This window comes from Chenopodium album, chromosome 1 (assembly GCF_948465745.1).
Source record: "Chenopodium album chromosome 1, dcCheAlbu1.1, whole genome shotgun sequence".
NCBI lineage: Eukaryota > Viridiplantae > Streptophyta > Magnoliopsida > Caryophyllales > Amaranthaceae > Chenopodium > Chenopodium album.
Window position 1 is genome coordinate 23,883,609 of NC_137834.1, and position 72,089 is coordinate 23,955,697.

Consider the following 72,089-nt stretch of genomic DNA (forward strand, 5'->3'; position numbering starts at 1 on the left):
CGTTATTCAACGGAATTGGGCTTATAATATATCGTTGGAAATGTCTTTTCAAGCCCCATCCAACTACACTATTATTGGACCCATATCATGGACCAAAATAAACTGGAATGCACGTTTTTCATAAATAGGGTAAGCAAAAAAATATTTCCAAAAACAGGAAGAAAAGATATTTTAATAAAAACATCCTCATCATTAGACTTTTCACACTTTCGATATGTTCGATAATCAAATGACATGAAAGGTATTCATCACTGGGTTTAGTTTTAGGGAGACACAAATGGGTATCTACACTAACAAAATTTCATTAAGATCTGATTTTGCAGAAAAAAAAAACTAAAAGGTTGTTTTTGACAAATTTTTCCAATGAAAAACATGTTCATTTATTTACCACGTATCATATAAGCAGGTCTTTCTTCATCTCCTAAATAAACTAGGGATGTTTATCTAGGGCTATAAATGTCTTTTCACGTCATTATTTAGGGGTATGGAGGTTATTTGAGGGTTACAAAGAATATTGGTTTGTGACTAGCGTTAGCTCCTGATATGTCTATTTTATATAGTGATTTACCCCCGTCCCTTGGTCATAATTAGGAGTATTTTTGGCTCTTTAATTAGAGCCACTTTTATTTCTAATATGTGGTTTCTAGTGTTTTCGTAGTTTTTGGTATTAATTTATAGAAAATTGCAGGTTTTGAGCACTTTCCCAGATTTATTTGGAGCCACTACGAGCATTAGAGAAGCAAAACCACCTTTCATAGCCCAAGGTTGGATAAAATTATCAAACCGGTGATTAAGGTCTTGACATAGAAGAAAACGAGGCAATATACCGAGTAATAAAGCCCCGAAGAGGAAATATGAGTTGGGCCGAGTTTAGTAGCCCAAACAAAGCCCAATACTTTGCCCATGAGCTCGCCCGACCAGATGGGGGCTCGCCCGAAGGCACGCCCGCCCGGGCGAGGTGGAAGAAAGAAAAGACCTCTTCACCCTGTCTCGCGCCCGACCGGGCGTAAGAGAAGCTTTCCCCAAGAAATAGGCGAGCGTAGCCGGGCGAGGTGGCGACCGACCGGGCGTATGTGTTTGGAGGATGATTTTCGACGCTTTTTACTTAGTTTCTAATTAGGATTTTAAGATTTGTATAAATACGTTTTGTTTAGTTTTGATACGATTATCTCTTTTCATTAGCAAAATTCTCATACTTAGTTTTAAGCTTAGATTTCTCTCTTATTTTTCTCTCTACAACTCTTGGTTTATGCAATTCATTATTTCCGTTAATTTTTATAACAATTTCTTCCCTTTTTATTTCAAGTAATTTAATTGCTTTGATTCATCATGTCTTGTTTAATTGCTTTGTTTAGTTTAGATTTTAATATATGTGAGTAGATTATTCTAGGGTTGTGCACTACTAGAAATAGGTTGATTTCCGACGGACACGAAATTCTGTCTGAAACATCGAAATTCCAACGGATTTTTATTCCGTCGGTTATTTTCGACAGATTTTAACAACCCGTCGGAAATTTTACGACGGAAAATAAATCCGTCGAAATAAATACGCTTTCCGATTGAAAATTCCGTCGGAAAGTTAAATTTTCGACGGAATATTATATATGGTTTTAAAAAGACCACATCATATATAGTCTTCTTAAAACCCTAAACGTGCTCTCCTCCCCTTTCATTTCAGTCTTCCGCCCCTCTTCTCTTTCTCTCTCTTCCACCCTTCTCTCTTTCTCTTTCTCTCTCTTCAGCTTCTCTCTCCTCCGCCCCTTCTCGTTCTCTTCGCCTCTTCTATTCCTCTCTCCTCCTCCATCTTCTCCTTTTTTCTTCTCTTTCCTCATTTCTCTTCTCTTTCCTTATTTCTCTTCTCTTTCTTAGTGTTTTTCATGGGACCCATAAATAATATGAAGCGATAATTTATTATTGTTGATTATTGTAGACACCCAAATGTGTCTCCCCAAAACCAAACCCAATGATGAATACATTTTACGTCATTTTATTATCGAACGAAGTGAAAGTGTGAAAAGTCTAGTGATGAGGATGTTTTTATTAAAATATCTCTTCTTTCTGTTTTTGAAAATATTTCTTTTCTTACTCTATTTATGAAAAATATCCAGTCCAATTTAGTTTGGTCCATGATAAGGGTCTAATAATGGTTTATTTGGATCGGCCTCAAAAAGACCTTTCCAACGATAAATTATAAGCCCAATTTCGATGAATAATGAGGAAGTTATGGCCAAAATACTAAACTAGGCTCAAATCGGATTTTACCAACGACCCAATGATCTTGTGCATGGTCCAAAGGTTAATCCCATTCCTAAACTAATTGGGATTTATTAGAAGCTTCTATGAGTTTCTAAAAGATCTTAATTAACCTTTTTGAAAAGATAAGATCAAAGAATTTGAAATTGAATAAAAAAATTCCTTTTTTTAAGTCCTAAATCAATTCGAATTTAAAGATGTTCAAAGACAGTCAGATATTATTTTTGTGTCTCATAATCTTTATCCAAATCTTATATGGTTGGATAGATCTAGAAATTATCTTTCCAATGATATATTATAATATGGAAAATGTTATACATAGCCCTTAGGGCTACATATAAGCATTAAATTTACACTTGAAAATCGTAAAAGTTAAGAAATCATCATAATATAAACACTAATAACACTGATTTACGTGTATTTTTTTCATAAATTCCTAATTTTATACAATTTCCAAGAGTATATTTAATGCTTATATATAGCCCTTATGGTTACATATAACATTACCCTTATAATATTAATTCCGAGCTATAACGAAAAATATATGAAAGGAATACGAAACTTTATCCAAAACTGACACCCTTCCACTATTTCGGACATATATTTTTATCTACAAAATATTTCAATCTGATTCTAATTGGGATGGATAGTAGACTTCAAGATCTTTCGAATGACATATTATATGCATTATTTGGGACTTCTGGATCAAAAGATATGATAAAAACATAATCCGCAAATAAATTATCCCAGTGTCAAACGACAGGTCTGTCGCCTGGCGCTGCTCATGTCGTCTGGCGCTAACTCCTGGCGTTGACGACAAGAGGTCTTTTATTCCGAATGGGACTCGAACTCTTTTCTATCGTTTTCGAGCTATTTTTCTATAAATAGGGGTCATATCTCCCCTTTTTAATCATTCACAACCATCATCTCTTTCTCTCTAAAAACTAGAAGCTTTCTCTTTCTCTATTCTTTTTCTAAACCTTCCCTCTCTAAAATTCCTCATACATTAGTTCTAGACAAACCTAGCCAAGTTCGAAGTTGCCTTCACCCTAGACGTGAAAAGGTTTGAAATTTCTAAGGGTTTGGTCCCAAATCTCTATTTCAATTATTTAATTTCATTCTTTAATTTTATTATTTCCCTTGAAGTTACTAACGTGTGTATTTTGTTATTAGAAAGAGGTACGAGGCATTGAAGTAAGTAATTTAATTCCTTTATTGATCTTTTTATATAGAAATCATGCTTAGATTATTTTGTTGATTCCTAGTATCATGTTAGGATGTTTTATTGCTTCCTAGTATCATGTTTAGGATTAACTAATATTTCTAATATTATTATGATGCTTCCTATTTCTCTCCTAATATCATGTTAGTGTCATGTTAGGGCTAATTGATCTTTAATGTTTAGTGACATGCTAGGATTTGTTATTAATCTTTTTATTATCATGCCTAGGCTCTTGCTAATATTATTAAGCTTTATGATTGAGATTATTATTAATATGATTATTATGATGATTGTTATTGTTGCTTGATATATATTATTTATTGTTACTTCTTGATCACGCCTTTTATGCATGATTAAAGGGAATTTGTACTTGTAATCACGCTTAATAAGATAATTAATAATCTTGTTGAGGATAATATGATTATAATTCAAGTGATCGTCTATAATAGTATTGTTTGTGCATTAATATTCAGCCAACATAGATTAAACAGGTTTAGGGTTCACCTATTGATTGCATGTTAGTCAGAAAGCGCAAATGAATACGAGAAGAATAAAGTAGAGGCCTATTTTTAGGGCAAGTTCAATCTCTTTTAGGTTGGATTTGTACCTTCATCCCCAAACTTCCAGTCATGGTTCCAGACCTATTGGAGTTAACGATCTCCTAGATCATTAAGGGGTGTAACCTTCACCCTATGAACGGTTTACAAGTTCCTAAAACTTGTTGGCGACTCTTTTGCTCTAGCTTCCTTCCATTTGGACGCCACCAGCTTAAGTGTATGATCACAGTGGGGCTCAAATGTGGGATGCTTGAAATATTCCCTACAGTTGTCAATGCTTGATTAATTTCCTATTGATTGATTTAATGCTATGCAATTAGATTAGGCCTTGTTTAATTGTATGAGTTATGCAATATTTATTCGAGATTTGATAGATGAGAATTGATGTTTAGGCTTAGTTTCAATAGATTAATTTATAAATGGTTTAGTCAAGATTCGAGAGATGCGATTTAATGCCGGTAGATTAATCTTGTGATTGTAATGCGTAGCGAAAGCCCTTTATAATATGATTAATTATTGCGTTGGTGATATTGTTTATTGGTGAACCTATACCCTATAGGCTTAATGTATTGATTTATCCCCACTTTTATTCCCCTTAGTTTAATTCGTCATATCTATAATTTAGTTAGTAAATAATTTAGATTATTTTAATTAATTAGGAATAGGAAGACTTGTTTCCCTGCAGATTTGACCCTACTTCCTTATCTTATTTAGGTAGAGGACCTAGGAATTACTTTTGATTAAGTGATACGACTTTAGCCTGTCAGCCCAAAACATGGACGTCATTAAGTTTCAAATGGTAACCATAGTTAGTTGGTGTTACTTCTGCAACTAGCATTCGTAGATTAAGTGAATGCTACCAAGTATTTCTTTTTTCCATTTAATTATTTTCCTTCGAATTGCCAATCTCCTAGGTATTGCAGACGATTCATCGATTTTCTGTACAAATTGGGGTTTAATTTCTCTTCAATTGGGCGTAGATTTAGGACTTGCTGATTTCTTGATCGTCCAAAGGTAAGTGATTTAATTGTTGATTGGAATCATCATCGTCTCGTCGGTGATTGGAGTTATCATCTTAATGATATTATTTTTTTATTTCTTATATATGATTGCTTTTGACGGTTGTATATTTTGTAATTAGTTCAAATTATTGGGTAAATTAGTATATTGAAAAGTGTTGATCTTCAGCTCTCACAATGCTTTGCTATAGTTATTATATTAGTGTTGATTAATTGTTTTAGAAGTATCTTCAAAAAAAAAATTGTTTTAGAAGTTGTTTTGGTAATTTTATTGCAATTATGGAGTTAATGTAGAGTGGACGATTTACCAAAATATGGTTAAATTGAAACTTATTTACCATTTTGCGTCGGTACTAAACTTATTTACAAAATTGCTGTCCACGTAGGATCGGGAATACGTTTGGGTCTATAAAATAACAAACCGCTACTTGAGGTAGCGGTTTTAGTATCTAAACCGCTATTCAAAGTAGCGGTTTTAATAACAAAACCGCTATTCAAAGTAGCAATTTTAATAACAAAATTGATATTCAAAGTAGCGGCTTCCTAAATACTCCACACAGCAATAAACTATTGTTGAATACATTAAATTATTTTTTTAAAAAAAATATACATTAAAAAAAAAAAAAAAAAAAAAGACCACGAAATTATCACTGGACCACTACCCACATCACACACCTTGACATCATCACTGGATCACCTCTCCATCCCCACACGACCACCACCCACATCACGTCCCCGGTCGTCATCTCCGTCCTTCTGCACACCAGCGGCCGACCCAATTTATGTCGCCACCACCAATTGATGAACAAATTAGATTTCTGATATTTACCCAACCCCCAAATTTATAAGGTATTTAGCCCTAATTTTTTTCCTCATTAATTCAATTAGTTGTTAAATTGAATTTAGTTGCTATTTGGTACCACCACATAATGTCAAAATCAATATAGTAAACTCAATTTGTTTGGAAATTCAGTGCTATTTGGTTTCATATTCGAGATTATTGCTAGGTTTTTCTTTGAATGCTTTTCTTTATCTTGGATTTTTCTGTAACTACATGTCAATTTAGCTGTTGTCAGCAAGATTACCATGCTTGTAAGATATAATTAATTAACATGGCATCCTTTTCTTATTATTAAAAGTGTTGGATATGTACTTACTAATATACTATAAAATACTACTATTGCCTTATTGTATTGTATATTGGATGAATGGTGTTTTAGTTGTCAAACTCAATTTATAAATTGTGAAGTTTATTCCAAAATATAATCAATTGCATAGTGCTCTAATTTAGCATTTTATTACAATAGTGCTATAAATTGACAGTCTATTTTAATAGTGGTTTCACTTGGGATTGTAGTACCAAAAGTAGCTCTTTATTGTGATGTTATTATAGTGCTCTAACTTGACACGTTGTGCTTAAATAATTATTGATAATATAATGTAGAATAAAATGAATGTGATTATTTTGATTTTTTTTTAAATGGTAAGGTTTTAATTTGTTTAGAAATGGAAGAACCGATTGTATGTTATTGTGGCGGAGAAGTTACACCAAGTAATGGAAATGTCACATATAAAGGTGGTGAGAAGAAATTTGTTTTTCTCAAATCTTCCATGAAATTCTCAATGTTTTTGAACAAGCTATATGAACTTGTGAAATGTGATCCAAAGAATGTAGAGTTAAAGGTGCAGATGAAATATCCTACTTCTGGTTCATATACACTTTTTCCCTTTGATGATGACATTTCTTTAAGAGCCATGTGGGTTGGTATATCAAAGTTGTCGGGTTCCACTATGGATTTGTACATTGACCAAGTTGTTAAGCAGGTAGTAATGGAGACTAACTTGGGGTTATATCCTAGCTCCAATTCTAGTATGCCTTTCCAAATGGCTGGAACAAATTCAGAGGTAGCAGTCTCTTTCACAAGATTGTTGACTGATGATATTTATGTTCAACAACATATTTCGGAGCTAACTTCTCCCACACCAACTCCTCACACATAAACCTCCTCCAGAAATCCCTCTTAAGTCGATTACATTAATCTTAAACAAGTTGATGGCTTTGGAACCATATTAGATAATGTGGATAGTGATGAAGGTGATGAAGAAGGTGCATGTGAGGAAAATGACATTGTCATAGAAACAACTGCTCCTTCACAATCTTTTAATGTCGTAGAAGAAATGGATCAAACACTTCGTGACTCATGGATAACATGGTTAGAAAACAACACTTATAATGGTGAATTTAGCGTTGGTCAGGAGTTTGATTCCTTACATCAACTGAAAGATCTAGTGAAATCATACTAAAAATCAATCATTTTGAGTTGTTGAGTCCGAGCCATCAAAGTATGTTGTGGAGTGTAAAAGGAAAAAGACACACGATTGTCCTTGGAAGCCGCGTGCAATTAATATAAGGATCCAATGTTACCTTTTTTTCGAGTTGTGAAGTATAATGGTCCGCATGCATGCAAATAATTGTATAGGTGACATTATCTCCAGTGATCATCAAAATCTCACTTCTGAATTTGTGTGCAATATTATCTTAGATCTTATACGAGTCGATCCTTCTCTTAAAATACGTGCTATTGTACAAGTTATTAAGGATCGAACCGAATTCTCTATAACTTATAGGAAGGCATGGCTAGCAAAACAAAAGGCAATCACTATTAAATTTGGTGATTGGGAGAAATCGTATGAAGAGTTGCCTAGGTACATGCAAGCTTTACAAGAAGCCAATGAGGGAACTGTTGTTCATTGGAGCAAAATAGAAACATCTAATCCGTCTATTCATGTGTTTAAAAGAGTTTTTTGGGCTTTTAAGCCATCTATTGATGGATTTCAGCACTGTAGACCTCTAATCACTATTGATGGGACCTACGTATACAGGAGGTACAAGGCCACCTTGCTCATAGCAATGGCAACTGATGCAAACTTTCAGCTTTATAATTTTCCCTCTTGCCTTTGCGATTGTAGAAAATGAGTCTATCAAAACTTGTTCATTGTTCATGGCATGTCTTAGGTAATCAATCACTCAAAGAAGAGGTTTATGTGTCATTTCTGATCGACATGTAGGGATAATAAATGCAATGAATAAGGAGGGGAGTGGATGGGAGGAGCCTTTTGCACATCATAGGTATTGCATTCGACATCTTGCATCTAACATGGGGCAAACACTTCAAAACGAGCTGCTGATGAAAAACAAAAGAAAAAGTTTGACTTTTGTTCAAAAGAATTGGTGATTTGAACATTACGGCTCGAGAATACTTAGAGAATATCCCTTTTCATTTGTGGTCGATCCACCATGATGGCAAGTTTAGGTATGGGATCCGGACAACTAACATGTCGGAATGCTTCAATAGAGTGATGAAAGGAGACCGTTGTTTACCTATCAAAGCAATTATGGAAATGACTTTATTTCACGTGAAATCATACTTTGTTACTAGGCGAGGCTGGGGCAAGAGGAGATTAGAAGAAGGTCATGCGTATAGTGAAAAGGCCTATAAAATAATAGAGAGAAACATGCAAAAATCAGCTGCACATTCAGTTAAATCATTAAATTATGAGATGGGTCTTTTCCAAGTCACTATTGGTCGTGGGAATCGTCCTCCTTGGAAGGGGGATAGCAAACATAATGTGGATTTGGTTAAAAAAACATGCACTTGTGGAAAATTTGAAATCTACGTACAAGCTTCCATGTTCTCATATCCTAGCGGTTTGTCGAGATCAAAACTTGTCATATGCCTCGTTTATCGACCCATTCTTTAGCACTCATGAATACAGACAAACATACATCAAAAGTTTCAAACCTCTTCCTGATGTTCCATATTGACCTCCTTATGTGGCTCCAAAAGTTATTGCTAATGAAAATCAGAAACGAGGAACACCTGGACGACCAAAACCTACTAGGATAAAAAATGAAATGGATGAAGGTGCACATACCAAGAACAAAACAACATGTAGCATATGTCGGCAAAGAGGTCATAACTCACGTACTTGTCCTTTAAAGAGGAGTGTTGGATCATCGGGGTATATAAAATTTAATTATGTTATTTTTCATATGTATACAAACTTTTTTATCACTACTACAAAATCGGCCAAAGAGACCCAATATAAAATACCTGTTATCTACATAACGGGTCTCTTTGATCCAAGAGACTGTTTCTTATTGATAACCGGTCTCAAACTTCAAAAATTTGATAGTAAAAATATTTGAAAGACCTATTATCTAAGATAACCGGTCTCTTGCTTTTTAAAAAAATTAATTTTTTTTAAAAAAAGAATAGTTAGAGACCCGTGGTATAAGAAAACAAGTCTCTCTTTTTTTAAGGAAAAAAAACTTTAAAAAATAAATAAAAATTGGAGAGACCTGTTATACCACTTAACAGGTCTCCGCTCCTTATTTACAAAATTAAAAAAATAAAACCCTAATTGCTTCACCTTTCCTCAGTTCATTTCCGCGCCTCCATCTTTTCTCCCTCTCTTTCCTCCCTTCTTCCTCGTCCTCTCTTTCCTCCATTCTTTCTTCTTTAAGGTTATAATTCCTGTAAGCTCATAACACATCCACAAGATTTTTAGGGGTTTTTTGTGGATGATCTTATCTCCGATCTCATTTGATTATTCTCAATTTCTTTGTATTTGTTTGATTTTGGCTCGATAACTCAATCTCTTCGATTCAGATTTCTTTTGTTTGAAAATTTTCAATTCGCTTCAATGTGGTTTTGTTCGAAAATTCGATTTTCTTGATTTGGTTTGATTTTGTTATTTCTTTTGTTAAACCGATTAGATCGAGCATGCAAGGCACGGAGAAGGTTGGTTCCTCATCTATTTATTTTTTTATAAAATTTTGTTCTTGATTTTGTTATTTCTTCTTGAATTTTCATGCCAATTTCAAAATTTATAAAATTTTACTAACATCTTCCTTTTTTTTTTCTCAATTTTTCGTATTTTAATTCATTTTTTATTATGATATTTGTTTACATTTTGCTGCTAGATTTTGCTTCATTAATTGATAATGGGATTTCTGTAATTTTTTAGTCTTATCTTTAATTTTTCTTTAAATATTTCTTTTTTAAAATTTTTTTAGTCGTGGGGTTTTTTGAATTAGGGTTGTGACTTGTGAGTATCAAGTGGAGATTCTTTGCTTTGATTTTGTGTTTAGTCATCATTTTAAACAAATTTTACTTTAGATCTCTTATTTCATTAGTTATAAGTTTTTCATTAGTTATAAGAGATTTAATTAGGATTTAGAGTGATTTACAGTTTTTTCCTTGTTTAATTTTATTTTTTGTATGATTTAATTTTTGTTAAATTTTATTTCTTTTCTGTAATATCCCTAACATTTCAGTACTCTATCTATATATTTTATTAAGAAAATTTTGGTTTAGTTTTTACTCTCTTTCAAATTTACAAATTATTTATCTACTTTAAGTTTCGAGGACGAAACTTGTTTTAAGGAGGGTAGATTGTAATACCCAAATATTTTATGATTTTACATATCATATTTTATAAAAAAAAATAGTTATTTTTTATTTATTAAATAACTTTCCTAATCTCATATTTTTATTTTAGAGTTCGGAAAGGTTTAAAACCCTATTTTAATTTAAATATGACTCTTTATTTTTAGCGTATATAAACTATTCTAACCCTTTTAAGTTTTTGATACACAAACTGCAGCCGTATAATATCATATTAGCTTCTCTCTTAGATTTGCTTTTGCGTATAAACCAAAATAAGGGATTAGTAATTCTTCACCAATTATTTCTTCCAACATGAATTTTGCAATTTAAGCCAAGTCAACAACAATTTATAATGTTGTTCGTGAGTTTTGAGTTGTGTGCAACTGATTGATCTGACTTAGGGCCTGTTCTCATTGACTGAACTGAACTGAGCTGAACTGAACTGAACTGAACTGAACTGCACTGAATATTTTATAAGAGAAGGAAATTAGGAGCTGAACTGAACTGAACTGAGCTGAACTGAAATGAACTAAACTGAACTGAATTTCAACGTAAGAGAACAGACCCTTAATTATTTTGCTCATCATCACTCACTATACAATTTGCGTGTCATTTTACTCGAAAAGTTGGAGTAATTTCCTTCGGAAGGTAATCACACGAATTCTTTCCGGTTGTGTTATAATTCGTATTATTATGTGTAAGTTTATAAAATTTGTTATTAATATGATCAATTATTGTATATGTTGTTAATATGCTGTGATATATGATTTAATTGTTGTATTATTTTGTTGTTTTATTGATTGATTGATTGTGTTATTTTTAGAATTTTAATGTTGTTTCTATATGGAGTATTGTTTTATCGAGGTTTTAGGGTTGTTAATGCAGAGTATTATTTTGGGTTGAGAATTAATTTTTTTTGGGTGCTAAGTATTTTTTTCCCTAAGAGTTATGTTTTTGAATCGAATTGTTATGTTATTTGGGAACCTGTGCCATTATTGAGATATTATAAATTAATTTGTGAATAATTATTTGATCGATGTATGAGATAAAAAGGTTGAGAATTATTATTTTGTTCTTGGTTTGAGGCTCGGCGTTATATAACTTAGTCCTTGGCTTGTTGGTAAGAGGGTAATAATCATGAGTTAAGAATGAGGTACAATATTTATTTATTTATTTTTCTATGGTCCCCTACAATGGGAATTGGCCCGTATGTGGTCTGCTTCAAGGTGTTTTCTAGTTATTGGGAGTATTCAAGTTTTTATACTTGTTGGTTTTATTCGAATTACCCATGTCCAAGGCTAGGAATAGAACAAAGAGCATGGCACACTATTGGTTATGAGTTGAGTAAAGGATTATTAGTATTCGAGGTTAAATTGATAAAGGTTATTTTCAGAGTACAATGTGTTATGTAGTTTTGAACTACATTATTTAATTGAGCTAGTAATGTTGATTATTCAATTATACTCTATATTATGATATGTGGTGATTACTCAGCTTTTGCTGACGTGTGTATTGTTTTGTTTTGCTACTTGTGTTTGCGGCCATGTCTTTTTCTTATGGTGGCCCTACGATGATCTATTTTGGAATTCGTCCTTAATGGTGAGCAGTCAACTTTGTCTAAACAGGTTGATCAAGTGGCTGTAGCTAAAGGAGCTCAAGTGTTTCGATTAGTTTGTTATAACTAGTTTAATTTATAGAGTTGTATAAATAGCTCATCTAGATTTATTGGGTTATATTTATTGGGATTTTTGTAAGCCTTAACACTAACAGGTTGTTGAGTGTGGCGGTAATACCTCTGATTTAGGTGTATGCTTCCGCAAATTTTATTTAAAAGTCGTTTATTTTCCTTTAATTCTTGTTTATTATTAATTAGTAAATTGGGGGTGTTACATTTTCTTTTTAAATTAATTCTACGAGACACACGCTACGCGTGTACATTATAGGAGATTTATTAATTTACTCATAATATTGTTATTGTGGATTTTTTCGAAAATCAATACTTACATAAAATTTAAATTTAAGATCGAAAAAAAATTTGTCAATAGGACATCTACTCCACTTCGTGTACCTCAATTAACCTTATAAAATATTGTTGATCGTTTAAATTTTATATAAAAGATAGAAAGCTATAGAGTAAACATCTACAGTAATAGTACGTATATAGATTAGATAGATAGATGTATAATTTTTTCTTTTATTTATTTTTTAATAAATTTTAAGGTTTTTTTTCTTTGTAACGTAGATTGTTTTGAAGGAACTATATTGGTAATAATTTTCCTTTTTTTTTTTAATGAAATCATGATATAGTTATCTTTCAACAAAGTTTAACGTGGTTTTTTTCAATAAAATAAAAGTAAATGTGGTTTGTGTTTAGTAATATTTTTTTTATGAAAAGAAGATAATTTTGGTTTGTTTTTAGTGATAATAATTCTGGTCTGTGGGTAGTTAGTTTTTAGTTTTTTTTTTAATTTGAAAGAATAGATTTTTTTTTTGAGCAGTTATGAATGAATTTTTTTCATTTTTTTAATAAATATAGTATTAATTAATGAATAAGTAATTTTGTAAATTGAGAAGGGCATTTTGGAAAAAGACAAAGACAAATTTATCACCCAAAAGGCTTTTTCTCTTTATATAGTAGTATAGATTCTAATTGTTTTGATTTATTGTTCTGGAGGTTAATTTCTATTTTTTTAAACTTTTTTTACGCCTTTGTATTTGTGGTTGTAGGTAAAGATCTACAAGTTTGAAGTGAAGAAATTTATAATTGAAGATCTTTGAAGCTTGAAGAGTTGAAGTTAACTTTTACAGTGTTTTTTTAGTGTTGGATTTCATTGATATTTGTATTAAGATAGTAATTTTGAGGTATAATGAAATTTAAGAATTATTTGTATTCTGTACGTATTCAATAATCTTAAAAATAAAAATGCAGTATGTTATATTAAAGAATTAAAATTTTTTTTTTTATTTTAAATGAGGCCAATGAGACCCATTTAGTTAAATAAGCGGTCTAATTTTTTCTGAAAAAGGAGACTGCCTATCTTAAATAGGCGGTCTCAGTTATTTAAAAAATGAGTTAGCATATCTTAGTTAAGCGGTCTCATTTTTTTTCGTTCTAGAGACTGCTTTTAAAACAGTCTCTTTGCCAAATGAGACTGCTTAGCTAGAGATCGCCTCTAAGGCAGTCTCTTTGGCCAATTTGGACGGGTCTCTTTGGCCAATTTTGTAGTAGTGTATGTGTTATTTTATTTGTTTGATGGGATACTAATTTTACTTTATTTTTTTCATGTCTCATGGAGCCAGTGATCAACACGGGACCGATTGACACCTCTGTTCTTCGGCTGCAAGCAAAGCATATAAGTGAGGGAGTTTGGTGAGGAGATGAGGACAAAATTTTGACATGCATGTAGAGAACATGTGGTTAGTTAGACACGTGACTGGAAAGTAGATGATCGAGTCTTGCATTATGTTAGATTAGCGAGACTAAGTACATAGGTTACGTGGGGCTGGAGTCTTGCTTGATCGGCCTCTTATTACCGCGTTAGTAGAAAGATGGAGGCGCGACACACATACATTTCATTTGAGAGTGGGTGAGGCCACTATTACTTTACAAGATGTTGCTGTCTTGATGGGTTTGAGGGTTCATGGTGATGCTGTGACAGGCTATGGTTCTTTAGGTTGGGCTAATTTAGTTGAAAATATGTTAGGTGTTTGACCAGAGTTAGGGACTAAGAAACCACTTGAAGGCTCATATTTAAAGTTGATATGGTTAAAGCAACAGTTCTCTAATATTCTAGATAATGCGGATGATGATGTGGTACAGAAGTTTAGTAGAGCATACATTCTTTCTCTCATGGGATCCTACTTGTTCGCAGACAAAAGTGGTGATTATGTGCAGCTTGTCTACTTACCCTTGTTACAGGATTTAGAAAAATCTGGTAATTATAGTTGGGGGGTGCAACCTTACCTTTCTTGTATAGAGAGTTGTGTAAAGCTTGTCATTTAGCTGCTTGACAGATAGGAGGACCACTGCTATTGATGCAATTGTTGTCGTGGGAGCATATTCACATAGGACGACCTGTTATATCTAGAGTTAGAGATCCTCCAGACGATCCAGAGGAATATAATGAGCCATTAATTATTGGATCTCAGCATCAACATGGAGTTGATCCCCTTGCATGCAGGTAAGTAGTCTTTCGTAAAATTTCATACATTTAATTCTATTTAGGGATATATATTCATATTTTAACTCACTAATTTTACTGTTGTATATAGTTGGCTTCGAGTCCACCTTTGTAGTACCCATACAACTTCTAGACTACCTTACTATAGGGATGTACTTGATTGTTAGACTGATGAGCAGGTAATGTTTACTTTATACCTCATTTAATTAACATAGTGGATGCGTTATTTAATCACTTAATGGATGAATTCCCGTTGCATGCGGTAAATGTGTTTTTTTTCTTTTTTACAACAATAACTTAGTTATCATAACACTACTAGAAAAAAATTGATTTGATGCTATTGATTTGCTGCATTTTTGGCAAATCGCTGCAAATCAATGTGAGCTTTACATAGGTTTTAGTACATGACCGCTTATTTTTATTAATTAGCAGGGGTTTTTCATTTGAAACGCTGCTAATCAATTATCCATTCATCCTACATTTACCCTAAGTTATTCTTTTTTACTTCTTTAGCCGCCCATTTTTTTCATACTGTCTCTCTCCCCTTTTTCCACCTTCATTGTTTCTCACTCATCCCATCAGTGAAATTAAGTTCAACCGTCTCTGTCATCCTCATCTATCTTCTTCGGCGCTTCAAATTACTTATCCTCATCAATCTTCACCGACGATTCGAGTTCCGTCCTTACCCATCTCCAATCACCGGTGGTATCGGCGATTTGAGTTTCGTACTCATCATCACAAGCGCATCTTTGACTCTCTCACTCACCCTCACAGGAGCTTCGAGTCTCACACTCACCTCCGTCGTCATTTGGCTTGTTCAATAATCGTCACCGACTTACCGATCTAATGGGTAACCTGTGCGCCCACCGCCAGCTTCAGACTGCCACTTTCCGGTAATTAATTGTATATACTATTTCCTTTATTCACGAAATTGGAGTTTGAAATTTTTGGGTAATAATATTCCAATTGTTACTTGGGTCTTACTTTGGACATCTCTTGCTATTTTTTGAAGCATTTGAAGTCGGACACAACATCAATAGAGGCTCGGAGTGGTTATGATCCTCTTTTCATATTGCTGCAAGACAAGGCCAGATTGGTAAGGGTTTCGATTGCTTTGGAGAAATATTGTTCTTTTATTAGTTCATATTCACCCCTAATGCTTTGGTTTGGCTATGACTTATGTTGTTGTATGTCTTGTTCTTGTATTAGTTCATAACTTATGTACCTTGGCAAAGTGTGCATTTTCTTTTTAATATGCTATTCAACCTTGCTTTGTTATTCCTATATAGTTGCATTGTACTACTGACCAGCATCCTTATCAACTGAGATCGATTGTCATCTCTTATGATACTTGTAATTACAAATTAAAGTATGTTTGGACAGAAACTATTATTGTGGAAATGACCCCTTTACTAATTTTGAGTAATTATTGTCAAGTGCTCTGATGTTGATACTTTGTAGAGTTCGATGGCACTATAGTGATATTTGGTTCTTGTTGTATTTAATGGACAAGGGAAAGAAAATAAATTGTGTAATTATGCTTGAACTATTTAATTGTATTTAGCTATTTGCATTGTCAATGCCCTGCAATATGGCTTTTGTGTACAACAATTAGGGCCTTTTAGCAAGTGTACTTGAAAGGGATGATTCAACATCTATGATAGAATTTTGATTGGCCTTTAACTTACATGCCATGAAGTTCTAATTCTAGGTTTTTTTATTATTATTTTTTTGTTCAATGAATCCTTTCAGTAAATGATTCATTGTGATTTGAGGATGAAGTCTACCTCTGGAGATTTTTTTGTTAAGTATATTTGACAAATTATTGGATCTATACTTACTAAGGATATGTTCTTTTGATATCTAAGATGATGGCTGCTTGTGCCTTGTTGTAATAGTTAAATTACATGTTGAATGTTTGGTTAGGCTGCTTAATCTCTTAGTCATGCATTCAGCTGTTAATTATGAAGAGGTGCTGAAGGAACTTCTCAGTAGTCAATACTTTCTCCATCACAGCGTTGTACATTGTAACAAAGAAGGGTCATGCCCAGGTTATTTCTTCATCCTTACAATTCCTATCTCCCACAGTAGTTCCTGACTTCCAAGTAAAAATTTGTGCATTTTTATCATCAATGGACAGTAGTAGGCATAAGCCCATAAGGCCATAATCATAACATGGTTATGTCAATTTCTGTGATCATGTAGCAAGTAATGCATCTGGATTGGGTTGCATCTTATATTAGGCGATCCTTGAGTAAGCCTTAATTATGTAAACTAATATTTTTTCATTTGAAATTGCAGATTGTTTGTTGCCTTCTACAGTTTGAAAGCATAAACCACAATGCAATCGAGGGAGATTGTGCTTGATATTGCTGAATAGTTGGACCACTAGAGCTAGTTACATTATTAAGATAGGCTAGAGCACTCAGTTGGGTAGCCTCCAAGCGTAGAGGAGTAACTTGAGCAAAATGTGAGTGACATCAAACAGAACGTGAAATCGCAGCTGCAACAAACCCATGAATTGATGTTAGGGTCTAAAAGATTGCGAAAAAGTTCAAGAAACTCCATACCAACGGTTTTATAGGAATTTATTAATGGAAGTATACAAGTTTATAATGTTGGTAGTAAATAAATTATTTGCTGCATTCCCATTGTAGATTATTTTTCTTTTTTTTTCTGTATGAAATTGTAGTGTAATATTACATGTATTACAAGAATTTATTAATGGCTATATACAAGTTTATATTTATATATTTATGGATTTGTGTATCAATTATGGTGTATTGTTTTGAACATTAAAAATGCAACAATAAATTATTAATTAATTGTAAAATATATTAATTTGCGGGGGTTCATGACAAAAATGCAGCAAATCAATTGATTGATTTGCAGCGGATAATGGCATAACTGCAGCAAATTAATCGATTGATTTGCTGCCCTGGCATTTGCTGCCACCCCAAAAACGCAGCAAATGAACCATTTTTAACCGCCGCAAATCAATGTTTTTCTACTAGTGATAATGTAGATGACATGGCAACCATATACCGAGGAGGTTCTTGCATCCTTGCTTGAGATATGTCGATCCGATCATAATGTGATGCACACTTTTTCACCATTGATTTGCTTTGATATTGTCTAATATCATCTGCCAGGACGAGTTATGCGACAGTTTGGTTTGGAGCAAACGATCCCTACAACTCTTGACACAAGTGATAAGTTGCATAAGGTGGATAAACGTAAGCGCAACAAAAACTATGACATTGTGCATGAAAAGTATATAGAAGAATGGCGGAAGCGTGAGGATGGAGTAGTTTCTGGTCATCCATTTAGTGGCCGCACATTGCTACTGTACATGAATTGGTATCGGCGCATCACTAGGACCATTATCCCCCCCCCCCCCCTCACACAAATCCGCCCTTCTACTCATTACCAACTTGCCTCGATTGAGTAGGTGTTGGTAAGATTAACCAAGTTTCTAATTGTTCTTTTAACTTGTTAAATGTTGTAAACTTTTCTAATTTTTGTTGTTTTTTTTTTTTTTTTTTTTTTTTAAGTCACATGCGTTAGGTGATTTAGCCCAAAGGTGCATGCAAATTATTGAGGTTGTTGCTGATTTGCCTATGGAGAAAGCATTACCGTTGACTTTAGAATCGCTTCGCACTATAAATGCATATTGTGTTGACACATTAAAAAGGGTCGACCAATCTCACCTCCTCCAAGATAGTGAAGTTCTTCAGTCACCCTCGGCCTCCACACCATCTAGCTCCTCCTTGCAAAGTGTGTTGCACTCTCAAGCACCCCGCATACGGAAATATACTGCTCTTCGTAATCAAGGACGTGGACCTTTTTGTCAACCGAGCACAAGTTTTTCACCTTTAGTTTCTTTTCCTGCTTTGACTACTACACCTATGCTCTCATCTAGTACTTTGACTACTTCTACACCTCTGCCCTCTTTTACTCCTTGACCCTCTTTGCTTGCAGCCACTAGTTCACCCTCGTTCACATCCATGTTGCCACATAATTATTTTGATATTTCTACTCAACAAGTAGCCTCTTCTACAACTGTATCTCCACCACTAGTTTATGCTCGACGAACCACTTTCACTACATCACCCATTTTGGAAGTGGATGAGTCAAATTTTGAACACCATCACCATTACATCGTAAAAAACGTCATTAGAGTAGGAGACATGTAAATTATTTTCATCAGAACTCATTTTGGTATATTTGTAATACTTACTTCAGTTAATTCAATGTTATTATTTTGGTTTGTTTGAGGACATTTGTTATTGGTTAGAATTGTTTTAAATAGGTTAATTGTAGAAGTTGTTTGGATGTGTACAGGACATGCTATTGTTACAGGTTGCACAAATGAGGGGATCATGCCTACAGGAGATTTTTTTGGTGCAGTAGGCCACACCGTGTGGCTTGTTGTCAAGTCAGTAAAAATAACGGATTCTAACGCGCGCATAACGAGGTTATTATTCATGCGCATAACGGGGTTAGTTACTGGTTTTGTCAGGGTTACTTGTATTATTCAGGGGTTACTTGTATGGATTACTTGTAGGGAATTATAGGTACTACGCAGCGGAATTAATCATGAATCATATTCATATAGCACCTAACCAAGGATCTCATGCATAACACATAAAGAGTAAGAATAATACCTTTGAGAAGCGTGATTCCACAAGTGATCGAGCAAGAACAATAAGGAGAACAAGAACCCCACGTGTGATTCCTCTACTTAGTCCACGAGCACGGATTAAACCTCCACTAATGCTAGTTAGTTGTGACTGAACGCTTCAATCAACCTTCAACGGAGATCCGAGTCACGAACACACCACACCACCACCCACACGCCACCACACGAGCCGCCCACAAGGGAGAGTCGTACGGACAGGGAGGAGAGAGTGAGAGGGCCGTGTAGAGAGAGAGAGAATTAGGGTTTTGGGATACTTGGTTGCTTGTATGACAATTTACTGTATGTCAAATTGTTCTGTCATCACTAGGTGAAAAAAGGCATTTGGCATCGGTTCAAACCTGGTCTAAGGCACCGGTTTGAACCGCTGCCTATGTGAGGGGTGCCAAAAACTTGGTTTTTGGCACCGGTTCAAAACCGGTGCCATAGGGTGGAATAGGCACCGGTTAACCGGTGCCATAGGGTAAAATAGGCACCGGTTAACCGGTGCCTAAAACTGCTCTCCCGCCATTTTTTTTTGGTGGTAGATATTTTAGGCACCGGTTGCTGCCTAACCGGTGCCTATTCACCAAATTTTTTTTTTCGTTTTTTTTTTCCATCGTGCAATAATATTTATAAAAAAAAAAACTTGTTTCCAGCAATAATAATAACCTGTAATTCCAGCAATTATATTAAATATAATAATTAATAATATTATTATTATAATAACTAATAATAATAATATTATTAATTATTACAATAAGATACAAAAATAATATTAAAAACAAGAATTCAATTATATATATAGATATAAATATTCCCAAACGCAATACAAAAAAAAAATTGCTTACATATACAAATAATAGTAAGTACATATATAATGAATAATAAGTTATATAATTCAAAAGTTAACATAAATAATTTACAATTACAATGCCATTTACATGTTGAAGGTGATAAAAGACGCCAACATGTCACGAACTTCATTAAGCTCCTTGATTGTCAACGGACCATCCTTTTGGACCTTGCAAAACATGAAATACAAAAACATTATTTTAAAAATAATTAATTAGGCAAACAATATGTATTTTATCAAATATTACCTATATGACTTCTATATAGCCCATTTCCTACATTACTTATCAAATGAACTATTTCTTTCTCATAACATGTCAATATTGAATAGTTGTATGTGTGTAAGCCCTAAAATTGTATAGGAGAGCATTTTATTAAGGTTTATGACGCTTTTTACTCAAAATGGCCCGAATATGGCCTATATGACCTTACTTTGCCCATTTCCTACATTTCTTATTAAATGAACTTTATTTATCTCATAACATGTCAATATTATCTAGTTATAGGTGTATAAGGAAAGAAATCACATCAAAAGAGCATATTAACACAAAATAGTCCCAATATGGCCCATATGACTTCTATTCAGCCCATTTTCTACCTTTCTTGTGAAATAGCCTTTTTGTTTCTCATAACATGTCATTAATATTGTTGGATAATATTAGGTGTCTAAGGCTAGAAATCACATCAATATAGCATTTCAAGAAGTTTAACAACGCATTTTACTCAACATGGCCCAAATAGGGCTTATATGACTTCTATGTAGCCCATTTTCTACATTACTTATCAAATGAACTATTTCTTTCTCATAACATGTCAATGTTGGGTAGTTGTATGTGTGTAAGCCCTAAAATTGTATAGGAGAGCATTTTATTAAGGTTTATGACGCTTTTTACTCAAAATGGCCCGAATATGGCCTATATGACCTTACTTTGCCCATTTCCTACATTTCTTATTAAATGAACTTTATTTATCTCATAACATGTCAATATTATCTAGTTATATGTGTATAAGGAAAGAAATCACATCAAAATAGCATATTAACACAAAATGGCCCTAATATGGCCCATATGACTTCTATTCAGCCCATTTTCTACCTTTCTTGTGAAATAGCTTTTTTGTTTCTCATAACATGCCATTGTTGGGTAATATTAGGTGTCTAAGGCGTGAAATCACATCAATATAGCATTTCAATAAGTTTTAGGACTTACCTCATCAAGCTGTTGAGTGTCCGTACAATGAGTCACAATGTCAAGCATGAATCTCATCACATACAAAGCACAATCAAGTCCATTCTCTTGTTGTGCGCACTAGCATATGACAAACAAATCACATCAGTGAAACATGCAAAGGAAATGAGAAAATATTTACTACCATAGATTTTCAAGATAATCACAATATCATGTAAATTACCAACGGTGTCTTCCATGTTGGACCCTTTGGAGCACGACAATGTAGCTTCTTCATAACACTGTAGTATAAAAAAGTACATTCAAATTTGATTAGTCGTATGATTACTAAATTAGTTATTATTAGCAATAATCATCACTAGGTTGCTATATATATTTACTTTTGCAATATAGACTTCACGAGCCACTTCTCCGATGATCGAGCTGAATCAAGGTGATAAATTGTGTTAGTGAAATTACAAATCACCATGAGGCTCCAATGCTCCCTACATAAGTTCACAATAGACAAGGTAATTAATATTTAGGAGTCAACATATAATGAGGCCAAATCGATTGAATTTGACATGGTTAGACGTACTCTCTATAACATGGGGCGAATATGAACTTGTCTCCCGCACGCGCTGATTCCCTTATACTCTATTCAACATAGTACAACACGTCATGGGGGTTGCCTATGATTTTAGTAGTGGATAACTTCTCGGGGCATAACCACCCAACTTTACAAGAAGAATCAGTGTCAGTTAATTGCTCCTGTAGTGCTCTGCGTGCATGAACATTGAATAATTTATCAGATGTAGGATAATCACCATCAATTTGAATAACTTGAAAAAAGTATAGATTATGTGGGCATTTAAGTACCTCATGAATGTTTGAATGAGGGAAATGTTAAGCTTTGCACCACGTAGAAATTCCTTCACATCTTTTTTGCTGATCCATGCAATTGCATCCTCATCATAGTGGAACATTGCCTTAGGAAGTGCAACTTCCATGGGATCGACCAAATGACAAGCACGGTTGTGAAGAAAGGTCATGTCAGTAGAGAGCGATTGAAGAACAATGTCTTCAACAAGTGGAGTAGGTGGCATGGGTGAACCTTTCGAAGAGTGCAACTTCGACGCTTGTTCACTCTTGGACCGTTATTCACTTAGCTTCTTCTTAGGTTGATCAATTCTTTTAGGCTTCTCCACCCTCTTTCTCTTTGAAGTTTTGCTTCCATTGGAAATCTGAAATAGTTTGAGAAATAATAAGTTTCAACTCACAATCACTTATACATATGTAATTATGATATGGTTTGAGAATGTATAAGTTTAGTAGTTGAGAAATGAATAAAATAGGCAAGTGATTATGAGTTTATAAGTTATAAATATGTGATTATGAGTTTTTTCAAATGACAAACACTTATAAATATGTGATTATGAGTTGTTTTGAGATGCAAGGAGTTTATAAGTTGAGAAATGAAGAAAATAGTCAAGTGAGTAGCCATTTCGGCTCAAAATGGCTTTATTTTGATGAATTGGACCCAAAAACTTAGAACTTGGCGATTTTTATGTAATTTCAAATGAAAAACACTTATAAATATGTGGTTATGAGTTGTTTTGAGATGCAAGGAGTTTATAAGTTGAGAAATGAATAAAATAGGCAAGTGAGTAGCCATTTCGGCTCAAAATGGCTTTATTTTGATGAATTGGACCCAAAAACTTAGAACTTGGCGATTTTTATGTAATTTCAAATGACAAACACTTATAAATATGTGATTATGAGTTGTTTTGAGATGAAAGGAGTTTATAAGTTGAGAAATGAATAAAATAGGCAAGTGAGTAGCCATTTCGGCTCAAAATGGCTTTATTTTGATGAATTGGACCCAAAAACTTAGAACTTGGCGATTTTTATGTAATTTCAAATGACAAACACTTATAAATATGTGATTATGAGTTGTTTTGATATGCAAGGAGTTTATAAGTTGAGAAATGAATAAAATAGGCAAGTGAGTAGCCATTTCGGCTCAAAATGGCTTTATTTTGATGAATTAGACCCAAAAACTTAGAACTTGGCGATTTTTATGTAATTTCAAATGACAAACACTTATAAATATGTGATTATGAGTTGTTTTGAGATGCAAGGAGTTTATAAGTTGAAAAATGAAGAAAATAGGCAAGTAAGTAGTCATTTCGGCTCAAAATGGCTTTATTTTGATGAAATGATGAAAATTGCTTAAATTTTTTTTTAAAAAAAATATGCAACGGCAGCCGCACCAGGACACCCGAGGGAGCCGCCCCCGCTGCCGGAACAGCGAAGGCAGCCCGTGCCGAGGCCACAGCAGCCCCGACAGGTGGCTGCCAAGGCTGTAGCAGCCACGGCAGGTGGCTGCCAGTCTGCTGCAGCCTTGGCAGCATCCTGCCTGGGCTGCTGCTGCCTCGACAGGTGGTTGCCATGGCTGTAGCAGCACAGGCAAGTGCTGCTGAGGCTGCAGCAGCCATGGCAGCCGCCTGTCGAGGTTGCAGCAGCCCAGGCAGGCTGCTGCCGAGGCTGCAGCAGTCTGGCAGCCACCTGCCGTGGCTGCTACAGCCTTGGCCGCCACCTGTCGGGGCTGTTGTGGCCTCGGCGCGGGCTGCCTTCGCTGTTCCGGCAGCGGGGGCGGCTCCCTCGGGTGTCCCGGTGCGGCGGAAGTTGCATATTTAAAAAAAAAAAATTTAGAACTTGGCGATTTTTATGTAATTTCAAATGACAAACACTTATAAATATGTGATTATGAGTTGTTTTGAGATGCAAGGAGTTTATAAGTTGAGAAATGAAGAAAATAGGCAAGTAAGTAGCCATTTCGGCTCGAATTGGCTTTATTTTGATGAAATGCGCCAAAAAAATTGAGAACTAAATAATTTACCTCCTTATTAATCAACTTCACCCATGCACTTGGCCAATCAACGAAGCTACCTACAGCTTGCCAAAGCGTTGTTATCTCAACCTCCTCTATCGGTACGGGTAGTGGGATGTCTTCGAACCCCGCAACCACTGAATCGATCCCAACCGAGTAATGATGTGGCCCCGCCGTAGCACCCGTCGTCGGTTGGGCATGATCGAGGTTCAATAGGTCGTTAGTTCTACTAACCCTAATCAAATTAACAATTTATAATACCTAAACTACCCTAATACGAGTATAGGGGTAAGTAAAGGGTCGAACCCAAAAGGACTAAGTGTATCAATCTATGCTAATTAGACTACTAGGAAAGCTTGTGAGGTAAGAGAGGTTCAATTAAACACTACTAAGAGCAAATAACTAAAACTAGGGAAAGTGGAATCCAATTACATCAATACATTCAATAACATCATACAATTAGATGAAAATGACCTTGATTAGGAACAATTAACACATTTAACTCACTCTCGCACAATTAAGCATGTTAATTATCCTACTAAACTAATTCACTCTCGTGCAACTAGCCTAGCAAAGGTATGGAAGAATTTAGGGCTCTCAACCAACTCACTCTCGCACAATCGATTGAAAACACAATTAAAAGCATAGAATCAATTAGCTAGAAAGATTCTAATACATAAAAGCATCATCCATACACAATAATCAAGAAACAATTCCACACTAATCACAATCAATCATTCAATTTATTAACATGACCTTCATCCATTTCCCTAGAACAAAACCTAAACTAACATGGTGAACAAAAACAAAGAAAACAAGGTAAAATAATAATAAAAGCAAGAATCAACCACTAAACTAATTAATCTACTCAAATAAACAAATAAATAAGCAAAAACAATAATAAATGAAAGCAATAAAGGTGAGAGAAAGTTAGGAAGACTCATTGAATTTATGAGAGGAAAAATCCACAAATTTGCTTCTTCAAAATCCCAAAAACTCCATGAAAAATCCAAGCTTTCTCTCTCTAAACTACTCCTAAACTAGAGAGAGAAACTCCTAATCTAACCCTAAGAGAGAGAAGCTCTCCTAAACTAACTAAGAAAATAGCATAATAGATCCCCCCCTCTTTTACAAAGAGTCCCGTCTATATATATGTGGCTCCACACAAAAGAAAGAGACTTGGACAACAAGGCGCAAATAAATCGTAAACCCAGTCGTGCGCGCCCGCACATGAGTCCTGTGCGCCCGCACACAATGTGTGTGCGCCCTCTCATCGTAGTGTGCGGCCGCAACTTTGTGGGTACGGGGAAAATAAGCGCGCCCGCACATGAGTCATGCGCGCCCGCGCAAAGGTGTGTGCGCCCGCACAGAGGTCGCGCATAGGGTCGCGCAAACTCTCTGGTTTTGCTCTGTTTCTTCAGTCTGGCTGTGCGGGTTCTGACAGGGCTGCGCGCCCGCACAGCCTCACATGTGCGCCCGCGCATAAGCCGCACAACACCCCGCGCACAACAGATAACTTGGCTTCTTGATATCCTCTTTCTTTCGGCGCATAATTCCTACAAAACCAAAGCATGGAGATCAAAATAAAAACAAAGAAGATAAATTAAATAAATTAAGAAAATAAGCTAAAAACTATTAAAAACCACTTAAATACTCGAAATCAAGATAAAAGACAAGAATAAGTAAATAAAGAAATAAATGACAAAAAGGGTTAAATTATTGGAAAAATAAGCCGAAAAACGACTCAATAAACACCCTAAAAAGTGGCATAAAAGTCACTTATCAAACTCCCCCAAGCTAACTTTTTGCTCGTCCTCGAGCAAATTAACATGAAACACGGGAGAAGGAAAATGATTTATTCAAGCAAAGCTAGAACACTAAAGGAGACAAGAATGTACACTAACTCACTTTCGTAGGAATCACGGTCAATTTTAGCAACTAAAGACAAGCCCTTTAAACCCCTAGATCGCCCTAGAGGACGAGTGTGCTCTCGTGAGGGTGTCCTAAGAGTTTAACCCACAACTCTAAATAAAAACCAAGGCACGGCAATAAAAAGAAAAGAAAAAGAAACATAAAACGAGAAAGAAAAACACAAGTTCATATTTGGACAAGAGATAGGAACAAACACCAATGGATGCGAACCTTTCTAAATAGACAAATGTATGCACGTTCTAAGATGTCAATGGTTGATTGAAACATAACATATGCTAAGCATAGAGAACTAATGAGGACTCAATCCGCCCTAGCCCCAACCAATCGGGTCGCGTTCTCTCCACTAGCTTCAAATCAACCCTTAAGCTAGCTTCTCATGATTCCACGAAGGAACCGGAAAAAGATAAAGAAATGAAAAACTTTGAGAAGGTAATCCCGACATCTCAACTATGCATACTCTCTCCATAGGTTTGAAATCTATCTCCCTCCACCGTTCTTTGACCTAACCCCACTAAAGTCTAAGGGACTTTTATTAGGTTGTAACGTAAGGCTAATGGTTAAGGCAGGGTAAAAATTTGAAAATTTTGGTGATATTTCCTAAGTGAAGCAAAAGAGTGGCCTACTCTCAAAAACAAACTCAAGAATTCACAAAATATCAAACAAAAATACCAATAATGCCATCTCCCACAAGCTTACTCAACACTAACACACAATATATACAAAAAGAATGAAGGAACGCTCCCCCCCCCCCAAGCTTGAACGAAGCATTGTCCTCAATGCTTAAACTAGGGTAGAAAACGAAACCAAACTAAAATATATTTGTGGTTTTTTTTTTTTTTTTTTTTTTTTTTTTTTTTTTTTTTTTTTTTCTTTTTTTTTTTTAGCTCTTATTTGATGTCTTCGCCTTTTTTTTTAACTATGGACGACTTTTTCTTGAAACTTCCTTTGATTTTCTTGAATTGCATCTTTCTTCTCAAACTTTTCTTGCATTTTCTTTTCAAGCTCAACTTTCAATACCGTACTTAAACCAATTCACAAAGTTTTCTTGCTCATGAACAACACTCTCAAAACTCAAACCTCACATGCCTATGCTTCGCTAACTAAAAGGGTTGGTAAACATAGGCCATTGGGTTTGTAATGCGGTTTAAACAAGAGCGGGAAACATTAGGCTCAAATTGGTTAATAAGTAGGTTGATGCAAAATAGAAAATCAAATTTGTAACAAAATAAAAAGAAGATAAAAAAAAATGAGAAAAGGTGCCCTTTTCCTCCCCTAGAGAGGCCCGGTCACGATCTTGGGAGCTAGAGGTCAAAACAAGGATTAAGACATGCATAGTCAAGGATCCTAAATAGCCGCTCAACAAGGTGATGAAGGCTAGAACAAATGAAGCTCACAAGGGATTATAACCAAACAAATACCAACCAAGGGTTTCAAATCCACTATAGAGAGCAACTCCATCTTACCACATTCCCGTGAACTAAGGCTTCATGGACCCCTAAAAGTTCTTAAACCGGCTACCTTAGCATATAGTATCCTAGAGTCAACCAATGACACTCTCAAACCGTGCAAACATTTACCACTTAGGAAGAAAAACATTCAAGAATGCAATTCCAAAACAAAATGTCCAAAATAAGAACAAACAAAACACATTTTGCCAAAATTACCTTGAAAGTAAACAAAAATCTTTTTGGACTTTTCAAAATATAAGAAAAGACATGAAAATGCATATACTCAAGTGCATGGCATAAACGAATCAACATCCCACCAAACATGATAGGATACCCTCCCCCAAGCTTGAATGAGACAATATACTCAAACATAAACCATATAAAACATGGGAGGGGAAAAGAAAGAAATCAACCCAACAAACCAACACATGTCCAACGAGTTACCAACCATTAGAGAAAGAGCTAAGAAAGATGTTACCGGATATTGGTGGGTGTAATTTCCCGCAAATGAACCAATTTAACCTTTCAAAGCCGATTTCCTCTTGAATTGAATCTCGATTTCCATATGCTAGCAAAAATAGGCATCAAACTTCCTTGATTCTTGATCCAAACCAATGCATTAGTGTATATAAAGTCATGTACCTAGCAAAAGGACACACAAACATTTCCATGAGAGAAAATCTAATCTAAAAAGAAAAGAAAATGAAAGCAATAAAAGCCTCGGGTTACTTCCCGAGAAAGGCTTGTTTAACGTCCAAGCGAGACCGCTCTAGTAAATAATATTGCAACGAACGCAAGAGCTTATCAAATGCACTACTACACATCTCATATGATAACAAGTAGGCAAATGACGAGAGGAGGACGTGCAACAAGATTATTGCACGTAAATGAGGAGGAAGATGCCAAAAGAAAGAAGAAAAATCAAAAGAAAAATCAAAAAAAGAAGAAGAAAAATAAGGAAGAGAATAAAAAGGCAAAACCTCCTCAAAATCTTTTTGGGTGGCATAATCACCCATTTCCTCAATGATGGGAGGATGAGAAGGAAAAGTCTCATCAAAGAAGAGAGGGTCCTCAATAGGCTTTAAGACAAAAGAGGGGAGGAACATAGGATAGTAGGGGGTGTGGTCAAATTTCCTTGAGAAAGGGACATGAGGAAGGGGAGGAGAAACAATGGTCTCACAAAGCCTCACATCACCAATGAGGGCATGAAAATCAATCATTGAATCCTCAAAAGAACACTCTTGACTCTCATCTCCCTCAAACAAAAACTCTCCAATAGAAACAACCTCATCCTCCTCTCTATCACAACGATGAACAACAACTCCCTCAAGATCCTCAAAGCCTAGAGTCTCTAAACCATGCATGAAAGGATAAAGGTTTCTCTCAAATTCATCCCTTTCCCATGAAGCATTGCCAATGAACTCTTTCAAGAGGCTATAATGATTTGTTACACCTTCAATGAACATACTAGCCATAACCTCAAATAAGTCCAAAGACTCATGGATAGAAGGGTCACAAACATGCAAGGTAGACTCATCAAGATGGGGAAGGGGGTTGGAAACCTCAAAATCGATATTTTCTTCATTAAAAACTCTTCCACCATCACTCAAGGGACTTTCAATCTCTCTTGATTGCTCAAACTCATCATCATCATCCTCATGAAATCCCTCATTCAAAATTGAAGATGGCTCACTCACATCCTCACCAAGGGAAGCTCTCAAAGGGGGTGAATAAGGGGAAGGATGACATTCAAGCTCAAATGGGGAATGAAAAGGATCAAAATCCTCAAAAATCCTCTCATCACAAGAAAATCTCCCCTCACCTTCACACCCTCGGCCCACATCATTCTCAAAAACACTCTCACACTCCAAATGAGGTGCCTCACATCCATTTACATCAACCAAAGCACTCATCACTTGGGCAAGCCTCACTTCTCTCAATTTTTGTTCCTCTTGAAGCTCTTGGAGTTGTTGGGTGAGATATTGCATTTGAGAAAGAATTTGGGCTTCAATGTTATTGGGTTGAGGTTCATGATCAAATTCAAATTGCACATCATCAAAATTAGCACAAACCTCATCAAAATGAGCATAAGGGGGAAAGGTGTCAATTTGCATACTTGGATTATCACTAGGCACATAAGAAGTATCAAGAGAATTCATGCAAAAATTAAAAGAATCTTGGCATTGAGAATCAAAGTAAGAAACATGAGATTCTCTATCTAAAGAATCCTTAGCAAGCCATGTGAAGAAATCCCACGCATCATGCATAGACAAATGACAAAATCTACCATTATTCATGTCCTCAACCATTCCCCTAGTATACTCATTCATGCCCCAATAAGCTATATCACAAGCATCACTAAGAGAACACCCATGGTAACTAAGAAAACCATCTAGTCTTTCAAAGTAAGCATAAAAGGGTTCACCATCAAATTGAGGAAAAGATAAGCATGCCATTTTTATACAAAGAACAAAGAAAAGCAAACACAAATCAAATTATATACAAGAACCTAGCTAATCTAATCAACACAAACTAATGAACGCCGTAGTCCCCGGCAACGGCGCCAAAATTTGATCGAGGTTCAATAGGTCGTTAGTTCTACTAACCCTAATCAAATTAACAATTTATAATACCTAAACTACCCTAATACGAGTATAGGGGTAAGTAAAGGGTCGAACCCAAAAGGACTAAGTGTATCAATCTATGCTAATTAGACTACTAGGAAAGCTTGTGAGGTAAGAGAGGTTCAATTAAACACTACTAAGAGCAAATAACTAAAACTAGGGAAAGTGGAATCCAATTACATCAATACATTCAATAACATCATACAATTAGATGAAAATGACCTTGATTAGGAACAATTAACACATTTAACTCACTCTCGCACAATTAAGCATGTTAATTATCCTACTAAACTAATTCACTCTCGTGCAACTAGCCTAGCAAAGGTATGGAAGAATTTAGGGCTCTCAACCAACTCACTCTCGCACAATCGATTGAAAACACAATTAAAAGCATAGAATCAATTAGCTAGAAAGATTCTAATACATAAAAGCATCATCCATACACAATAATCAAGAAACAATTCCACACTAATCACAATCAATCATTCAATTTATTAACATGACCTTCATCCATTTCCCTAGAACAAAACCTAAACTAACATGGTGAACAAAAACAAAGAAAACAAGGTAAAATAATAATAAAAGCAAGAATCAACCACTAAACTAATTAATCTACTCAAATAAACAAATAAATAAGCAAAAACAATAATAAATGAAAGCAATAAAGGTGAGAGAAAGTTAGGAAGACTCATTGAATTTATGAGAGGAAAAATCCACAAATTTGCTTCTTCAAAATCCCAAAAACTCCATGAAAAATCCAAGCTTTCTCTCTCTAAACTACTCCTAAACTAGAGAGAGAAACTCCTAATCTAACCCTAAGAGAGAGAAGCTCTCCTAAACTAACTAAGAAAATAGCATAATAGATCCCCCCCTCTTTTACAAAGAGTCCCGTCTATATATATGTGGCTCCACACAAAAGAAAGAGACTTGGACAACAAGGCGCAAATAAATCGTAAACCCAGTCGTGCGCGCCCGCACATGAGTCCTGTGCGCCCGCACACAATGTGTGTGCGCCCTCTCATCGTAGTGTGCGGCCGCAACTTTGTGGGTACGGGGAAAATAAGCGCGCCCGCACATGAGTCATGCGCGCCCGCGCAAAGGTGTGTGCGCCCGCACAGAGGTCGCGCATAGGGTCGCGCAAACTCTCTGGTTTTGCTCTGTTTCTTCAGTCTGGCTGTGCGGGTTCTGACAGGGCTGCGCGCCCGCACAGCCTCACATGTGCGCCCGCGCATAAGCCGCACAGCACCCCGCGCACAACAGATAACTTGGCTTCTTGATATCCTCTTTCTTTCGGCGCATAATTCCTACAAAACCAAAGCATGGAGATCAAAATAAAAACAAAGAAGATAAATTAAATAAATTAAGAAAATAAGCTAAAAACTATTAAAAACCACTTAAATACTCGAAATCAAGATAAAAGACAAGAATAAGTAAATAAAGAAATAAATGACAAAAAGGGTTAAATTATTGGAAAAATAAGCCGAAAAACGACTCAATAAACACCCTAAAAAGTGGCATAAAAGTCACTTATCAGGGCACTACCATACGCCACCAAATTCAACGCGGTACTATTTGCATGCCCCGGGGCTAGAAGTGCACACCGGGTGTCTTCCTACACAAGTATATATATAAAAAGAAGATAGTTAAATAGGACTTTTACAACAGCATAGATATAACAAAATTCATTAAGGTAGAGGGTTACAAATCACCTGTAACTCTGGAAATTCATGCGGTGTTGGATTTTCAAGCTCCCTCAAGTCCGCATGTGTAGGAGTAGGAACCTGCAACAGTACATCAATCATTGCACCTCAAATCTCAATTAACTCGGTATTTTAAAACTTTTAATAACCCAATTGATTTTACCTCAGGTGGCACATCTTCACCACGTATCTCATCTCCTCCATGTCTATCACCTTCTCCTTGTCCTTTTGGTTCAGAACATGAGTCGACCGGGGTACTAGTGAGGAACGGCAAAGTCGGTAAGTTCATCAGCTTCGCCCAAGCATTCAATTCACCAACTAACTTGTTGCGTACTTGTTCCTTAATTGATGCCACCTTGGCATCCAACTCCCCCGGTGAGTTAACACTGGCTCGAGATCTACCCGATTTTGTGTATTCGGGACCCATCACCTTATTCCATCCAAGCAATGACCCTCCCGAACCTACTACTCGTCCTGGATGGTATGGCCTTCCCAAAGCCATGGTGAAAGGGTCATTCTCCACACTTGGTTCAAATTTGCCCTCCACCATCTCTTGAGTGTGCTCAAGCTATAGCATAAGGAAAAATGAGGTCAGTAAAACAGTTAATGGTTTGTATAGTGATTAGATGCAAAAGTGACTTAATTTCAACAATTCATAGGTAACTTACAAGCTTATCCGCCAGTTTTTTGGCTTCCGGACCCTTGATGAACCATTTTCCGGTTTTCTTATCAAACGAATGGAGAGAACAAAAGAAATCACTAAAAGTACCGGCCATGTGCTGTGTTGGGTACTAAGAGTGCCAAATGGATTCATCCCGTCCGTGCACAACCCAAGCCTTAAATTTCTGACTTCATTACCAAATTCCTCAAACTTCAAATCAATGTTCTTCCACTGTGGAGAGTCAGCTGGATGCTTCAGCATTCTGTTTTTCTTTCTTCCCTCTGCATGCCACCTCAAGTTTTTAGCGTCTTTTGGTATTGAGAACAGACGCTTAAACCTTGGAATAATGGGAAGATACCACAACACCTTAGCAGGAGGTCCCTCCGTGTCAGGATTGCAACTCATGCGCTTGTACCGCGACCGCTTGCATTGTGGACACTCATGCAGTTTTTCATACTCATTTCGATACAAAATACAGTCATTTGGACATGCATGTATCTTCTTATACTCCAAACCAAAGGGACACATGAGCTTCTTTGCGTAATAATAAGACTTAGGAATTTCATTCCCATCAGGCAACATATCACTTAATGCGGTCAACAAAGAAGTAAAACTGATGTCCGTCCACCCATGCTTCGACTTAATGTTGAAAAGTGTTAGCACGACCGATAGTTTGGAGTATTTTTTGCACCCGGGATACAAAGGCTTTTTGGAAGCCTCCGATAATAATTCAAACACTTCACCTTCAACACCTTGCAACATCTCATCCACTTGTTCATCCTCGACCTCATCCGCCTGATCTTCATCGGCTCCATCCTCACCATTATCAACAATATACTCATCATTCTCGTATTCCTCGTCCACATGAATCTCAGTGCTTCTAACACGCACATCATTCCGATCAAGATCCCCACTATACTCTCCACTTTCTCCGTGCCAAATCCACACATGGTATAATTGCCTAAACCCACGACATAATACATGATCTCTAATGATTTCAACACTATCGACCACATTCACACAATTACAATCAACACAAGGACAATAAAGGCCTTTGCCTCCCAGTTTGCGTTGATAAGCTAAAGCCCTCTCGCAAAACTCTTGAACCCCATTCCAAAATTCCAATGTATCACGTCTACCATACATCCAACCACGATCCTTCTCCATTTAGTAAATTGTCTATAAACATATATAGCAACATATAATTTATAATGTGTAAGTGCTACATATTTTATGTAAATCAAATTCAAGTACAAAACGTGAATATACCATTCATATAGTGAAAAAATGCATGTTTCCAAAGGGTCCTTATCACTCCAACCTAACCCATCCTTGAATGTCTACTCTCACTAGTGAATGTATGTCAACTTTCCAATTTTAAGGAAAATCCGGCAGCATTTCCCCCTAGTTCTCCAAGTACACGATGTAGATAATTAATTACCCACATATGTACCCAGAGAACATAGTGAGGAAATGGTAAGCCAAGATGTTCCTTAAAATCGAAAAGAAAACATACATTCACCACCTAAGTGAGAGTACACATTCAAGAACAGTCCCAACCGGGGACTATTTCTAGACTTTCTCCTAATGAGAAAGCCTTGAACGGGTATCTAGGCATATGATGATGCAATTCAAGTATTCTATATATTGTTGTATTTATTTGCAATTAAACAATACACAAGTTGCAATTTCATGAATCACCTTTTATTAAATGGATAAATAGAAAGAAATATAGCTAATAAGTAAAGTTTATAAGTCATACCAGTATAGCAACTACCCACTTGAGCTCAATATGTAGTCCTCAAGCTAATTAAACTCGTGCTTCAATTCACATATGAATCTATATATTAAAAAAACAAAAATTAGCAACGTCACTAATTCTCTAATATATTCACAAATCTCTAATGTATTCACAATTCTCTAATTTATTCACAACTAATTAAGTGGCAATATCACTATTTCTCTAATTTATGCACAATTCTCTAATTTAATCACAATTCTCTAAATTATTCACAAATCTATAATGTAATCACAATTCTCTAATTTATTCACAATTTTCTAATTTATTCACAACTAATTAGAAGCAAGGTCACTAATATACACATTAAAACATACAAAAACTCAACTAAGGAACAAGGTAATGCAAAATTATTAATATGTTCACAATTACCCATTAAAACAACCTAAAATTACACATTAAAACATACAAAAACTCAAATAATTAAGTAACATTTTTACTAATCTCTATTATATTCATAATTACTCATTAAATCAACCTCAAAATAACCCATTAAAACATACAAATTTTTCAACTAAGGAACAAGGTAATGCAAAATTAATCTATTGTATAATATGTATTCAAAATTTTCTTAACAATAATTGTTCAAAATGCTTGTTACCATCATATAGACTTCCCACATTGAATATCATACAAGTAGAGCAAATCTATTCAAGTTACAATGTAGCACAATTTTAATCTAAAATAAGATGAACCCATTAATTTTCTTCGCATTTCATATACAATCTAAGCAGATAGATAACAAATCTACCAATTTGCTCTACTTGAAAAGATGAACTTACCCTAAATTAGTTGGAGGTGGAAGAAGCTAAGGGGATGAGGGAATGAGGAAGACCCTCGCTGGTGGAGGTCGACAGGAGGTGGAGGCGGTGCGCGCTGGTGGAGGTGGAGGCGGTGCGCACTGGTGGAGGTGGAGGCGGTGCGCGCTGCTGCTGTTGTTATTTGTTTCGAACAGAGAAGGGCGGTGGAGGCCGGCCGTGAAAGACAGAGAAGGGCAGGGCAGGGAGAATGGAGGTGGAGGTGGAGGCGGTGCGCGCTGGTGAAGGTGGCGGCTGTGGTGGAGGGAAAAGGTGGAGGCACTGCAAATGCTCTTAAAGAGAACGAAAGAAGGGATGAACGAATGAAGGGAAGGAAAGAGAAAGAAAGGAAGAAAAGAGAAAAAGACGCGGTCTTTTTTTTTTTTTGAATTTGGCACCGGTTTGAATGGCACAGGTTCAAATCGGTGCCTTTTTTATTTTTGGCACCGGTTCAGCTTGAACCGGTGCCTTTTCTCTTTTGGTAAAATCCCGCCCAATTCTAGACCGGTTTTGGGCACCGGTTTAGCCTGAACCGGTGCCATATGGGGGGTGCCTAATGCTTTTTTTCTACTAGTGCATGCAACCCTAGGCATGGTTTATATTTATAGATCATATCTAGAAATAAAACCATGTCAAGTCCAAAACCCATTAGACTCTTCTAACTATCCAAGCCCAATCATCAACATGGTATGTCATGAACTCATGAGGCCCAATAATGGGCCTCTAACTTGTTTAACCCAATACTCTTATGTGTGACCTTGTAGGATCCATTCTATAAGGCTTTGGGCTATTAAGCTAGCCCAAAGATCAATTGTCATATCTAGCACCAAACATTGACGACCCTATAGAATGAACTTATTATCTCCATAATAGTGATCCTTGATATATCTAGTAATTGCACTTATCGAAGACATAACTCCTTCATTACTTATTCAGGGGTTACTTGTATTTTTGGGGTTACTTGTATTATTTTTTCAGGAGTTACTTGTATTATTTTTTCAAGGGTTACTTTTTTTTTTTTTTTTTTTTTTTTTTTTTTTTTTTTTCAGGGGTTACTTGTATGGATAAATTCAAGGGTTACTTGTATGAGTTACTTATTCAGGGGTTACTTGTATGAGTTACTTATTCAGGGGTTACTTATATGAGTTACTTCAAAGGCTACTTGTATGAATTACTTATTCAATGGTTACTTGTTACTTATTCAAGGGTTGCTTGTAGGCCCCATACCAAACCAGTAACACCCCTACAAGTAACCCTTGACCAAAACCAGTAACACCCTACAAGTAACCCTTGACCAAAACCAGTAACACCCTACAAGTAAACCCTTGACCAAAACCAATAACACCCTTGACCAAAACCAATAACACCCTACAAATAACCCCTGACCAAAACCAGTAAAACCCTACAAGTAACCCCTGACCAAACCAGTAACACCCTACATGTAACCCCTGACCAAACCAGTAACACCTTACAAGTAACCCCTGACCAAACTAGTAACATCCTATAATTTTTGACATAGAATGTTCGATCTAAGATTCCACGAAGAAAACGAACTCAAATTTCTTTGATTCTCATCGATTTCACTTCTTCAAATGTTGTTGATGATTTTAAGGATAATTAATCACAATTTTTCACAACAATTTGACACCCAATTTCTACAATTTCGGGCTTTAATTGCAGCAATTTGGCAAAGAAGAGAGAGAAAATGGGTGGAGTAGAGATATGGTTGTTGGTGATGTATGGTTTGGCTTGAAGAAGAAGCTAAGAAAAGAGGAGAGAGAAAATGGATGGAGTAGAGATATACTCGTTGGTGATGTGTGATTTGGCTTGGAGAAAAAGCTAAGAAAAAAGGAGAGAGAAAAGTTGTGGTATTTAAAAAAAAAAAAATACTAAGTTATAAAAATTGTGGCTGGTCACATACAAAAATTTGTGAACAACTTTTCGATAATAAGCTTCAGTCTAAAACCGCTACTTTAAGTAGCGGTTTATGTACTAGAAAGCTACCTTAAGTAGCAGTTTATGTACTAAAACCGCTACCTCAAAGTAGCGGTTTTAAGCTGAAAAAAAATTAAAAAAAAATTAACAAAGTTTCCCGATCCTACGTGGACAACAATTTTGTAAATAAGTTTAGTACTGACGCAAAATGGTAAATAAGTTTCAATTTAACCATGTTTTGGTAAATCGTCCATGTAGAGTTGGAGTTATGTTTGTTGTTACAGGCTTACAGCTGGTCCATTATGCAATTTGCTTATAAACTTGGGTATTCTTTTGGAAAATCTATCATAAATTTAATTGGACAATCTAGCCACCATCTAACGACCGGATCTACCTAGGACGATCACCGTATATCGAACGGATCCCTCCACCACGATCATCGTATACTGACTGGATCCCGCCACCACGATCGTCTTTTGAGATTATTAAACCCTTGTCTCAAGAGCATTCGCATAACACGTAATACATGGGTTGAAAAATAATTTTTAAATGGGATTTCACGGAACCCAGGAGAAGTTTATTACAAGAATGCCATGGCCCTGTTTGGTAATTAGCTGGTAGCTAATTGTATTAGCTGGTTATAATAGCTGGTTTGACTAGCTGGTTACAGGCTGGATTGACTAGCTGGTTATGATTAGCTGATTGTATAAAAATGTTTGGTAAATAGCTGTTAATTGTTAGTTGTTTTAGTGTATTTAAGAAACAAAAAGCTAATTGTACAATAAGCTAATTTTAAAAAGCTCTTATAATGAGTTTTTTCTAAAAGAGCTTTTTAAGCCCAAAAAACTCTTTTAATAAGCTATATACCAAACACCCAAATTAGCTTTTTTAATTGGTCAAACATCTAATTGGACAAAATAAGCTAAAAGCTCTTTAAAAAGCTTTTTACCAAACACACCCCACGTGTGATATGGTTAACTTGGATTTTCTCATATAATATTAGTACTAGATAAATCATTATTTTTACTGTATCACGAAAATAAACTTATATTTTTAGAGCATAGTAATGGACTATGGACAAAGCTATCGTCACTTCATCCTGGGTCATTTTCCACTCAATTAAGCAGAAAACGCCACATAGCTTGCCGATGAAGTGACCAGAAACCGTGACAAAAAAAAGACAGTTTGAATATTAAAACAATCACACAATCATAGTTCTTTGCTCAAACAAAATCATGTCACTCCACTATAATTTCCTCATTTAATTCTCTTTTCTCCTCTTAAATTCACCCAATTCCGGGTTTCTTTCTTCACAAAACCCACCACAAATTTTCTACTTTTTTGAGTTTTACCAATGGCGATTTCCACTAGTCTAAGCACCATTTTAATGGGTACTTTCCTGCTGTTTTTGTTGGGTGTAAAATCAGAATATATAGCATATAATAACTCAGGAAAAATAGTTGCGGGTAAAATTAATGTTCATTTGGTTCCTCATACTCATGATGATGTTGGTTGGTTGAAGACTGTTGATCAGTACTATGTTGGTGCCAACAATTCTATCAGGGTTCTTTCTCTTTCTTTTCACTCTTTTCTTTTTATACATTAATATTATACCCATTGATATATATGTATTTGAATGATTATCTTGTCCTTAGTTTTGGTATAAATGAATTACATATGGAATTTTGTTAGTTAGACCTATCAATTTGGGTTCTTTTGTCACTTGATGTTGGTGTAGAATATGGTTTTTATTCATTAATATTATACCCATTGATATATATGTATTTGAATGATTATCTTGTTCTTAATTTTGGTATAAATGAATTACATATGGAATTTTGTTACTTAGACCTATCAATTTGGGTTCTTTTGTCACTTGATGTTGGTGTAGAATATGGTTTAAATCAACTAGTTGCTCCAGAGTTTTTAGATGAAAGTTGAAACACTTCAGAATCTACACTACTCACACACTATACCATCTCTTATCAGGATCAAGGATTTCTAATTAGGGGTAGCGTTGATTCATTGAATAATAATAAAAAAATGGTTAGAATGAGGTATTATATACGTTCTTTATATTTTAAACATTTAATTTGTTATATAAATTTTTATTTTACAAATATGAAATTATTTATATTATACGAGTATTTATCAATATAATACAATGATCAACTTTTAAAGTACTTTATATGTTCAAAATATTACCTTTCTATGTAATACGTATCTATCATTCACAAATTAAAAATTAATACTTTGTATATGCTAATTTGTACTTATATTATAAATTTTCTTTATTGGGTTACTCATATATATAAAACTAAATCGGTATATAAATTACTTACAAATATATGTATTGAAATTAAGTACGTGTAGTAGAATGGTGAGAATTTTATTAGATAAAGGAGTTTTAAAAAATAATAAGTTCATTCAAGGTTTCAAATTTTTTTTTTTATGATTTATATCATTAAAAGTTGAATACATGATTAATATAATTATGCACATATAAAGTAGAAGCAAAAGGAAAACAGGAAAAAAAAAATACTCTAAGAGACCTGCGGTCATTTCTAGTTAAAGAAGCAAAAAAATCAAGAGACCTTAAGAGACCGGTTGTGTACACAACATGTCTCTTTTAGTATGAAACAAAAATAACGGGCTTTTGTATGGAGTACACTAGTGAAGTGAATTTGCTATGGCTAAACTAAAGAGATTGCCTATTTATGATAACAGGTCTCTTTGATCAATTTTTTTTTCCCTTGTGCCTTCCTAGGTCCGCCTTTGTCTCTGATTTTGACAAAAAATAGTAAAAAGAAAATAGTATCATGTTAGATTCATCTCTATTTATACTTTCCGAACATTATATTTTAATTTTTTTACATATTGATAATAAATTATACTAAAAATATGCACTGCAGCATTGGCAAACTTCAAAAAACTAAAGCTTTACAAATATATGCATTGAACATTTGAACTTATATTGAATTTATATGTTAGGTTTGTTGGAGAATTAAAAATTATATGCATAAAACAATTAATTAATATTTTATTATAAAGTATGGGAGCAAAATAATTACAAAGTACGAGTTGGGATCATGAGAGTAAAGAGCTATAAAACACAACTACATTATTTCACACTAAAATGTTGCACAAACTCTACTTTCATCTTTAACTATATTTATGATAATCTATTCCAAAAAAATACATAATATGTTGGATTTGTCTTAATGTGCATGCTCAAAATATAAGCTTTGGATACTTTTTACTTATTGAGATATGTTTGATTTGTGTATTATTAAGCAATACATCATGAAATAGATGATTTATGTGAATACTATAAGTCAAATAACTTAGTTGGTACAGTCATGTGGAGTGGTACACTAGTCCATCAGTCCATGACACACATTTGAGTTATAAAAATAAACTAATACTCGAAAAGTGATAACTCCCTCTGTTTTCTGTTGTTCCAATTTTAAACTTGACACTATTCACAATTATATAAAATAAAATATAGTCAAGAAGGATCTTGTTTGGTTCGTCTCAAAATGAATGCTTTAAGAATATGAAAGTTTTATAAATAGAGATATTGATGATCAATGTGTAATGGCAAATGTGCTTTGTCAAAACAGGGATAAAAACTTTTAGAAAATAAGAGTACAGTGATAACGTAGAACGTAGATACGTGCTGGACATATATTTTGGTATGATGAGGTGAATTTTACGTGGATTTGATTGGATTAGGGAGCCTGTGTGCAAAATGTGCTGGATTCAGTGGTTTCATCTCTATTGGAAGATAAGAATCGCAAGTTCATTTATGTTGAAATGGTATAAGAATCCAAGAACTTCTTTTTCTTTCCTATAATTTGATCCAATACCACTTTAATTTGATGATGTGAGATCATAATTTCAAGTTTTTATTCTGTGTTTGGGGGCCGGGGCATTGTTTAGGCATTCTTTCAACGATGGTGGAGACAACAGAGTCCAAAGCTTAAGGTGAAGGTGAAGGAGTTGGTCAATTCAGGTCAACTAGAGTTTATGTACTATTCTTCAACTGAATGTTTCATTTTTTTATGAAGTTCTATAAATTTCACAATTTCATTTTGGAGCAGTTTTCTACTCAGACTACTGTTTTTGGTTGTTTGCCGATTTTGAGTTGTTTTCTCATAGTAATTTTGGGTTGATATAGAAACGGGGGAATGTGCATGCATGATGAGGCAACTACTCATTACATTGACCTCATTGATCAGACAACTTTGGGCCATCAGTTTATTAAGAATGAATTTGGTCAGATACCACGAGTTGGCTGGCAGATTGATCCGTTTGGACATTCAGCTGTTCAGGCTTACTTACTAGGTGCTGAGGTATTTATATATTTTTTCTCTACATTTTGTTTGTTTATAACTTGCTTGTATTCTCCTGCTGCATTCTATGCTCTGTTGTAAACTGCATATTCCACAAGAAAACATTACTAATGTCAACAATCAGAGCAGCATTCATCCAGCATTCATGACTTTGATTAGGCCTAACAAGGTTAAAATTTGCTCATCATAAATTCTCATTAGTCAAGATTGACAAAAAATGTTTATCAAAGAAGATCTAAATGGCATTGTATCGTGAAGGAAGAGGTAGGGAGAAAAGTCAAAAAGTGAAAGTCAGTAACCTCTTAAAGCCATAATGGGAAGAAACGATTGAATCTAGGAAGTAGTAATGAGTTATAGAGACTTCTAAAACGACAACACTAAGGTCAAGTAAAGTGAAGGGAGGTGTGTGTAGCAAAGGTTTCTAAATACCCGGAGGCTCGCTAGATCATCATAGACCACCATTGTTTTATTATAGGCAATATTCTTGGTGTGCATTGACAAATGAGTCTTACCTGACCATTACTTCTTATATAATCATAAGTCTACCTTGCTATCATCTCAAGTGATCTTCTCATGTATCTCTAGATGCCTCACCTATACATACCTTAAACATTTAAATTATTCTTGTATTTTGAATTCTATACAAGCTACAAACAATTTATCTCCTATTGCAATATTGCTTCACAATTTTTAATTCTATCTAATTGACCTTAACATCTTTACCCAGCTCAAGAATGCATATGGTTTATTTTTCAAGGGTTTTCTTTCATTGAATTTTTGTAGTTTAATTGCTTGTCTATTTTCAGTGACAGAGTCTTGGCTGTTTTAAGCCTTATATGTTACTTTGGGGCAGCTTGTGATGTGTGGTTTCTCTCTACTTCAAAAGTTCTTATTAAGTTAACGTGGAAGTACTTACAAGGTCCTTTTGGGTGAGATATTCACCAAGTATATCTAGGAGCAGTGTATGAATAGAATGACTAAGACATTAGAGGTGGATCTAGGATTGCAAGTTTGGAGGGGCATTAAACCAACCAAAAGACAAACAAAAGTATTATACAATAAGCTGAAAACATATACTTGTATCAACCAATCAATTCATTTAATAATATAAATATTTAAATTTGACACCCACAAATCTTAATTTTATAGGAAAATTGGTCAAGAATAAAATGATTTTTTAGTGGTCTTCAAAAAATAAAACAACCTTTTGATCATTCCAAAATAAAACGACCTTTGAAATACATTTGCTCAAAATAGAACGTAATCGGTTGGTAACCTGTCGAACAAGTTATTGTGACATGTGCCGCTATGTATTGGTAGTTTTTTAATTTTTTTTTTACAAAAATGATTTTAATATATATATATATATATATATTTTTTTTTTTTTTTTTTTTGGGAAAAAAGCCACTTTCACTTATCCATCACCCCATCCCTTCACCGACCACTACCCTCTCAGCCATCAACACCACCCCCATTCACCCACAACCCTACCCGCAAACGTCGACCCAACTAGCAGCCCACCCGTGAATGCCCACCTTCCCACCCTTGTCCTTTGCAACGAACTCCACCTTGAACTCCACCCCCTGGGTGGAGTTCAGCGACACAGGATTTTGTGGGTCGGTTGAGGTGGGGTTTTTGATTGGGTTGCCAGTGGGTTAGAGGTGGGGAGTTGGCAGGTTGGTTTATCGGGTGGTTTTGCTAGCTGAGGAGGGTTTTGGGGTGGTTTCAAGGGGAGTGGGGTGGTTAAGTGGTGGTATAGGGGGCTGTTGGTGGATTTGGGGGTGGTGTCGGGGGCTGCTGGTGGGTTTGGGGTGGTATCGTGGGCTGCTGGTGGGTTTGGGGATGGTTTCGGGGTTGTTTCAAGGAGAGTGGGTTGGTAAAGGGGTTGTTTCCGGGGATCGCAGGTGTGTTTGTGGTGGTTTTGGGGTTGTTTCAAGGGGAGTGGGGTGGTTGAGGGGCTGTAGGTGGTTTCGGAAGGGAGGGGAGGTGAATTATTGTGTTGAGGTGGTGGTCGGGAGGCCGTTCAAGTGGCTCACAACTCACAAGGAGGAGGATGCGGAAGGGGAGAGGAGGAGAGAGTGAAGGTGTTTTTTTTTTTTTTTTTTTTTTTTTTTTATAATTTTTATTTATTTATTTATTTTCTTTTTTAAATTTTGTTTATTTTTTTAATTAAAAATCAATTTTTATAAAAAAGAAAAATGTAAATAAAAATAAAAATTCTGCCAAATCACAAAGAGGCACGTGTCCGATTTTAACCTTTATAACAGGTTATTGGTTTTTTTGTTCTATTTTGAGCAGATGTATGTCAAATATCGTTTTATTTTGAAATAATCAAAAGGTCATTTTATTTTGGAAAAGTATTGTGTAGAACGGACTCACATGAGTCCGGTTAATTATCAGAGTAGAGATATTATAGTCAGGAATTGATATATTATAGTTGGGAATAGAGTATTTTTATCAGGAATAGAGTACTTTTCATCAGGAATAAAACACTTTTCATCATGAATAGAGTACTTTTCATCGGGAATAGAATAATTAATTATCAAATTTATCAGGAATTATTAAATTATAGTCGGGAATAGAGTACGTTTCATCAGGAATTGAGTAGTTTTCATCAAGAATAGAGTATTTTTCATCAGGAATATACTAATTTTTATTAGGTCAAAAACATAAAAATATTATAGTCAGGAATTAGTATATTATAGTCAGGAATTGGACTATTTTTATCAGGAATAAGACTATTTTTATCAGGAATAGACAAATTTTTATCCTGACTAAAATTTTGTAATTCCTGACAAAAAATCTCTAATACCTGACTAAAATATTCTTATACCTGATATAAAAAATACAATTCCTAAACATTACCTGACTGGTAAAAATATTGTTCTGCTTCACATTTTATCCAAACACATCGATCATCATCACCATCGTCCATGGTGAAAATCAAATCGAACGGCAATCACAACTCCTCAATTCCTATCTCAAATAATCAATGACAGTAGCAACCCTAGTTCGTTGCAGCATCACTTCTGAAACCCCCCATATGCCTTTCTCTCTCCTCCATCATCATCATCTTTCAAATTGATTTGCGGGCTTGCCGTGGTTAGTTTTGGCTGTCGGCGGTAGATTTGGAAGGTTTCATTGATTTTGGTGGTGGTGGGACGGCGACGATGCGTCGGAGGCATGGAAGCGAGAGAGGAGGAATCGTGCAGTGGCTCTGTGGCTAGGTTTGCTGTGCTGGCTATGTTTGGTTGTCGTTTGTGACGGTGGTGGGTGATAACAACAAGCCAACAATGGTGGTGCAGCCGTGCAGGTTGTTGCGTTGTGTTGTTATTGTTGTTGTATATTTGTTGCCGTGTAGACTGGACTCACGTGAGACCGGTCTCACGCAAAACCTTCTCTTTTATTTTTAGAAGATCGTTGATAGGTCATTTTTCTTAATTTTTTTTTCCAATTTTATATTAGTTGACACATATTATAAAACTACGTTAATGATATTATAATTTATTGATTGTTAAAAGTGTATTGTTTGAGATTACAATTGAGTGTAGATAATATTAATCAACCAATCAATCGGGACATTAACCATTAATCCCGTAAGTGGGTTGGCTACATGAACGAAAAGTGATTATTCCGTGTAGTTATCGACAAAAATCTTTCTCCTCCATCCCTTACGATCCAATGCCCCATCCTCATGTAAATCCATATACTTCATTTCCTTTCTAACTTCTTCCAACCAAGTCATTTTCGGTCTCCCTCTCCCTTGTTTAACCCCTCCATGGTCCCACTCTTCCACTAAAAAAAAAAAAAAAAAAAAGGAGTTTACTGCTCTCTAAAAGAAAGAAGTAGAGCTAAAGAGGATGTTGGATTTGAGCTCCTGACAAAAAATGATGCTGAGGCATTTGGATTTCCAACCTTAAAGCTCAAACACTGTAGAAAAATCTGTTACGGTTGTGCATAGCTGACGAATTTAATGTTTATAATACAACTATGTTTCAAGCTGGTTTTTTTTTTTTTTTTTTTTTTTTTTTTTTTTTTTTTTTTTTTTTTTTGTTTTTTAAATTTAAAATTTTTTTTTTTTATAGTTTTTTTTTTTACTGCATGGCATGTGGCACCAAGGACCCTTGATGGATCCGCCTCTCTAGTGTCATTTCAAGTATCTTCTTTTGCATTTGTGCACTCATTAAGTTTAGCTGCCCTTTTTTTTTCCCCATTTTTTGTTGGTAAAAGGATTTGTTTTTATGATTTCTATATTTGCAGGTAGGATTTGATTCACTCTACTTTGCTCGCATTGATTACCAAGATAGAGCAAAAAGAAAAGATGAGAAGGCTCTTGAGGTAGTATGGCGTGGTTCTAGGACACTTGGTTCTACCTCACAGGTATATGAGCAACTAAGGGCTTGTTCGTTATCCTTGTAATATTTCATTTTCAATATATTGAAAAACTATGATCAAGCTTTGGGAAACCAAAATTCTTTGAATTAACTCTCTTTAGCTGTCAACTTTATTATATAAAGGTTCGTGTATAAGACCTTTTTCTTTCCACGTTGAATAGAGTTTAAATAAAATCAAGTACAGATAAAGCTAATAACTTAAGCTAAGTTCATATATGGGTCAATATTTTCACATATGGATTATCAAATTTTTTTAGTTCATAACTTCAAACTGAGGCCAGTAACATTATGTAGAAACTTTGATTCTTGAAAAAAAAAAGGTATACTGATGTTTCATGACCTTCATCTTTACTTGTAAACTATGAATTGCGAATGTTGATTTTTCCTTCCACAATATTTTTGTTATCTCCTTTTGCGTGGGTCTTTTCCTTTCTTGAATGGTGTGAACCTTGCCAACTCACTTGCAGATCTTCACTGGTATATTTCCTAGACATTATAACCCCCCTGATGGATTTCAATTTGAAGTAAATGATGCGTCCACTCCTATTCAGGTATGTAAATTTTCAGTAACTTGATCGTTTATTATTTTTTTTTTTTTTGGAATTTTCTTTCTTATCGACTTTCTTGACTGTAGCTCAAACTCTTCAAAGGTTACTTAGCTGCACTCAAAGTTTTCTTCATACAAGTTTTTTTTTTTGGTTGAAGGATGATCCACTATTATTTGACTATAATGTCCAAGAGCGAGTCAATGACTTTGTTGCTGCAGCCTTATCACAGGTAAGTGTCTATAAAAGGTGTCAAAGTGGTCTTATGAATATTTCATTCTATTGCAAAGCTTTCTTTTTACTGAGTCCGTCCAGTTCGTCATTGTACCTTCTCTTTATAAGTAACTTTGATGATGAATTTAAGGCAGGTCTTGTCAATAAAGTTGTATATAGCCTTCCAAAGCATAAGGGACCAATTGTTTCTGCCTGATATTTAGCTGGTCAAATGGCAATAGGATTCTTTTGTTTAACACCATCCTCATTCTTCAATAATATCAATAACTAACTTAAAATTGGTGATGTGACAGCAATAAGGGTAGTTAGGACTTAAGATGATTTGTATCTGACTTTGTTGGGATGAAGGGTTTGGAGGGGTAATTCTGAGTTTTTTTTTTTTTTTTTTTTTTTTTTTTTTTTTTGGGGGGGGGGGGGGGGGGGTGGGGGCGGTCTCCTCTGCGTGAAGGATCAACACGCCTTTGATTTTCAAGAGATCTTGAGTCTTTAGTTTTTTAGAGATCTCAACCAAAAATGTTAACAAGACTTAGATTCTGTGTTCATGGGTAATGTACTGGCTTGGTGCTCTGTATTTCTTCAAAATTGAAAGAGTCCTTATTAAAATGAAGTGTCTTTTAGTGCTGCAAAGGAAAATGTATTAGAAAACTGTAGCTTCTGATTGTTTGATGGGATTAAGTAATGTTCTTGGCTTTGCTTAAGGTTCATAATGGTGGGGGGTGTTTGGACAATTTTGTATCACATTTGTTTTATTAGCTGTTTTTAGTTTTGATAAAGAGCTGCTGGTCCTTAAACCATATCCGCTGCTTAACATTTTATTAAACTATATCTTCATTTGAAAGAAAAGAATCTGATGCTTAGCATAACAAAGGAGGAGAAAAAATTGCTAGACTAATTGAATTTGCATAATTTGTTGGGCAAATGTACTTTTTCATGAAGTCTTCATCAATTGTGGCTCTTACACCCTTTAATTTTTCTTTATTGTTCTTCATCCGAAGGTTATTTGACTAGTTAAAAAGAGTTTTTTTTATTTATTCATTTATTTTTTTATCTCCATCCATTGTAAATTTAATTGCCTTTCTTTCATCATAAAAAAATGTGAGTGATATTTTTTTCTTGTTTGGGCTGGGATGGGGGTTTATAGCCCTTCTATTGTTAGGAGAATGTAGTGACCTCTACAACAATTGTTTTAAGACTTTTAACTTAAGTGATAGAAGTCCTTAATCCTTTGGCATTTCTTACTTATAGTAAAGACTTAAGAAGGTAATTTGAATTGTAGTCTCTTATAATTCTAAAAGATTTTAATTACAAGCCAGCCATCTTGTTAATTCTCATATTCTGATAGCAATTATTCTCTAACCATCGTTATTGGGGCCTGATCAAATACTAACACGCAAAGTTGTATTTTCTTCAGTATTGTATTGTATCGTGCATTTGTATAATGTTAAGCAATCAAGGAGATAACTTACTATTATTTTCCTATTTCCTACAGGCTAATGTGACTAGGACAGAACATATCATGTGGACCATGGGTGAAGATTTTCGATATCAGTATGCCAATTCCTGGTTTAGACAGATGGACAAATTTATCCATTATGTTAATTTGGTATATACTTCATATTTGTATTCTCCCTATAAAGACAAGTGCCAGTGTTAGCTCAGTGGATTTGCATCGAGCATTTTATTCATCTTTCGCTTATATCTGCTCCAAATGTTGCATTCACTTTGGTATAATTTTTAAAAATTGAATGTAGGATGGGCGTGTCAATGCATTATACTCAACGCCATCAATTTACACAAATGCAAAATATGAAATGAATGAGTCATGGCCTGTCAAAACTGATGATTTTTTCCCGTGAGTTTTTTAGTTTCTGGGTGGTAGTTGGCTGAATCAATCTCATCCATGTAGTGTACTAAAACAACATGATGTGATTGTTCAGCTATGCAGATCGTGTTAATGCATACTGGACAGGCTACTTCACAAGTAGGCCGGCATTTAAAGGATATGTCAGAGCGATGAGTGGTTACTACTTGGTAAGACACACATAGTGCCTCTTTCATCTTTTGAGGGGCTGAGGGCCTTACTTGCATGATGTTTGATGTATTGCCCCAATTTTTTTGTTTGCTATCAGGCAGCGAGACAGTTGGAATTTCTTAATGGAAGGAACGGTTCACTCTCCAAAACAGAAATATTGGCTAATGCTTTGGCAATTGCTCAACATCATGATGCAGTTACTGGTACACAAAGACAGCATGTAGCTGCCGATTATACGAAGCGGTTGCATATGGGCTATGTAGAGGTGCGGTTGTTTTTCATGGTTTCTCATTTTTTCTTATAGTTAGTCTTCTAATTATTCAAATTATTATCATCTGCAGGCTGAGAAACTGGTTTCGGCTTCACTTAATTCTATGATCAATAAGAATAGAAAAACTGAAACGAGCTTTCAACAGGTAACAGTGTAACGCGCTATCCATATGCTTTTATGCCTCAAACCAGTCAGTGTCTCTGTTTCTTTTATTATTCAGAATTTCATGTTGTAATAAAGGCTTCTAAGTCATGCTTTGAGCCATTAAACAAAAGAAACTTCATTACACCATCAAGCTACCTATGATAACTTTTACTTTAATTCTTTTCCCTCGGTACATAAGATGCATATATATATATATATATATAGGGGAAGACTCTCGTGAAAACTCCTATATGTGAGAATTTTTCTTATGCGAGAACATTCTTTATGTTCTAAATTTTTACTCGTATGTTCTAAATTTTAAATTTGATGTTCCAAACTTTTCCACAGGTGTTCTAAATTAAATCAAATGTTCTAATTTAGTCACTTGTTCTAAACCATAGATTAGTTAAGTTTGATGTTATAAATTTTAAATAACTTGTTCCAAAATTTTAACTTATATGTTCTAAATTTTAAAACGTGTGTTATAAGATTTTTAATTATCTAATCCAGAATTTAAAGTGTATGTTCTAATTTTTACTCTTATGTTCTAAATTTTCTTACTCACATTTTCTGTATTTTATATCAGTTCTGAATTTTTATTCACATGTTCATAATCTTAAATCAGATGCTCTAAATTTCACTCATATGTTCTAAATTTCATAAAGCAGATTTTATAAATTTTTAATTACTTGTTCTAATTCTTAAATCAGATATTCTAAATTATTACTTACGCAGATGTTTTAAATTATTACTGACGCAGATGTTCTAAATTATTACTCATACGTTGTAAATTTTAATTTGAGTCACATGTTTTAAATTGTAACTCATATGTTCTAAATTTTTACTCACTTGTTCTAAATTTTAGATCAGTTCTCATAAATAAGTTGAGTAGGCTGTGGAAATGGGGGGAGGGATGATGTTTATAATAATTATGTTACTCGGACTCTCGATACTCGGACATGGGTGGGACACTTGGACACTTCATATTGGTTCAAAATCATGGAAAATTTTCACAAAAAAGCCGGGTCAGACACTTGGACACATATCCGTGCCGGACATGGGTGCCCGAGTCCTAGTAACATAGGTTTATATAGGATATTCTAGAATTTATACCTTGAACTACAACAGGCTTACAGTGTATTAAGATTGCTGACTTCTAAAAATTACTGTTACAGGGCTTTTATGGCTTAAATTAATTTTAATGTTTTGGTGTACTGCTATTAAACATGATAGAGTACTGGAATATTTTTTAAAAAAAAAAAAAGGCTATACTGCTATGAAATACTTACCAAAAGCTGCATGCATTACTGAAGCTAACTGTATCCCACGTATGCTGATCCTGCCTGATAGCAACAAGTAAATTTGTTCTAATTATGTATTTGTGGTATGTCTACAGTGTCCTCTTCTTAACATAAGCTATTGCCCACCATCCGAAACTCTCTTGTCCAATGAAAAAAGTTTGGTAAATACTCATATCTTTCTGTTTGTTGAACACATTTTTATCGTTGAGAAATATGTTGGGTTTAAATAATATGTTTTCTGTTCTCTGTCCAGGTAGTTGTTGTGTACAACTCTCTTGGATGGAACAGAGAGGAAGCGATACGAATTCCGGTTAGTATTTCGTTTCTTCACCGACTTGCCTCTTCTTCTACCCTGAATGCATGCATACAAACTGAACTTTCATGTCTATCTTTGATTCTTATTTCCTTTAAACTATTTGGTAATTGCAGTGCACATATTCTGTCATCAAAACATTCAAATCCCTATATGATTAGCTGTATTCTCTCTATACCTCCACTCCTGAAATATAGGCCACATGTCTTATTAGTTCATCTCAATATAAATAGGTCACTTCCTAAATTTAGTAACTTTAACCTTGTACTTATCTATAACTCCCATATTACTTGTAAAGATACCTAAAACTTCCAAAGAGAGATTACATTGGTGGGCTACTGTGGTAGAGAGGTAAAAGCTTGAAAAGTGTAGGCTAAGTTTGGAATTTTAACACAATTTCTTGAAAGTAAGGCCCTATTCACTTCACCGTATTTTTGCTGAACTGAAATTATTTGTACTGAAACAAAATTATATTTGCTGAACTTAAATTATTTTTACTGAATTTAAATTAATTTTATTGAACTGAAATTATTTTTGCTGAGCTAAAATTTTTATAACTGATTGTCTATTATAATTCTTCTTTAAGATAGCTGAATTTTACTTAATTGAACTTATTTTTACTGAACTGAAATTTTTTATACTTAATATTATCTTTTTAAGGTGAAGTGAACGGGAGCTAACTGTGAATTAAATGTGGGCTATTATCTAAAATTAAAAGGCTTTATATTCTTTTCTGTGGTTTAGATTTTCATTGCACTTAAATTGACTACAAATATGCTCTTTTGTAGGTAACTATTGACAAGGTCATAGTTCGGGATATTGAAGGAAAAGAAGTAGAATCTCAGCTAATACCTTTGACTAATGCCTCACTCAGTCTTAGAAATGATAATGTGAAAACATATCTTGGTAAACCCTTACAAAATGCCGTCAACCACTGGCTTGCTTTTGCAGTATCTGTGCCTCCCCTTGGTTTCAGCACCTATATTGTGTCCAGTGCACATGAAGGTTAGCCAGTTTCTTTAATAGCATGTCTTCAGGACAGTTATTTGATGTGTTGCTGAGGCAAATACTATCTTTTTTGCTCTGAAATCTTAACATAGGTGCAAGGTCAATAATGTCATCAGCATTCTCTGTTCAAGGAAATATAAATAACACTGTTGAAGTTGGACAAGGAAATTTGAGGTTGCTCTATGCTGGAGGGAAACTTTCTCAGTATACTAATAGCAGAAACTCAGTAAGCTGTGTTTTGTTCTAATGATTTCTCTATCTGGTGTTTATTTTGGTTTGCCTGTTTAATATCTTTGTTTGTGTGCCCACAGGCAAAGAGTTCTGCTGTTAGTCACTATTATCTTGTTTGGTTTTCTTATAATTGTATTGAAGTCAGACTCTCAGATATGTACTTGCCCCTTTCAAAATTTAGAACATATCTATAGTTTTGGGACATGGAGTACACTCGGATATGTACCCGTATTGGCATATTGTGACATTTTTCACATATAGAAATTATTAGCGAATGTACAGAACGCCTATAATGATGTGAATATTACTGTAGTATTATGATTGATAAGTTTCAAATCATGTCTGCACATAGTTGGTTTAACATGGTCGAAAAGGTTCACATTGAAAAATTCTGCTATCATACTGCTTTTGACTAAACAGGCTTAGCTAGTTATCTAAAGAAAAGCATAAAGTACACATGCACCAACTTTTATTAATTTTTTACTTTGCCATCGTTGATGAAGGTTAGTGCAGTTGTCGAACAGTCCTATAGTTATTACACTGGATTCAGTGGAACTAATGAAGATACTCAGGTAACCATAAGTATAAGTTGTTTTATTTCTCCGTTTCATGTTTTTATTTATTTAAAATCTTTTTTCACTTTGGTTATAATTGAGCGGAGTGTGTGAAGAGCTTTCATAGTTTGGTCACTAACTTTTTTTCTTTTCTTTTATTGTTGTTTTAGGCATCTGGTGCTTATGTTTTTCGCCCAAATGGCACTTTCTCCATTAAAAGTGAGGGAGAGGTATTAATTTGTTTTTTGTACATAATGCTTATCTACTGTTGCTGCAAAGTGCAATTTCAATAATTTTAAAGCTCCTATGTAGCTAGAGATCACAAAGTACTTCCCACTTGTTCCAGGATTCATTGACTGTAATGAAAGGCCCACTACTTGATGAGGTTCATCAACAACCTACTTCATGGATACATCAGGTATTATCCATGAGAAAAGATTAAAGAGCATAGAAAACTATTGTACTTATATCCAGTAGTTTAGAAGAATTGTCTCCCACAGTTTTTACACCTGTGCTTTTATTATAGAGCAGAGAAAAAAAGAAAGTGGTAATGTATGCCATGAGAAATTGCGGTTTCCTTGTGCAGGTAACTAGAGTATACAAGGAAAAAGAACATGCTGAAATAGAGTTCACGGTTAGTTTCTGGTATTATATCTTCATATAAAACAAGTTACAATTGGTTCTAAAGCTCATACTTGGTATATATTTGTTTAGATTGGACCCATACCCATTGATGATGGAGCAGGGAAAGAAATTATTACCCAGATCAAAACAACCATGAAAACAAATAGAACTTTCTACACTGATTCTAATGGCCGCGATTTCATAAAGAGGGTGAGTTAATACTTAATTACTTAGCAAAAGGAATTTATATTTGTGTATTTATATTATGTCCAAATTAAGTATTGTTATAAAAGATGATGATTCATCTGTTACCTTTCATTTGTCTTTCCACCTCACAGCTAAGTATATACTGAGAATGACTTGATTTTGTTCAAACTTATTAGATTTTTGCATGACCATGACTTTTAACAAAGTTAAACTGCCTGATTGAAAAATTGATTATTATTTCAGATTCGTGATCATAGGACAGATTGGGAACTCGAAGTCAGCCAGCCAATTGCAGGAAACTATTACCCAGTATGTTATGCTCCTAGAATTTGTTCACTCCAAGGTCTTTGTTGCAACAGGTTTTTTATTTTTATAAATGTTTCTTCTTTAAATATTTTTTTATATAGTGATATTAACTCTTGGGTTGGCTATATATATATATATATATATATATATATGCTTAACTTTACTTAATGTTGGAGTAGAGTCTGATTGGCTTGTGCTAGTGGCCGGCTTTTTGTTCCCAGTCAAGTTGGATTATTTTGAAGTACTTATGCTCCTATTGTTGAAGTGGATCATTTAATTGATTTGTTATAGTTCCTTTTTCGAAATTAATGTCATGATTTTGATTAAATTAACTCATGTGCTTGTAAGTCTCATGGAAACATTTTGTAAAAACCCTTACTATGATTTTATAGATGACAAGAAACCTTGGTATGCACTCTTTGTCTTAAATCATTTAATGTGGCCAGTTGCTGCTGGTAGTAATAGATTTTTCTTTGGCTGGTTTTTATTGTTAAACAAAAGCATATGCTATATGGCTGACAACCTGAATGCATTTCTTTTGGTTCGCTCTCTACATTAGGACATCGTACAGAAAGTGAATGTGATTGCTTATCTCATTGACAATATATTGATGATCATTCTTCTTTTGCAGATAAATCTTGGAATATACTTAGAAGATGAAAACAAAGAACTTTCTGTGCTTGTTGACCGTGCAATTGGCGGGTCCAGCATAATGGATGGTCAGATAGAATTAATGCTACATCGGTATGTCAAAATTCTCAAATAGCGAGTTTGGTCTCCTGTGACTTAAAAGTATTGCAAATTTTTGATTCATCTTGTAACAACTAACAAGTTCCTGTTTGATAGGAGGCTTCTTCATGATGATGCTAGAGGTGTTGGGGAGGTTCTTAATGAAACAGTTTGTGCTCTCGATGATTGTAAAGGCTTAATGGTATGCTTCTTACTTTCTTAGGAATTTAAGTGTCCTTGTTCATATTAATTCTTTTGTGCGCTGCACCACATGCACTGATGTGCAATATATATCTTGATTTCTTTTAGTGAAGCATAAATCACCATGACCTTTTTCATAGCAACATGGTGTAACGGATCTGATCCAATACATGCCCCAATTTCAACCCAAAATGACAACATAAGCTGAACTAATATGACCCTATCAGAAAGGTTCCAGGAAACCAACCTGTTACCAAGAACAGGGCAACAGTAATTCAAATATTAATATACCTAATGCACTGTTGAACATGTGTACGGTTGAAGGTTGAACCTGTGGAAGCTGAAAAGATCAAGGATTAAACTTGCCTTTGTTTTATTATTGATGCTATATCATTTTTCAACTGCTGCTAACTATATGATGTTTAAGCGTCATTTAACTAGAAAGATAGGCTTTAGCTACAATTTCAATGGAATTTCCATGAGAAGGCATTAAAAATTAATTTCCCACGCAATTAAAAGCATATATTGAGTAATTGTATTTGGTTAGGATAGATAAGTTATTCATATTGTTGCCGCAATAAAATTTCGAAATTTGAGTGTGGGGGAGCTTGCTAGTCTGGTCAAATTGAGTCCTGCAAAACACAGAGTCAGCTACCTCAGGGTTGTTATTGAGAAAGTCCCTCCGACGGTCAAGTCACTCAATGGTTTAGATAGAGTGGAGAAAATTAATTAGACGACTGATATGTGTTGACCATTATTTATAGATGAGAACTAACTGACTGACTGATTGGGGCTCAGTTTAGGGTTTTTGGCAGTGTTAAGAACTGCTGGCTGCATTAGGGTTTCTCGGGATGCGTGCCGCACACTGGAATATTCCTGTATAGGGTTTATTCTAAGGGCATTTTGTTAATTTGGTATTTTATAGAGTTGGGCCCACAGTGGGGGCCCGAACATTAGCCCCGTGACAAATTCGTGAGACGTTATCCACAATTCAGGAGTTTGGCGAAAAAAATGATGTTTTGACCAAGTCATGAATAAGCGTGTACGTTACGAAGTCGTGACCAAGTAGTGAGCGAGCGCTCCCAACCCTTGCTTGGGTGCTTGGCAAGTTGTGCGCTAGTGCACTGGCAATGCTGCCAGCCTCAGGCGTCATGCGTGGGTGTTACTCAAGTAAGGCTTGCGTGGGTGCTAGGCGAGTCAAAAGTGAGGCCTGATGCACTTGCTAGTTGCTAGTAGCCCCATATTTGGGTGTTAGGCGAGCGAGGTTTGGTGCGCTCTAGCAGCGTTCGCTCTTGAGCGCGCACCAGGCCTTGCCTAGCACCCACAAATGGGGTTGGCAGCATTCACTCAGGAGTGCGCACCAAGCCTCGCTCGCCAAGCACCCACGCATGGGGCTAGCAGCATTCGCCCAGTGCCCTTGCTAGCACCAAGCGTTGCTCGCTAAGCACCCAAGCATGGGCTGGCAGCACTCGCTCACTACTTGGGCACGGCCTCGTAACGTGCACACTTATTTATGACTTAGTGGTCAGAAAATCATTTTTTGGACAAACTCCCACATCGTGGATAGCGTCTCGCGAAATTTGCGGGGGCTAATGTTCAAATCCCCTCCGTGGGCCCAACTTTGTAAAATACCACTTACTAAAATGTCCTTGGAATAAACCTTAAAACGGGATAAACCTGAATCGTATATAGCGCACATCCCGAGAAACCCTAATGCGGCCCAGCATTTCCCAACATGGCCAAAAACCCTAATCCGAGCCTTAATCAGCTAGTTGGTTCTCCTCTATAAATACTGGTCAATACAGATTAGCCGGGTAATTTATGTAAAGCTGGCCTAATTTAACCCTATTCAAATAATCCTGAACCCACTTTGATCCATCGATTTTCACCTAAGATGGGATGCCACTACTGATGTTATTACCGCTTTTGATAAGTGACCTATATAGCTACCTTCATTACTTACCAAGTGTTTTCCTTGTGGTAAGGATTCCAAGGAAAGGACTTTTCAACCTTGAGGTTGGCAGTTCAATCCCCACAAGGGGTACTTTCATGGTCACTTATTCTTAGTGTGTAAATGCTAACCTTGGCCAATTGACCTATGAGAGGTTTGGGCCAGTAGGGCAGTTCTTCTTAACTACCCAAAAAATAAAAAAAGTGTTATCTTCATCTGAGAACCATTATATAAGAATACCGTTCTGTGCACTATCTTTAGCTTTTACTCACCACTCTCGGTCAGCCTGCATTCTTAATTTCCTTAGCCCCATTTTGCAGATTAAGGGAAAATATTTTTTTAAAATTGATCCCATCGGAGAGGGGGCAAAATGGCGTCGAAGTTATAGCCAGGAGATATACTCTCCACTAATCTTTGCTTTTGCAGAACAGGTAAAAAAAACATTAACGTAGAAAGTACTTGAATCTCCTGAACTCGTTTCTTAGTTGATGTGAATGTATTCATTTCTTCTTTTTATAGGATGGGGATGACTGGATGAGCTCCCATGTACCGACCTTTACTGGACTAGCTTCTTCATACAGCCTTCCTGATAATGTTGCTATAATCACTCTTCAGGTAAGTGGTAGGATTGTATTGAAAAAGTTGTATTATGAAGTTGAGTGATGAACTGGTCTAATCTCCTTTATCATTCAGGAGCTTGACAATGGGAAAGTACTTCTTCGGTTAGCACATCTTTACGAGGTTTCAACTTCTCTTATTTTTCTCATGGAGATTACAATGTCAATTGCTATATATTTGTATATGTTTTATATTATTTTTGAAGTATATATTATTTATGGAATTTATGTTGATAACTTGATATAGTGGATTACAATCTGTTGATCTTAATGGTAGCGTACTGCCCCTTTTAGTGAGGTGGTACGTATGAAGCATCTTTTGAGACAGGGCACATACTCTGGGACATAGAGGTGGTTTTCATCATAATTGGTCCCTGGGCCTTATTAATTCTCTCTGATTTATATTGGATCGTAATATAATGAAGTCTGCCCAAGTCCTGTCGTTGGGGACACCCTCAGGCATGTTCAAACCCCCTGTAAACTAAGCTTCCCACCTTTTAACCCTTGAGAACGGAGACCCTGCCCCTATGGAAAAGAAAGAACTCACAGGAGATACCTAATAGGGGATCTCCATATATGCAGTTATATTTCGAAAATTCTACCTCTGAATTGCTATTATTTCTCCCTCTTGATATCAGTAAGTGCTAGTATGAATGCTTGTAACATCACTTGTGAACCTCATATCCGATATATTATTAGAATTAGCAAATTATAGATTCACAATCGACTAAAAGGGGAAGAAAATGTTAGACGAAAACTTATGTTAGTTCATTTGTATGCTTTTTTTAACAAGATGATATTACTGGTAGTGGTGGTGCCCCTATAAGGCTATAAGTGGGAAAAACTGATTATCTGGATGGATTAATGTATTGTTACTAATTGTAGAAGTGTTTTGGCCGTTGAAGTTTAGTTTCAGTACCTTCCTAATCAACCTCCACCTCTATAGTTGTGGCTTCCTTTTCTGTTGCTTTTCCGGCCATTTTTGCATATGCTGCTTTATGCACTCAGTTCTGCATCTGTTTTTGGCTAAATCTGCTCGTTTTGGATATCTTTTGCATCTAAAGAACGGAGAGGACAAAGACTTGTCTGTGATGGCACATGTAGAACTCAAGAAACTCTTCCCAAACAAGAATGTAAGAAATCAGAGTTTAGAGCATCAAATACTGTAAATATTTTGTTTCATACAAGCATCAATATGTGGAATTTTTGTTGCTTCTCATGACAGATCATTAAGGTGACAGAGACGAGCCTATCTGCTAATCAAGAAAGGGCTGAAATGGAGAAGAAGAGGTTAGCATGGAAAGTAGAGAATTCGTCAGGAAAAGAGACAAAGGTGTCGAGGGGAGGTCCTGTTGATCCCGTGGAGCTGGTGGTGGAACTTGCACCCATGGAAATTAGGACCTTCTTAGTAGATTTAGAATACATCAAAATGTTTGGTGCTTAACTGTACGTTGTGCTGATTCATCCAGGAACTAGTTCATGTCTCTTACTTCCGTAATGCTGCCATTGAGCCATCCCATCCCAGTGAGTATGTGCTGGCTGAGCTTGGACATGTTGTGTACTTGTTTGAGTATATAATTTACTATGGAATTTATTTTTACACCTTTTCGTTAGTGACAATATCTTTAGTCAGCAATTACAATCATTTTTTTAACATTGTAGGGCAGGAGTAAGGCGTGATTGTCTGATGCTAGATAACATGTTTTCACACTTCAATAACTTCATAGTTAGTATAGTTATTCGCTATTTCGCACTCCCGAGTTGGAGTCGCTCGTCCTCACTCTTTGCTCTCTGTTTCCACCATCTTGTTCATTATCGCTAGTTTTCCTTTTAAATCAGTGGAATTTTCTTCGACACAAGCTCTTAAATTAGAGTTTTTAATTTCTATACTCTCGTTTTCCCTAGGTTTCTATACTCTACTCATTTTCTTTAATTAGTGGTTTTTAGTTTCTATATACTAAGCTCGTTTTCAACACAAGGTCTTTGGGCTTGTTTGACATCATTTTTGTAGTTTATTTTTTGTTTTCTATATTTTTTAAAACAAAAAAACCAAAAAATTGAAAACAAGAAAAATGTGTATTCACCATTCTGTTGTCAGTTTTCAAAATTACCATGATTTTAATAAATTAGCTGATTTTTTATTCATTATATGATATAGATCATATGATTTTGAAAAAAAAAAAAAAAAAAAAAAACCATGAGTGATGCCAAACTAAATCTTAATTAGTGGTTTTTAATTTCTATATTGTGCTCAATCCCTCTAGGTTTCGATTACAAGTTCCCTGATTTTTCCCTCTTTCAACAGATATGGCTTCATCTCAATATTACCCAAGCCAAAATTTGTCTTTTTACGAACCCCAAAAATCCAATTTCCATCTTCATCTAGTTCTTGGCAAGTTTGTAGACTACTGTCTATATTCAGAGCAACGAGTCCAAGAATGGGTGTCACTGGATTAAATCTGGGATATTATAGTCCAGAATTTCAATAAATTTTTTTTTAGTTTCAATGTGAAGATGTTCGAGACCGAGACGTCATGTACCAAGTTTCTCTTCTAGTCTTCAAACCTTGGACTCAAGGTGATTCTTTAAGGGATATAGTTTTAATGAGGCTGCTATATGGGTACAACTTGATGCGTCACCTCTAAACTTGTGTGAGATACATGTTAAATTGATGCTTTCTTTGGCCAGAATATTCAGTGACTAATTAAACCCTCCCAGATCAAATTAGATGCTTGCTTGGAGTAAAGCTCCAAATTCATTTTTTTGAACCGTTATTACCAGGTTTCTACTTGGACCTCGGAAACTATGAGTTTAAATGGATTAATATCAAATATGAGAATTTGTTTATTTTGTGCTTTAAGTGTAATATAGTTGGTCACAGGAAGAATTCTTGTTTTTTTGTCTTCTTATTATGACTACTCCATTGGTGGTTGATAAAAATGGTTGGTGTGTCTAGTTTTGATCTTGACCATAAGCTCTCCAATTCGAACATTGGCCTAAAAAGGATTGAAAAATTCAGAACAACTCGAGTAAATCTTCGGAGTATTTTTAAAGACATTGTCCCACCCCAACCCCAGAGTAGCCAATTAAAAAAAGAGGCCCCTTATGTTTGCTACTCCATCCTTCTTCCCCTTTCGAAAAAGTAGAGATTGCATTCTAAATCCACATAATATATTAACCATATTCCTACAACACCCAACCACACACCACCTTTAGCTAACTTTCTCACCTTCTAGAAAACTCTTACCCAATTTTAAGTCCAGGATGTTTAATACGCCATTCTCCTCACAAAGATCACATCCTCTCAAACAGCCAAAACCTTCTTTTAAGAGATTAACATGTATTGTTCTAGTGTTAAGCTGTAGAGGAGAGTAAATAAGATGTGGGAATGGGTTAAGCATCACAGTTCTAAGAAACAATTGAGTAGTGAGGTTGAACCTTCTACACCACTTTTACCTAAGGAACAACTTCAAAATTCTTGTGAAACCGGTTGTTTTCCATGCTTCCTACCTTATAAGAAATGCAAAGGAATTTTGATTTTAGCATCTTATAGGCGTCGTTTCAAGTGCGCCTACGTTAAAGCATGTGTGAATATGCTTGGCCCTCATAGGAAGTGGGAATTGACATAATACGATTAGGGACAAGGAAAGTAAAGAGCCGCTAACAAGTTTTTAAGGAACTTGTATACCGTTCACAGATCATTTAAGGCAACCACGAATAAGGGACAACGAAGGCAACAACGATTGACCCGTGAAGGTTACACCCCATTCATAATCCATGAGATTACTAACTCCATATGGTTCGGAAACATGAAAGGAGGATCGGGGATGATGGTACGAAGTGAGTCATGGAGTCACATTCGCCCGTATTGGTCTCTACTCGATTCTTATTGTGAAAAGTGATTCCTTCGATCTCAAAGGCATGCAAACAAAGATTCAATTCGCTCCAAACTATTATTATGCTAAATTGGTTGAATATTAATACAAGACATAATTCTAAAATACCGTGATCACTTGATTAAACAACAAGATTAAAAAGAAACCTAAACCTGTCGTCCAAATTATCTTATTAGGTGTGATTTTCAATTACATATTCCCTTTAAACATGCAATATAGTGATATTATAAATTATAATAGAATAAACATTAATATTGGAAGCAATTCAACAATAAATTGTTAGTTAAACTAAATAATAATAATAACCCTAATCATGATACTAGAAATAAAGAATAAAAATAAGAGTAATTAAGTGGTTAATTACTCACTATCCGTATTTTCTTGAATTGCTACATCATGAATATACTGTTAGTAACTTCAATAAAAATATAAATCAAATAGAAATTAAATTAAAAAAAAGTAGAGTTAATTTGGTCCAAACCCTCAGTTAATTATACCTTTTCACGCCTTGGTTTAAGTACAAAATCTCGGGTCAAGTATGGACACCTTAGAGTGCTTAGGGGAAGTATTTTGAGAGAATAGGGAGGCTAGTGTTTAGGCTAAAGAGGGAGAAGAGAATGATTTTGTGATCAAGCTTGTTGATGATAAAAAAGGGGTGATATGGACTTTATTTATAATGCAAAAAGAAGGGTAGAAGAATCAAGATAAAATCCGAATTTAATCAGAATAAAACCCGATAAATAGCAGTTTTTGCGATTTTTGTTTTTATCATATCTTTTGATCCAAAAATTGAAATAAGATAAATAATATGTCGTTGGAAATCTCTTGAAGTGTAATTTCTAACCCAATTAGAATCTGGTCAAAATCTTTTGTAGATTTCAAGATATGACCGTTTTAGTGAAATGGTGTCGATTTTGGGCCGAGTTTAGTATTTTGCTCATATCTTCTTCGTTTTAAATCAAAACTTGGCTTATGATATATTGTTAGAAAGATTATTCCAAGGCCTATCCAACCAAATAATAATTGGATCAAAATTATTGGGCCACAAAATCAGTTTCTCACGGTTTTGTGATGTGGACACGAAAAGTGGAAAGTAAGTTATGGTTTAGGAAAATGAGCTTGGAATTGGATTGGTTTATGAAATGTATTGAATGGAAATATGGATTAAGCACTCCAAAAATTAATACTCAACCCAACCAATATTGGCAGTGAAAGGTTGTTCATCATCGGGTTTGATTTTGTGGAGACATTTTTAGGTGTCTACCGAAGCCCCCACTTTGACTGAGTTTATAGAAACGTCAGTTTCGAAAACGATAGTCAAAGTAGTCGATAGGGACGGAGAATGATTTAAGACGTTCTGCAAACCTAAATCACTCTTTATACACCAATACCTGTAGAAAAATGTTTTTTCCATTGATAAAAGAGTAAAGGGATAGAATGCTTATCTGACACCAGTGTATCGGTGGCAAATATGTTTGATAGTATTTGACACCAGTGTATCGGTGGCAAATATGTTCGATAGTATCTGGCGTGACAGATGAGTTTGGTAGCTTTCTATGCTTGAAGAAATCTACTGGATGATATTTGATACTTTCCTTGCTTGAGGAAAGTCAACAGATGAATTTGGCAGTTTTCTATGCTTGGAGAAATCCACCGGATGATACTTTCCATGCTTGAGGAAAGTCGATAGATGATATAATCGCCGACATCTTCGTCTTGAGAGGTGGCAACGACAGACAATTTTCCATGCTTGAGGAAAAACTCTAATGATGATATTGCAAGTCTTTGTGTATCGAGAACCTTGCGCCGTGAATCGTCTTCGCTTGGGAGATGATCACTAAAATGATGATGGTTTGATGGTCCCGAAACGTGGGCTATAGTTGGTTCGATTGTCCTCGAACGTGGGCTGTAGTTGGTTTGCTTGTCCTCGAACGTGGGTTGTAGATGGTTCTCTTGTTTCTGAGCGTGGACTGTAAATAGTTCGCTTGTCCCCAAACGTGGGATGTAGTTGGTTCGATTGTCCCCGAACGTGGGCTGTAAATGGTTCGCTTGTCCCCGAACGTGGGCTGTAAATGGTTCGCTTGTCCCCGAACGTGGGCTGTAAATGAGACCTGCAAAAATAAATTTGCCAAGGGACTCGTATATTTTGTGATTGACTTGACCAATTGACTTGAACAAGTTTGACTTGAAATGACATGACATGTGTATGACTTGTGGTTGTCTGTGTATATGGTGTGTGTGTGCAGACACAAGCAACCAAAAATGCAAAGCAAAAATTTTCCGTCATTATTTTCATGAGACTAGTGGAGGGTACCGTCTTTCTTCCGAAAAAGAAAGACGTGAAAATTGAACTTTTATTTTCGAACTTCCGTCATATGAGATTTTCAGGAACCAAAAAAGTCCGTCGGAAATTTTCCGACGGAATAGTAAGATCCATCAGAAACTTCCGACGGGAATTCTGTCGGAAAGATTATTTATGCAATTAAAAAAACGTCGTGCCACCACCGGTGCGACGTATCACCACCTCCACTACCCCCATCAAACCACCACGGCCCACCTAAACCTAATCAGACCACCTTACCCCACCCCACCTAACCAGACCCACCTCCTAGCCCACCCCACCTAACCAGACCACCTTACCCTACCCTACCTAACCCTCCTAAAACCAGATCTAAACCCATCCCACCATCCACCGCGACCCACCCAAACCATAAATCGACCCCACCATCTACCGCGACCTAGCTCAACCATACACCCACCCCACCATCCACCGTGGCCAGATCTAAACCCATGAGTCCACCACCACCACCACCGCCCTTGAGTCCACCACCACCGCCCACACATCACCAGAAAGTTTAAAAAATCGCACAAACCAAAAAAAAGTAAGAAAAAAAATAACATACCTTGAATTTCATCAACACAACCTCGAAATTAACTTGATTTTGGGTTATAAAGGTCAAATTCGACCATAAAAACTCTAGATCTAGAGTTTTCATGGTCGAATTTGACATGAAAAAACTTACTTGTTCAAAATTTTAAAACCCTAGTCGAGTTTAATGTTGATATATACGTGAAGAGAAGAAAGGGGAAAAGGAGACGCGGCGGAGGTGGTCAGACTTGTGAGGTGGATGGAAGGGGGGAAATAAGATGAGAGAAAGAGAAGAACGAAAGAGGAGAGAGAAAGGAGAACGAAGAGGACAGAGAAGAGAGAAGAGGAAATAAAGTGAAATGGAGAAGGGGGAAGAAGAGGAGAGAGAAGGAGAGGACAAAGAAGAGAGAAGAGGAAAGAAAGAGAATGGTGACCAGTGCTTCGGCTGCTACGAGGCGGCCATCCAGGCAGGACTACGCTTTCCTCTCCATCCGGTCGTGGAGAGGATCTTGGACGGATACCAGTTGGGTATCTGGAAACTAGCCCCCAATTCTTGGATTAACATTTTGGGCTACGCTGCCGCCTGTGAGATGCTGGAGGTGGAGCCCAGCTTTAAGGCGTTTGCTCATATGCATTACTTGAGCAGGACTCCAAATTCAAGCGGGATCGGCTGATTTACTCTGACCAGCTATTCCCGTTATATGATGACTCTGGGGAAGGAGAATAAATGGAAGGACTGGAGGACCAAGTTTTACATAGTATCTTCCCCAGATTTCCAAAAGAACAAGTGGTATAACCGCTGGACTTAATATCCGCTCTTCCTGGCTGGGAAGAAAGCCCTTCCGCCTGTTCCTAGGCGGGCGCAGGAGGAGATTTTTTATCGGGGCCTTTTTACTGTGGCCGTCCGAATGAACCATGAGACGGGGGTCAATGAATTACTTAGTGTATTTTGTCTCAAGGTCTCACACTTAGAATTCTTTTCATGGTGGCTCATCAAAGCCTGCCCCTTCTTCTCAACCGGATCCCAAACTGCGCAAGCAGTCGGCTGGTGACGTTTTCCAAAGTCATAGAAAACACATCGCCACTAAGCCGAAGAAGGGAACGAGCGCCTCCTCCCCCATCCACACTCCCACAAAGCTGAACGCTCAGCATCGAGCGTCAAAGAGTGGCAAGCAGCCACTCACCACTGCTGGCGGCACAGCAGGCGGCAGCGAAGCCGCAAGGGTAGAGAGAGAGGTAATTCCTCCAACCATCCGGCCTTACTTTTTTTATTTAAAAAATGCAACTGTCTTCAAAAATATTTACTTATCGTATTTGTATTGACAGATGCTCCAGTGAGGCTAACTGTCCTTCAAATGGTCAGGCGGATGCTTAGGACGCTTGTGTACTCTTTTGTTGTAAGCTCGAGTCATTCTCAGACGGTAGATCTCATGGCGCAAGGCAGCGTTGCCCCTGCGCTCTGGGAGTGAGTCTAATGCCAGGCGCATGGCCTCCCAGTTTGCATCTTCATTATATATCATAATCCGAAGAGTCAACTCATAGTGTTCAATGGGCAAGACAGCTTCTACCCCATACACCATGAGGAATGGGGTTTCTCCAGTTGCCCCTTTTGCTGTTGTTCTAATGGCCCATAGGACGTGTGGTAATTCATCCGCCCATAGGCCGCCAGCTCTCTTAATTTTCTTTTTTATGTTGTCTGAGATTAACTTATTGAAGGCTTCAACTTGGCCGTTTGCTTGAGGTCGACCGACTGATGCAAAATAATTTGAGATCCCTTGATCTCCCAACCAAGTCTTCAGGTGAGGGGTCTTAAATTGAGGACCATTGTTAAAAACCATAGACATAGGCACCCCAAATCCGATGATGATTTTCCTCCTGATGAAGGAGATGACGACCTTTGTCTTGATGTTTTTAACCGGTTTCGCCTCTACCCATTTGGTAAAGTAATCCACAACCACTAAGATGTAACGCCTACTGCCTGGAGCATTCGTGTATGGGCCCAAAATATCCATGCCCTATTTAGCAAACGACACAGGATTGTGGATGGCCGTCAGGTCAGTGGCCGAACAATGGATCAGCTTGCCAAAATTTTGACACTTTTAACCATCTCCATAGCATCCGACTCAAGGGTAGGCCAAAAGTAATGCCGCCTGGCCCTGACAACTAAGGATCTTCCGCCTACATGAGAGGCATAGTATCCGGCATGCAATTCTTCGAGGATTTCTTGCCCCTTTTCTAGGGTCACACACTTTAAAAGAGGCTTCATGAAACTTGCTTTGAAGAGCTCTCCTTGCCTTATCTCAAAGCTTGCAGCCCGTTTCTTCAGCACGGCTGCCTCCTGAGGTGAATCTGGGAGGGTGCCGTCTGTTAGGTATGCCCGGATGCCGTCCATCCAGGTAGAGCTTCGGTCAAGCACTCCAATGGGGTCTTCATCAGATATACTTCTTTTTTCCATGACTTCCTAGAAGACTGACCGAGGCGTTTCATAGGAGGCAGATGAGGCCAGTTTGGACAGAGCATCCGGCTGATTGTTTTTTTATCTGGGCACTTGGCTTAAATTGAAGTCTTCAAGTGTCCCAACTTCAGCCTTTACCGCCTGCAAGTATTTGATCATAACCGGATGGGTGGCCTCATAGACACCATTGTACTGGCTTACGACTAATTGTGAGTCAGAGCAGGCATCAATTCTCGTTTCCCTTGCCGCCTCGCACATCCGGATGCCAGCTAGCAGGGCTTCATACTCGGCCTCATTTTTTGAGGCCTGGAACTTAAACCGTAACGCATATTCATATTTGTCCCCCTCAGGAGACTGACAAATTACGCCTGCACCACAACCGTTCATCGTGGAGCTTTCGTCCACATACACTTTCCAAACCTGATTGATATGGTCCGGCTCAGTCGGCCTTGTCATTTCAACAATAAAGTCAGCGAATGCTTGTCCCTTTATTGCCTTCCTTGGTTCGAAAGTAATTTCCAGTCCCTGTAACTCAATAGCCTATTTGAGCATTCGACTAGAAGACTCTAGGGTTTTCATTTGCCTCTTGATCAGTTGGTCAGTGTAGACCGTGACCGGATGTGCCAACAAGTAAGGTTTCAACTTCCTGATAACCATGTAAAGGGCGAGACCAAAATTTTCAACCATGGGGTACCGAAGCTCTGCGTTTCTAAGAACGTGGCTAATGAAGTAGACCAGGAGCTGGATGCTGTCTCTTTCAGCTAAGAGGACAGCACTGAGGGCATGATCTGAAATGGCCAGATACATATAGAGCACCTCTTTAAGCAAGAGACTGACCAACCTTGGCAAAGAGTGCAGATGCGTTTTCAACTTTTGGAAGGCGGCTTCAGCATCATCCCCCCATTCAAATCTAGCCTTCTTCCTGATCGCCTGGAAGAAGTAGAGGCACTTATCGCCCGACCGACTGAGAAATCTTCCTAGAGCTGCCAGACAACTGGTTAATTTTTGGACTTCCTTCACAGACGGGGCGACTGCATGACGATTACCGCCTATATATTTTCAGGGTTGGCCTCTATCCCCCTTTGGTCAATCAAGAATCCGAGAAACTTCCTAGACTCAACACCAAAGACACACTTTTTTGGATTAAGCATGACCTTGTGCCACCTTAGTGTGGCGAATGTTTCTCGGAGGTCAGACAGGTGATCCGACTGCTGTTTGGATTAGACTATCATATCATCAATGTACGCCTCTACATTCCTCCCAATTTGATTAATGAAGACTGTATTAATCATGCATTGGAAAGTAGCAGGTGAATTTTTCAAACCAAACAACATCACATTATAACAGAATAACCCCTGATCAGTGACGAATGCCGTCTTTTCTTGATCCTTTTTCCACATGGGAATCTGATGAAAGCATGAATAGGCGTCCATGAAGCTCATCAGGGCATGTCCGGCTGTAGAGTTGACCAGACTGTCGATATTTGGAAGTGGATAACTATACTTCGGACATGCTCTATTTAAGTCAGTGTAATCTACACACATGCGCCAGATACCATTTGGCTTCTTTACAAGAACAACGTTTGCAACCCATTCAGGGAAGTTACATGGCCGAATGAACCCAGCGTCTAACAGCTTTTTAACTTCAGCGGCTGCCGCCTGACTTCTTTCCTCGCCATGGTTTCTTTTCTTTTGCCGAATGGGCTTCTTTTTGGGATCCACAGCGAGTTTGTGGATAGCAAGATCCGGGCTGATGCCTGGCATTTCTTCCACTTCAAAGGCAAAAATGTCTTTGAATTCTTTCGGCAGTTGGTGCAAGATTGCGCCTAACTTAGAAAAAGTAGCCGTCCCCACGTTAACAGTTCGCTCTGGGCGACTGTCGTCCATAGAAATATCAATGTGCTCACCAGTTGGCTGGGACAGAGATCATTTGATCACTCCCCGGTCAGTGATTGCTATTGCTTTTCTCTTTTGACCACCACCAGCGGATTAGGCTTTCGTTTCTTAACGGCTGGTGGGGCCGGATGGTCATCCTTGATTTCATCAAGGTCTATTGGCTCTTTGCCATGACTGGCTGCAGCAGCCGCGGGCTTGACGTCCGAGAGATAGCATTCTCGAGTCGTCTTCTGATCCCCGTTTAGGGAGCCAACAGTTCCATCATCATTCTCATACTTGACATGCATGACAGCAGGAATCATGACTGCCTTGCACTCGTTAAGAGTTGGTCGGCAAAGGATGAGATTATAGGCGGTCAGCTCCTCGACCACCAAGAACCGGATGGTCATGTGCCGACAACTACCTTTTTCTCCCAATCGGATGGGCAAATCAATGCGTCCGACTGGATGCACAACTCCTCCCCCAAAACCCACAAGGGGGTGGGAGACATCCATCATACTATCCAGCCTGTATTTTAGGTTCGATAAACATTTGTAGCTAATGATGTCTGAGAAGCTTCCTGTGTCAATTAGGATGCGACCAACTAATTGGTTGGCCACTTTGCATTCTATGACCACAGGGTCATCATGCGGCCGACGGACTTTGCCTCTGTCCTTTTCGGTGATGATGACTTTAGGGAAGGCGAATGTGCTAGCCGCGTGTCCCTCATCAACATAATGGACAATATTTCTCAGACGGTCCTTGTTGCCCCGGATGGTTGGACCACCACGGCGAATCCGCTTGCTATCGTATAAACCGGTTCCTTATCTGTTTCAGAGCTTATAGCAGGCTGGGGAGCCTTTTTGCTTGACTTCCCAGGATTTGATTTTGAAGCAACTTTGGACTTCACATAGGATTTCAGCGCTCCTTTATTGGCCAGACGTTCAAGCGCCCGTTTGAGGCTGAAGCAGTCGTTGGTGTCATGGCCGACATCCTCATGGTAGTGACAATGTTTATTTTTGTTCCGATTTTCAGCAGAACCTTTCATAGAAGTCGGCTTCTCAAGAGTTAGCCGATCCTTAATCTCCATGAGGATGGAGTAGCTGTCCTTGTGGAACTCATACCTTTGAACGTACGACTTCCACTCTTTCTTTTTCATCTGGGCCGGCTGATCGGAGTTATCAACCGCCCAGATCTGTTTTTTCTTTTTGCTCTCTTCTGGTTTTAGAGACGGCTGAGCAGGCCGACTCTCCTTTTGTCGGTCAGACTTCTTAGAGTCCGACTGCTTATTAGAGGAGCAGAGCTCGGTAGCCTGTATATAAGCGTCCGCCTCCATCAGGGCTCCTTGGGGGGTGAAGATTTTCTTGCGGACGAGTTCGAACGTGAAAGTCGACCCGTCCTTCAGACCTTTGAAAAAGTCTGTAAAAGCCACTTCGTCAGACAGTCCTTATATCTGGATTCTCACCAGATTGAACCGCCTGGCGTATGATCGCAACCCTTCTCTATCTCCCTACTGCACATGGCCTATATCAAGGCTCGTTTTCTTTGTAGGGATGTTCATAGAGAAGTTAGAAGCAAACAAGAACGCAAGCGTCTTGAAGCTGTTTATACAACCAGCCGACAGATTGCCAAACCACGGCTAGGCTATGCCCTTCAGGGTGGCTGGGAAGCATCGACACCAGGCGGCATCATCCAACCCCTGTAAGTACATGAGGGGGGTGTATGCCAAGAGGTGGTCTTCATGGTTGGAGGTACCATCATAGGTTCCAACCATGACATTCTTAGCCGGCTGTTTGACCTCGGCTATTTCCCTAGAGAACGCAGAGGGCTGCTCCCTAAGGTTTTGTAGCCGAAGCTGCCAGTCCAAAGGCTGATAGTTATATGTCGCTTGTCCTCCGAATAAGGCAGGCTGGATGTAAGGTAAAGCAGGTTGTCTGTATGGTGGTTGTGCCACATATTGCGCCGAATTGATCAGATGAGGCCTCGACTGTATGAGGGGACCGCTTGAAGGAGTCCCCGTGTAGACACCCATTTGTGTCTCCCTAAAACCAAAACCCGGTGATGAGTACCTTTCGCGTCGAATCATAATCGAATGAAGTGAAAGTGTGGAAAGTCTAGTGTTACGGATAGTTTTAATTTCATTTCTCTTCTCTCTGTTTTTGAAAACCTATTTTAAGAAAACAGCCAATCCAGTTTGGTTTGGTCCATAGTAAGGGTCCAATAATGGTGTTGTTGGATGGGGCTTGAAAAGAGCTTTCCAACAATATATTATAAGCCCAATCCCGATGAATAATGAGGAAGTTATGACCAAATTACTAAACTGGGCCCGGTTTGATACTTATATGCGGCCCAATGATCTAGAGGAGGGCCTAATATGGATTTATCATTCCTAATGCAATTAGAATTGATTTTAGTCTTCTAGATTCTTCTAGAAGGTTCTTTTCATTCCTAATTTAATTAGCATTGATAAATTGACTTTGGTTGACTTGTTAGAGTTTTAATCTGAATAAAAGAGTGTTTTTAAGGAAAATACAATTTTGCCTTTCTATACGGCTAAATTTTATCAGAATTAAGAAAACGCGTGAAAATAATTGTTAGCGCCTGACGACAGGGATTAGCGCTTGACGCTAATACTTGGCGCCTGGCGCTAGCCTTAGCGCCTGGCGCTAATGTCCAGCGTCTAGCGCTAACCTGTTTTGTTCTTGTCGAAACTCTAAACTGTTTTTCTATCCGTTTGGCTGATTTTCTCTATAAATAGCCTCCTAAAACCTCCGTTTGCAATTATCAACAATCATAAAATATTATCAACTCTCTAGTTTTCTTATTATCTCTAGTTTTTAAGAATTCTTCTCTCAATTTCTATACAAAATTCCGCATTCACAAGATATAGAAACACCTAGCATAATTTGAATTTGCCTTCGCCCTAGCCATGAAAGGTTTTTGATTTCTGAGGGTTTGGTCCCAAATCTCTCTTTCAATTATTTAATTTAATTGTTTTATAGTTTCCTTGAAGTTACTAATGCATGTATTTTGTTATTAGAAAGAGATACGAGACATCAAAGTAAGTGTTTTGATTGTTTTATTGATATTATGATATAAAAAATCATGCTTAGATTGTTATTATGATTCCTAATGTCATGTTAGGGCGTTTTGATCTTCCTAGTATCATGTTTAGGGTAATAACTATAATTTCTAATATCAAATATGGCAATTGTGTTTCCTGCGATGCTTCCTATTCTCTTCCTAATATTCAATTTAGTATCATGTTAGGGCTATATATTTGATTTTTGATGTTTAGTGACATGCTAGGGTTTGTTATTAATCTTGTTAGTATCGTGCCTAGGATCTTGCTATTAATATTATGCTTTGACATGATTATTTTAATTGTGATTATTATATTATGATTATTATTATTATGATGATTATTATAATGATTTATTGTGTTGCTTGATGCTTATTATTATTTATTGCTTGATCACACCTTTTATGCATGTTTAAAGGGAATTTGTACTTGTAATCACGCTTAATAAGATAATTAATAATCTTGTTTAGGGTTAATTTGATTATAATTCAAGTGATCGCCAATAATAGTTTTATTTGTGCATTAATATTCAACCAACATAGATAAACAGGTTTAGGGTAAACCTATTGATTGCATGTTAGTCAGAAAGCGCACATGAATACAATCAGAATAAAAGTAGAGCCCTATTATTAGGGCAGGTTCAATCTCTTTTAGGTTGGATTTGTACCTTCATCCCCGAACTACCAGTCATGGTTCCAGAAGTTGACTATCTCCTGGATCGTTA

The 72,089-nt window shown here is 36.4% G+C and overlaps 2 protein-coding genes across 2 annotated transcripts; both read left to right on the forward strand.

Moving 5' to 3' along the window:
* Positions 1–7,500: 7,500 nt before the first annotated feature.
* Positions 7,501–8,028, forward strand: LOC145629771 (uncharacterized). The gene has a single exon (XM_081682153.1). The coding sequence runs from the start codon at positions 7,501–7,503 to the stop codon at positions 8,026–8,028; it is 528 nt and encodes a 175-aa protein (XP_081538279.1).
* A 30,257-nt stretch (positions 8,029–38,285) lies between these two features.
* LOC145642739 (alpha-mannosidase At3g26720-like) lies at positions 38,286–58,789 on the forward strand. Its single transcript, XM_081693916.1, has 29 exons — positions 38,286–38,736; positions 40,908–40,991; positions 41,115–41,203; positions 41,353–41,527; positions 45,788–45,907; positions 46,389–46,472; positions 46,627–46,698; positions 48,190–48,303; positions 48,452–48,552; positions 48,638–48,731; positions 48,830–48,997; positions 49,074–49,148; positions 50,544–50,609; positions 50,702–50,758; positions 51,550–51,766; positions 51,862–51,995; positions 52,504–52,572; positions 52,725–52,784; positions 52,901–52,972; positions 53,141–53,188; positions 53,269–53,388; positions 53,629–53,694; positions 54,323–54,435; positions 54,538–54,622; positions 56,893–57,003; positions 57,092–57,187; positions 57,266–57,313; positions 58,254–58,322; positions 58,415–58,789. Exons 1-29 carry the CDS (start codon positions 38,527–38,529, stop codon positions 58,631–58,633), a joined length of 3,036 nt encoding a protein of 1,011 aa, XP_081550042.1. The 5' UTR covers positions 38,286–38,526; the 3' UTR covers positions 58,634–58,789.
* The last annotated feature ends 13,300 nt before the right edge of the window (positions 58,790–72,089 follow it).

Bases quoted from the DNA above. Each gene is read 5' to 3' on its own strand.
- LOC145642739 (XM_081693916.1), top strand. From the start codon at position 38,527: ATGGCGATTTCCACTAGTCTAAGCACCATTTTAATGGGTACTTTCCTG. The intron at 50,759-51,549 runs GTTAGTATTTCG...GCTCTTTTGTAG, and splicing joins AGGAAGCGATACGAATTCCG to GTAACTATTGACAAGGTCAT. The intron at 58,323-58,414 runs GTAAGAAATCAG...TTCTCATGACAG, and splicing joins AACTCTTCCCAAACAAGAAT to ATCATTAAGGTGACAGAGAC.
- LOC145629771 (XM_081682153.1), top strand. From the start codon at position 7,501: ATGGTCCGCATGCATGCAAATAATTGTATAGGTGACATTATCTCCAGT.